This window comes from Macrotis lagotis, chromosome 7, assembly GCF_037893015.1.
Source record: "Macrotis lagotis isolate mMagLag1 chromosome 7, bilby.v1.9.chrom.fasta, whole genome shotgun sequence".
In the NCBI taxonomy this organism is placed as follows: domain Eukaryota; kingdom Metazoa; phylum Chordata; class Mammalia; order Peramelemorphia; family Peramelidae; genus Macrotis; species Macrotis lagotis.
This window is the reverse complement of record NC_133664.1, coordinates 112,514,847-112,586,935: the sequence shown is the minus strand read 5'-3', so window position 1 is coordinate 112,586,935 and position 72,089 is coordinate 112,514,847. Positions and strand designations below refer to the sequence as shown.

Below are 72,089 nucleotides of genomic sequence, written 5' to 3'. Positions count from 1 at the left end.
GTTATTCTGGCAAATAAGGAGAAATTGGTTGCTCAATATATACTGTGGAACATTATCATTTGTAGTTTGTTATTAATAAGAAGGAATCTAAGCATAATATGTTGGTTAAGATATCATATATATGTATATTTGTTGACCATGGAAAGATAATGATCACGCTATCTGTTCTCTCCCCAATGTAAGAAACTGTAATGACTCTTATCTTCAGAATCAAATATAACATACCTTATTTGACTTTTAAACATTCTTTATATTCTGACCCCTTCATATTTGTCTAGATTCCTTATATTTTAATCCCCTGTAATCCATTTGTATTAACTTTCTTGCTGTTCTTTACATTCCATCTCTTGCCCATGCATTTCATTGATTTTCCATCATGCCTGAAATCCTCTCCCTCCTCATCTGTGCTTCCTGATTTCTCTGGATTTCTTCAAATTCTAGCTAAAACCATACATTCTATATGAAGTCTTTGATTTCCCTTAATAGTAGGGTCTTTCCCCTGTGATAATCTCCAATTTATCCTGTATACAAGTTTGTTTACACATAGCTATTGGCATGTTGTCTCTGTGACTATGAGCTCCATGTGAATAGTGGCTTTTGGTTTTTTTTTTCTGTTATTTGTATCTCCAATACTTAACATAATGGCTGGCACATAATAATCACTTCAAAAATGCTTGTTTGCTTGACTTAAATTGACTAGTCTAGAATTGGAGAGGTTAATTTTTGAAAAATTCAGAAAAAGGTACCCATGGTCCAAATTATGTAGTAGAAGTTTGCCTGAGAGGGATGAAGAGATCTCAATAAGAGAGTTTATGAACACAGAAACACAGCTCAAATTAGGAATGAAAAAGGAAGCTTTCCTTTAAAAAACAGTGCTTGAAAAATGGTTTTTCCTCCATAAATATTTTCAATAATGCCATAAAGTTAAAAAGCAAAAATGGCAGCCACCTGTCTGCAGCATGTCTGCTGCCATTTGTGAGCCCAACTACTTAGCTAATCTAAATATCACAATTCTGATAACAGGAGACCAAACTAGAAGTAATTGGTTCAAAGTTGGAGAGAGAGACACATTCTAGTTTGAAATGATGAAAATCTTTCCGATAAATTGAGATATAAAAAAGGAATGGATGGGCCAAATCAGGAGAGATGGGAACTTAGAATCAATCTTCTTTGAGGGAGAGAGACATTCACCCAATATACAATATCCCCAAGAAATATTTGCTTGAAGACAAAAAAATCAAGACCTAGATCCGACTGTATGTATAGAGGTAGCATGTTATTTGAGATTCTGTGATTGTGCAATATGCATGAGAGGTACCATATAATGAATTTGTTCCTCTTTTACATTTATGAAGAACATGCAGTGTAGTATTTTCCACTCCCTTATTTATTAATGTTTTTCATTCATTCATTCATTTATTTTTTTGTTTTATTTTATTTTATTTGGTTTGGTTTTTGCAGGGCAATGGGGTTAATGACTTGCCGAAGGTCACATAGCTAGGTAATTATTAGGTGCCTGAGGCCAAATTTGAATTCAGATCCTCCTGACTCCAGAGTCAGTGCTCTATCCACTGCACCACCTAGCAGCCCCTCTATTCCTTAACTTAGAGCAGTTATTGGACTTAGTTAAACTATACTTCACATGTGTTTTGAATAGATCCACCTTATGAACACTAGACAAAAATTCTACACTTCTACTAATTTTCCATTAATCAATATGAAGAGACAAAAATATGTTCCCTTCCATTGGAAATTTATTTCTTTTTATATTGAACCTCTTTTCTTGCACATAATAGTATCTTGCTTCCCCCCCCCAATGTCTTTTTATTTGCATCTCTAGAATTTTGATATATGTGATTGATAATAAATAATGTATAAATGTAGAACAATTAAATTTGGAAACAAAAGAACTAGTTTACGTTATGATTCACATTTTCCTATATAGAAACTTTGAATAGGAATTACTCACCTATAATACATGTATATATTCACATTTACATACATGCATACACAAAAGGAAATAGTCTATTCAACTAAAGACCAGGGATCTACAACTTATTACCTCTTTGATTTGGGTCAAATCAATTTATCTCTCATATGTCAGTTTCTTTATTTGTAAAGTGAAGATTTCAATTAGAAAAGGCCTGTGGTTTTTCCCTCTTCTAACGTGCTATTATTCTACTTTATGTTACACTTAAAGGGCACTTAGGTGGTGCAGTGGATAAAGCACTACCTAGAAGCAGGAGAACCTGAGTTTAAATCAGGCCTCAGACACTTGATGATTGCCTAGCTGTGTGACCTTGGGCAAATCACTCAACCCTATCACCTTAAATAAATATATATTTTTTAAATTGTACTTAGAAACTGGATCCTAAAGATATATTAGAGGGTAAAATGATATTCTCAGCTGTTCTAGAAAATCAACTTGACTCAAGAAATTCAGGATATATATCAAATTCTAGCTTAGAATAGACATCAAAAACTTAGGTTTAACATCATAAAAGAAAATCAGAATTAAGTTGCTAGAAGCATATGAGGGTTTTTTTTAAGGGTTTTGCAAGGCAAATGGTTTTAAGTGACTTGCCCAAGGCCACACAACTAGGTAATCATTAAGTGTGTGAGACCAGATTTGAACTCAGGTACTCCTGAATCCAGGGCCAGTGCTCTATCCACTGCACCACCTAGCTGCCCAGCATATGAGGCTTTTCATGGTCTTGGACTGTATCCTTGGCACTATCAATCTGATCCTTAAAGTGGCATTTCCCAGCTGATATTTATCACTATTGCCCTAATAATTATGTAATCCTTCAAACAAATTGTTTGTGCATATTGCCATATTTCAAGTGTATAGTTCACACTATCAAGCTACCAAGTGTTAGTGATACCTAGGCAATCACAGTTTGTATGTCTATTTGTCTGTATCTATCTAGCTATCTCTATCTGTATATATATGTGTGTGTGTATGTGTGTGTGTGTTTATGTATGTGTATGCATAGGTTTACAAAATGAATATAAGGACATATATGTATATATACCTGTGTATATGTATACATATATGTATATGTGGATATATATGAGTTTCCACTAAAGTTCTTTATATATATATATATATATATTATATATACATATATAATATATATGCAATTATATATATATTATATATAAATATCAAATTAACTTTTTCCATTGAAATATTAAGTTAACCTTTTTTTCCTGGCTATAACTTTTTCTCCTCAATTATTTATTTTTCCCATTGATCATTTACTTTCTAAGAGCTTTTTCCCTTCCTTAAAAAATCACTTTATCATTTCTTCTCCATTTCACTGTTAAACTACTAGAAACTACTAGAAAAGATCATCTATACTTGTTGCTTCAAATCTCCCACCCCTCTGTCACTTCTTGGACCTTCAGAAATTAACAGAAAAGTTCTTCTTGGACTCTGGACCCACCTTTTATTGATGCATGCTCTGAAATAAACTCAGTTTCTCTACTAATTTTTAACTTGTACCAAACTTTCTCATTTTAATAATTGGAATTACTAGAAAAATATTCTTTGGTTCATTCCAATATAATTGATAATCAGTGTTCAACCATTATTTTTGTCTCCTCCAAGAAACTGTAGAATTTTTATTCTCCTTTATCTTGGTTCTTTCTATTCTTTCTGCTTACAATCCATATAAAAGGAAAAATGAACACACCAGCATTTCTTTCTTTTTTATTCTTTTTATAAATTATTTTTGTATACCTCAGTCCCATTCTACATCGATTCTTTCTTTTCTTGATCAGTTTGCTCACTCTTACAATCAAGAAACAGATAATGTCTAAGATATTTATGATCTTATGCTGCATCTGAATTATCATATAGATATTTTCAAAGTAATGACAAGACTCCAGACCAGAATCAGTTGACTTGGGTACAAGTCCCATATTTGACATTTCCTACTTTCCCTCCCTTGGATTCAGTTTCCTCATTTGAAAAATGAAAGAGTTAGATCGTGTGAACCCTTGAGACCCTTTCAGCTCTCGAAAAGAATCTTGCTATCAGGGGAGACAAAAAGTCAACTAGAATATGTTAATATAAGTTTCTTATATGTGTTTTAAAATACTTTTGGAGTCCTTTTCATAGCTGGTGTCATGAAGAAAGTGACATTTGACAGAGTTAAGCTAAGATTTTTTGGTACAGACTGTATAATGTATATGTTGTATCATCTAATAGAAGTAGTCTCCTTGAGTGCTAAAACTATTTCTTTGTTTTCCTTCATATTCCCTCTTACCTGACACAGAGTAGATTGCAAATAACTAATATATGCTTGTTGATTTGTTTACTAATTGCTACTATTTCTCATAGTCCTTCTGTGTCCCCCATTTCTTTCATCCCTCATTCCTGCATTATGTACTCCCTATCTGCTATCTCTTTATCTCCAGTAGACATGTCCAAACTCACATAAGTGAGTGTTACTTAATCTCCACACAAGTCACTCAAAGTAGCTATAGTAAATATTATTTCTCTTTTGATGGATTAGGAAAAAAAAATGAGGGCACAGTAGGTTAAGTGATTTGCACACAGTCACAGAACCAGAGACAGAGACAGATCATATCTCCTGGCTCAAAATGTTAGACACCATCCACCATATTGACCCTTAAATTCTGGTTTGGAAACAACAGTGCTCAGGCCAAGCTAGACACGGAGAAGAGAAGTCTATTTGAAATAAAAAAATAAATAAATTCTCCTAGGAATCTCAAAGATATTAGTCTATGGGGGAAAACCCCCCAAAAGAGTGAGGATTCAATATTTAAAGCTTTTTATTAATTTACTATATGAAAATGAAAATTGTACATTTAAGGGGTTTTTAGGGTATATGAAAAACATGCTTTATTTTGGGGATAAAGATGATGGGACCACCACTGGGTGGCATACTTCTGCTAGCTCAAATTTAGTCAACTAGAAGCTTCCAACTTCTATTGAGAAGGTTACTGTCCAAATTGCTCAAGAGAACTCTGATAGGTTCAGGTTCAACACTCAGCAGGATAGCAAGAGAGTACAAACTATCTAATAAATTTTCTGTTGAAAACATTTTTCTGCACTGTCAGGAAATTCTAATTATTATGACAATAACATTATTTCACCCCTGGTGAAAATAAGGTTGTTGGACTGGTGGATCTTCAAGGTGCCTGCCACATATAAATTCTCTGCTTCTAGTGAATACCTCCCCATCTCTTACTCTGTATTTTATTCTGTTTATCAAGATATCTCCTGGCTGGTTGGTTTCTCTGTCTCAGGGATCATAACATTCAGTTTGGAGTTTGGATTTGGAATTCTTTCAGGAGAGCTTGGCTCCTGATTAGTGTGGGAGAGTTGGTGGTGCTTCTCTTCTATCAAGGAATTGTATGGAAAGAGGATTATCTGGACAGCTGGCCACTCACTTTTCCATGCTTTTATTGCTAAAACTAGACCATCAATTTGGTGGTCTCATTGTTTCCAATAGAATGCAAGCTTCTTGAAAGAAGCTGGTTTATTTTTAGGTTTGCTTGTATTTCTATCCTTTTGTTTTCAGGGCCCAGAGCAGGTCTTCGCATACTTATTAAGTTTTTACTCTAAATGTCGAATTAAATTGTAAGGTTTACTTGCTTCCCAGGTGATTAACAACAACAACAATAATAATAATGACAACAACACATATACAGAATATATATATATAAATATCTATATCTATATCTATCTATCTATCTATCTACATAAAATGTTGAAGGTTTGCAAAGTGCTTTATAACATTATCTCAAAGTAGTGGAAGATAGGTATAATATGGCAGCAAGAGTAACAAAGTAGGAAAAAAATACCCTGGTTGTAAAATCAGAGGTTGTTCTTGCTGTTGAATCAGCTTTCAGTTATGTTCAACCCTTCAAAACTCCTTTTGGGATTTTCTTGCCAAGAATACTGAGTGCTTTGTCATTTCCTTCTCCAACATCAGAGGACCTGTATTCAAATCCCAAGTCTGATTCCTTTTTATAAGCAAGTCACATAACTTTCTGAGTCCTCAATTATCTCATCTATAACATGAGGATAATTTAATTAGGTGAATTTTGAGGTCTCTCCCAACTCTATGATCCTAGAGTTAATTCCATTTTTGTAATGAGGAGGCAATTACTTATTGTTGAATGATTTACCCAACACCACGCACAGGGTAAAGTTACAAGATAGAATCTGAATGCAGGTTTTAGCTCTGTTTACAATATAAGGGATGCACTGATCTGTGCTAACCCTTGGTTTACAAGGTTGTCAGCTTAATGCGTTTTCTTTTCCACCCTAGGACAATGAATACTTTTACATTTCTTCTAAATCTTTTTCATGGAATATAGGGCTAGGGGTATAAATAAGATGGGAAAGATTACCCCCAATGAGGAATTATTTTCCTTGCTATTTCTGTGAGTCTGGGAGATGAAGAAAACCAAGTAACTCAGTCTTACAAATCGTATTTTCGTTATAAACAATTGTTAGAATGTGCTTCCAGTATTCTTTCACCTTCAGGGTCTCAAGTTTTGTGACTTTTACCCAGAAAGCTATAACAGTGTTCTAGTAAAAGCATTGTATAACTAGGACAATGGGGTCTCTTTGAGGGTTTGGGGGGGGGGGGGTCCTGCTGGTTTATAGGTGCTATTGAGATTTTTCCAATACATTAAAGCTAAATGAAGCTCTTAAAAATAGCTTAATTTTGCAGACTAGTGACCAACTCCTTTGTACTGAACTATTTTTTGCATTATCTATGTATTCAATTTTTAATGTGATAGCATATATAGTATAATTTTTAAATTACTTTAAATAAATTATGGATAAGCAATATCTTTCAACAGCACAACTCCTATTGGTATGTGTCATTTGTTTGAAGGAAAATGCATATGGAAATTTATCATTCTATCTAAGAACTCATATCTATTGAGCTAAAACTTTCAAGGAATTGTAATGGTGTTAGTGTAATGGTGATAAAATTAACTCTGAGTCCTTAATCTTTCCTGAAAATACTCCTATCAGGTCATCAAACTTGCCATACTCCCCCAGATACCCTGTGAAGACTTCTGTTTTCCCAGACCTCTGATATCCCAGAATTCTATCAGGCTTACCCTCTCTTGGGGGCAGGACCTCTGCATCATTTCTCTTTCTACTAATGCATAATGTATTTTATAAGTTATAATTTATTTGTTGCATGCCTCATACCTTCTATGTCTTAGCAGTTAAAATGTATTTATAGTTAGTTATATATACAAATAGTAACTATATAGTACATATTGTGTCTACTGAGTGTGGAAGACACATAGTCCTCATTGAAAAGGAACTCTTGTTTTAATAGTGGAAGACAACTCATAAAAGGGAACTAAAAGGGAAGGGAAAGGAAATGGAGGAAGGTGAATGTGGTAGATTCTGAGAAAAAAAGTGCAATTTGGAATCCTAAACATGAGTAAAGTATGATTAGATTTCTCCTTAAAATGTGATCACATGGAGGGAGTCAACAATTAGAATAGGAAAGGCCCAACCAGAAGTTTCCCAAGAGGGGCTAATGTAGCAGATAAGGAAAAGCAATAGGAATCAAAAGAGTCTAGATCTAAGTCTACTAGATCTGTAGGTAAATGATATTGGACTCAAAATTGGGACATCTAGTTTCTACTTATATTTCAGGCAGTTACTAGATATGTGACAGTAAACTTACATACTGTATGTATTCATTTGTTTAGAAAGAGAGAATAAATACATTTGTACTTTTATTTCATGAATCTTTTGAGTGGTTGAAGACACTAAAATTATATATATATATATAATATATATTTCTTATATGTATGTATAAATGAGCTATTGATAAATCTCCATAGTCCTATTCTGATACTTCATTATGGTATAGAAATGATACTAGGTTTCTAAAGGCCACCTCAATGACAACTAAGTTCTGGCAGTTTCTACCAAGTGGGAAAACCCCTGATTATGATCCTATTTGGATCATATTGTCTGTTTTGACTATTTAGTTTCCAAGGCAAAATTAGGTAAAAAAAGAAACAGATACTAAGAGATACAGAGTTAGTTCTTAGACTAACTCATTTGCTAGTGATAAATGAATATCATAGTTGAGGAAATTAATCATAATAATTTTGATATCTTTCCTAGAAGTAACAACAAAAGACAAAAGGAATTTCTATTTAAATGGAAAGATTGGGCACAGGTCCTTTCAAGCAAAGTATGTAATAGATAAGTATTCTCATTTATACAGGTAATGATGAATACAATTTAGTGAGATATTTCATTTTTCTATACACTTGATGATCATTTGTCAAAGGTCATTATTTCCTCTTTGCACCTTTCTCTATTTCAGAAAAAGAGGAGGCAGATAAATTCTATGGAGAATTAGATAAGAATTTCCAAATCATATTAATAAACCAAATATTTATTCAATACTTCTAATATGCTAGGAAATATACATTATCTATACTAAAATTACAATGAAAATGGGTATATATATATATATATATATATATTATATATCAAAAAAGAAAAATAGTTATGACTTAAGATATAGGTTGTGGGGCAGCTAGGTGGTGCAGTGGACACAGCACTGGCCCTGGAGTCAGGAGTACTTGAGTTCAAATCTGGCCTCAGATACTTAATAATTACCTAACTGTGTGGCCTTGGGCAAGCCACTTAACCCCATTGCCTTGTGAAAACCTAAAAAAAAAAGATATAGGTTGAAGAAGTAAAAGATGTTAGTGTACTATATATTATACAGAAACCTTATGTTTATATAGTATTATATATGTAGGCAGCCAAGTGGCACATTGGATAATGGATAACTTGGCCTGGAGGCAAGAAGACTCATAATTTTGAGTTCAAATCTAACCCTAGATTTCTACTAGCTGTGTGACTCTGAGCAAGTCCTTTAACCTAGCTTTTCTCAATTTCCTCTTCTGTAAAAAGAGGAGAAAGAAATGGCCAACAACTCTAGTATCTTGGTCAGAATATCCAAGAATCATGAAGTGAACATGTGACTAGAAAATGACTGAATAACATTGTTTTCAGAAAGAGAATTAGAAATTGCTGGATATGGCAGGGTCTAAATAAAATAGCACATGGCTATAGTCACCATCACCACGTGGAAAAAAAATCAATATCTTAACAGACATGTTATTTTTGAATCAGTTTTATTGAATAATATTAAACTCTCCTGTCTGAGTTCTCCAGAAATATAAATGATATAACATTTCTCTGTTCAACAATCCTCAGAAAATCTTGGAAAGGTGAAATTTGTCCTTAACAAAAGTTTCTTTTTTCTTTTTTTATTGATACTTTATTTTATTTTCCAATTACATGCTATGGAAATTTTTCAATACTCATCCACATGCTTATTTAAAAGTTATAGAATTTTCTTCCATCCTTCTCCTCTCCACCTCCCACAGTAGTGGACAGTCTAGTGAGCATTTCAAGTTTATTTGTGTTTAATGGGTTTGCATCTTAATCATTTTCTGTAGTCAGAACTTTTGTTGTTTCAAGTAGTTTTTTAGTTTTTTTCCAATTTTTCTCATCATATCATCTGCAAAGAGTGAAAGTTTTGCTTCCTCATCTGTTTTTGCTTGTTTTTTTTACAAGGTAATAGGGTTCAGAGACTTGCCCAAGGTCACACAGTTAGGTAATTATTAAGTGTCTGAGGCTGGCTTTGAACTCAGGTCCTCCTGACTCCAGGACTGGATGCCCTATCCACTGCAACACCTTGCTCATCCCCTCATTGCCAATTCTAATTACTTCAATTACCTTTTTTCTCCTATTGCTAAAGCTAACATTTCTAATACTATACTGAATAATAATGGTGATAATGGAAATCTTTGTTTCAACTTGATGTTATTGGAAATGCTACTAGTTTATCCCCATTACATATATTTGCTGATGTTTTAGATAGATGCTGCTTAAAGAAAACTCCAGGAAAACTATAGTGTATTAATGAGTATTGTATTTTTTCAAATACTTTTTCAGCATCTATTGAGATAATCATATGATTTCTGCTGTTTTTGTGATTGATATGTACAATTATATTAAGTGTTTTCTTAAAATTGAACCATCCCTGCCTACCTATGATCCTACCTGATCATACCATATTATCATGATGATAACTTGAAGTAATCTCTTTGAAAAAATTCTATTTAAGGTTTTTGCATCAATGTTCACTAGAGAGATTGGTCAATAAATTTCTCTGTCTATTTAGACTCTTCTTGATTGAGGTATCTGCCCATATTGGTGTCATAAAAGGAATTTGGCAGAACTTCTTTTCCTATTTTTAAAAAAAATAGTATATGTATAACTGGAATCAATTGTTCCCTTAATGTTTGGTAGAATTCCCTTGTTAATCCATCTGAACCTGAATACTTTTTCTTTGGGAGTTTATTGATGAGTTCTTCAATTTATTTTTCTGAAATGTGGTTATTTATTTTCATTACTCTTCTAGTTATCTGGGTAGTATATATTTGCAAATATTCATTCAGGTTGTCAAATTTGTTGGCATATTGTTAAGCAAAATAGCTCCAAATTACCTGTTTCTCTCCTCATTGGAGCTTTTTATTTTATTTTTGATACTGATGATTAGATATTCTTCATTCTTCTTTTAAAAATGAGATTAGCCAAAGGTTTTTCTATTTTATTGAGTTTTTTTTCATTAATCCAACTCTTACTTTTAATAGTTTTCTTGTTTTCAATTTCATTAATCTCTCCTTTGATTTTCAGAATTTGTAGTTTGGGATTTAATTGGATGTCTTTAATTTGTTCTTTTTCTAGTTTTTTAAATTGCATATGCAACTCATTGATCTCCTCTTTCTCTACTTTATTCATATAAGCATTTAAAGATTATACAATTTCTCCTAAAAACTGCTTAGGCTAAATCCCATAAATTTTGTTATGATGTCACAATGCTATCATTTTTTTGGATGAAATGATGAATTATTTTTATGATTTGTTGTTTGATACACTTGTTCTATGAAATAAATTATTTAGTTTCCAATTAACTTATTTGTTTTATTTTTCAATGACTCTTTATTAGATGTAATTTTTACTGTATCAAATATGAAAAGTATGCAATTATTATTTCTGCCTTTCTGCATTTGATTTTAAGGTTTTTATGCCCTAGTATATGATCAATTTTGGTACAGATGCCTTGTACTGTAGAGGAAAAGGTGTATTTTTTCTATCCTCCATTCAGTTTTTTTTTCCAGAGTTCTATCACATCTAAGTTTTCTAAGATTTTTATTCCCCTTATTAACTTCTTTCTTGTTTATTTTGTAGTTAGATTTATCTGGTTCTGAGAGAGGGAGATTGATGTCCCTCACTATTATAGTTTTCCTGTCTATGTCTCCTTGTAATTCATTCAGTTTCTCTTCTAAGAATTTGGATGCTATATCACTAGATGTAAACATGTTTAATAATGATATAACTCCATTGCCTATGGTTCCTTTTAAGAAGATGAAGTTTTCTCCTTTTTTCTTTTAATGATATCTATTTTTCCTTTTGTTTTATCTGTGATCAGGATCACTACCCCTATTTTTTTTTTTACTTCTACTGAAGCATCATATATTTTGCTCTAGCCTTTTACCTTTACCCTGACTGCTTCCTGTATACAGGAAACTTCACCATTGAGAAACATATTGTATAATTCGAGTTTTTTAATCTATTCTCCTACACATTTTCATTTTTATGGAAGAGTTTACCCTCATTCACATGTATAGCTAAGATTGCATGGTCTGTATTTCCCTCCATGCTAGCTTTCCCCATTTGTACTTTTCTCTTTCCTTTCCTCTTATTCCTCCTCACCAATGCTTTCCTCCCATTCCCATTTGTCTTTTAAATTTAAATTTTAAGTTTACTTTCACTTTTACCTTCCCCTTACCTTTGAACAATCCCTTCTTCCCTTTTCTTTCCCTTCTCCCCCGTCCCACTTCCCTGTAAGGTAGAATAGATTTTTAAACCTAATTGGGAATGTATGTTATTCCTTCTCTGGGCCAGTAGGGTTTAGGCAGCCTTCACACCTTCCCTTCTTTCCCTCTATAGTAGAAGGCCTTTGTGCCTCTGCATCTGGTATTATTTATCCACTGATGCCCAGCTTTTTCATAGTATAGTCTTTCTTTTTATATTTTTATTGTTTTAACCCTGTCTTGTATTTATATCCCTTTGTCAGAATATACTCTTTTTTTATCTGACCTAGAAGAAGTGCTATTCTCAAAGATTGTTTGATTGATTGCTTAATTAGCAGCAAAGTCACTAAGAAATCTGCCCTCTTCTGTCTCATTAGAAATACACTGCTCAAGTGTGATGAATTATATCAAATTGTAATCGTTTTATACCTTACCCCCTTTTCCAGTGTCCTCCATGAACACACAATGCCCAAGAGGCAAAGCATCATGAAAGTCAAAATAATTTCATGAACCAATACTTTTACTCCCCAAGCATACTCCCTCTAATTCTAGCCAAAGTGACAAGCAAAGCAAAATCTCTTCAAGATATTTTCATGTCCAGTCCCTTTAAGTATATTCTCTTCCTCTGTCTCTATTGTACTCCAACCATAGCACCACAATGCTCTTCAATCAAAGTATTGGGTACACTATCTTTCACTGTCCTTATAGCATCCCAATCCTCTTTAAAGCAAGGAAAAAGACAAGATCTCTTCCTAATCTCTTTATATTTTAACCTTTCTAAATAGGATCCCACCCTCCATTGTCCTACAAATCTCTAGGTATCAAAGAAAGTAAAGTCAATTCAGATTTAATTATGAATAGACTCTAAGTACTCTAAGTACTAGGAGATTCTGAAGACTCTTAAAACCTTTAGAATTGATTCTAAAGCATGAGAAACACTGCCCAGCACAGAGTGCCCTCATCAGAGAAAGTGCTGAGTTCTATGAGCAAGGAAGAATTAAAATAGCTCAAAGGAAATGGGAGACACATAAATTTAGAATAAATATTCAGGTGTTAACCTGGACTATTTACACCCCACCTATGATAGAAGATTCTGAGCTTGTATTGGTTTGATCTGATGCACTGTTCAAATTGAGTGATTTCCTTTTGGTCTTCTTCAATAATGAAAGACAAACCAACTATATACATATCCTCTTGGTACAATCTCTTCAACTATAGTAACTATCCTAAGAGAAATACAATTCTCAAGAGTTATAAGTATTATCTTTCCTTGTATAGCTGTATAAAATCTAAAGTTCTTGCCTAGCATTTGGATTTTTTTCTCCTTTCCATTTAATCTTTTATACATCTCTTGAGTCTTGTATTTGAAAATTGAATTCTCTGTTCAGTTCTGGTCTTTTTAAAGGGGAAATTACGGAAGTTCTCTATTTGATCAAACATCCATCTTTTCCCTAAAAGAATATGCTGAATTTTGCAGGGTAGTGAATTCTGGTTGCAATCCAAAATCCTTTGTCCTCTAAAATGTTATATTCTAGGTCTTCTGATCCTTTAATATCAAAGCTAATAATTCCTGTGTAACTCTGATTTTGATTCCTTTGTTTAAATTATAATTTAATTTAAATTGCTTCTTTTTGGCTATTACACTATTTTCTCCTCTATTTGAGAATTCTGGAATTTGCCTGTGAAAGTCCTTTACAGCATTTCTCCTAGGGTCTCTTTCTGGAGGTGTTCTGTATATTCTTTCAAGGACTATTTTATCTTTTTGATCTAGTATATTTGAACTATTTTCTCTAATAATTTCCTGAAAGATATTTTCCAGGCTCTTTTTTTTAATCTATGCCTTCTGATAGACCAATGATTCATAAATTATTTCTCCTCTATCTGTTTTTCAGGTCATTTGTTATTCTGATAATGTCCTTTACATTTTTCTCAATTTTTTCAACTTTTTAATTTTGTTTGATGGAATCTTGATATCTCAAAGATCCATTAGTTTCTATTTGTTCCATATTTGTTCCAATTTTTAGGTTTTTATTTTCTTCAGTTAGCTTGTTAATCATTTTTGTTCATTTTGATTATTGAGCTCTACTCCTGAGAGAATTGTCCTGAACTTTTTTGTGTAGGACTGGGATCCCTTGATTAGAACTGACTAAGATACAGCCTCTGGATCTCAAGGAATTTGCTATGCAAAGATTTGTTTCTTCCTTTCTGTCCAGACTCTGTCTATGCAGTCTTTTGCTCCCAATCCAATCCTGTCTTTTGCTCCAGTGTTCCCAGGGTTCAAACTTTGTCTGAGATTTGTACCTTCCTTGTTAACTTGTTATCTAGCTGCTGGAATCTTTGCTATTGTCTTGCTGCTGGAAACTGGACTGCATTGTGGCTTAAAAGGCCCCCCTTAAAAAGGTTGTGGGGCGGCTAGGTGGCACAATGGATAGAGCACTGGCCCTGGAGTCAGGAGTACCTGAGTTCAAATCTGGTTTCATACACTTAATAATTACCTAGCTGTATGGCCTTGGGCAAGTCACTTAACCCTATTGCCCTGTAAAAACCAAAAAAATAAAAGCCCTCTACTGGCTTTCTTTTTCCCTATGCTTTCTCCAAGCTGGGTTTCACTCCCCCTTTTCCCTGAAGAGTCATACCTTCACTGAAGATCTACCATGATATCTACAATTGAAAACTTATTTTGATCATTGGGGGGGGGGGAGGGAATCTATAGTTTTAATATCTCGGTAGAAGTTTCATTCAGTGTGGTGTAGGAAAAGGCAGAGGAGCATGCTTCCATCTTAGTTCTGCCCTGGAAGCACCTCTTCATTTTTCTTCAGGAAAACAGATTAAAAATGATAACCAAAGTAAAATCTTTTATTTTTTGCATCATTATATTTTCAGCTGAAGGGATTGGCAGAGTGAAAAGTGTTATTCAGATAATTTGGTTACTCAATTATTCTTGAATAATAAGACTATATATTTTTTATATTTTATTTCATTTCTCCTTGGTTACATGCACATGCAAAAAGGAATTTCAACTTTCACTTTTAAACCTTGAGTTCCAAATGCTCTCTTCTTCCCACCCCATTCTCCCTCATCGAGAAAGCAAGTAATTTGATCTAGATTGAAAATGTGAATTCATAAAAACATTACCACAGTAGTCATACTGTAAAAGAAAATATAACCTTTCCCACAGAAAAAGAGAAACCTCAAAATAATTAAAGTAAAAAAAATACTTCAATCTGTATTCAGACAGATTGTATCCATCTTTGTCAGACAGTATTCTTTATGCTAAGTTCTTCAGAGTTCCCTTGGGTTACAACATTGCTCAGAAAAAGTAAGTCATTCATAGCTGATCATGCTACAACATTGCTATTATTTTGTATAAAGTACATTTCCCCTTGTATCCGCTCATGTAAATTTGTTGAGTGAGAGTATCCTGTTCATCATTTCTTATAACAGGATAATATTTCATCTCAATCCATATCACAAATTAGTTCAGCCATACCCAAACTGATGGGCATTTCCTTAATTCCCAGTTCTCTGCTATTAGATAATAGTTGTTGTAAATATTCTGATACATATTGGTTCATTCATTCTGCAATATAGATCTGGTAATGGTATTGTTAGGGGAAGGTTATATTTACTTTTACAACATGACTATTTAATATTTTTCATGAATTCACATTTTAACCTTTATCAAATAATTTGCTTTCTCAATAAGATTCTGTATTCTTTTGGGCATAGTTTCAAATTGCTCTACAGAATTGTGAATCCTTTCACAACTTCTAAAACAGTGAGTTAGTCTCATTTTCCCCACATTCCCTCCAACATTTGTCATTTTCTATCTCTGTCTTATTAGCCAATCCATTAGCGATAAGGTAATTGTTCCAATTGAATTTCTCCTATCAATAATGAGTTAGGACATTTTTTAAAAAAATAATTTAAATAAATAACATTGATAACCTTAGTTGAAAATTGTTCATATTGTTTGATTATTTAACAATCAGGAAATGATTCCTATTTTTAAAATTTCACTCAGTTCTCTACATTTGAAAAATGAGGTCTTTCATGTAGCAACTAATTTCAATATTTTCCTATAGTTTGTATTGTTAACTGTATTTCTCTCAGAACCTATTTTCCCCATGCTCAATTATTTCCTGTCTCACCCAATACCTCTTCAAAAGTGCTTTACGTCTGACTTACCCCTTCCATAAATCTTCCCTCTCTTCTATTACCTATCCATTGCCTTCTCCCATTCCTTTCCTCTAGGGTAAGATAGATTTCTATACCCAATTTAGTATATGAGTGTGTATGCTATTCCCTCTCTGAGTCAATTCAGATGTGAGTAAACCTCACTCACCCTCGATTGCCTCCCTCTTCGGATCCATTGCAAAAGTTTTTCTTACTTTTTTGCCCTTTCCCTTTTTTCCCAGTACATTGTTCTCTCACCCAGTAACTCCATCTTTATAATGTATTATTGCTTCAAATTCAACTTCCACCTCTGTCTTGTCTATAAATGCTCCTCCTAACTGCCCTAATAAATGAGAAAGTTCATATGAGTTATCAGTATCATCTTCACTTATGCAAGAATTTAAGCAATTCAACATCATTAAGCCCCCTATGATTTGCCTTTCCTGCTCACCTTTCTGTTCTTCACATGCATTTTGTATTTGAAGATTAAATTTTCTGTTTAGCTCTGGTCACTTCATCAGGAATGTTTGAAAGTCTCTGATTACATTGAATGTCTATTTTTTCCCTGAAAGAGTATGTTTGTGGCCAATATGACCAGAAAGGACAATTATCAATGTTGGAAGGGATGTGGGAAATCTGGGACACTAAATATATTGTTGGTGGAGCTGTGAACTCAACCAACCTTTCTGGAAAGCAATTCTGGAATTATACCCAAAGGGCAACAAAAATGTGCATACCCTTTTATCTAGCAATACCACTACTGGGTCTATACTCTGAAGAGATTATGAAAAAGGGCAAAAACATCACTTGTACAAAAATATTCATAGCAGCCCTGTGTGTGGTGGCAAAGAACTGGAAATTTAGTGAATGTTCATCAACTGGGGAATGGTTATTAAACTGTGGTATATGTATGTTGATGGAACACTATTGTTTTATTAGAAACCAGGAGGGATGGTAATTCAGGGAAGCTCAGAAGGCCTTGCATGAACTGATGCTGAGCTAGATGAATAGAACCAGAAGAACACTGTATACCCTAATAGCAACATGGGGATGATGACCAACCTTAATAGATTTGCTCATTCCATCAATGCAACAATCAGGCAAAATTTGGGGATATCTGCAATGGAGAATATCATCTGTATTCAAAGAAAGAATTGTGGAGTTTGAACAAAGACCAAGGACTATTTCCTTTAATTAAAAAAAAACATTATCTTATTATGTAATTTTGCTATCTCTTAATACTTTATTTTTTTTCCCTTAAGGATGTGATTTCTCTCTCATCATATTCAATTTAGATCAATGTATGCCATGGAAACAATATAAAGACTAACAGTCTGCCTTCTGTGGGCAGTGGTAGGAGGGGAACAAGATTAGGGGAAAAATTGAAAAATTCAAAATAAATAAATAAATAAATAATAAATAAATAGATAGATAAATAAAAACTTTAAAATGAGTATGTTTGGTTTTGCTGTATAGTTGATTCTTGTTTGTAATCCAAGATCTTTTATTTTCTGGAATATCATATTCCAAGCCCTATTATCCCTTAATGTGGAAGCCACTAAATCTTGTGTTATCTTACAATATTTGAATTTCTGGCCACTTGCAATATTTTCTTCTAGACTTGAGAGCTCTGAAATTTGCTATACCATTATTAGTAGTTTTCATTTTGCTATCTTTTTTTGGAGATGATCAATGGATTCTTTCAATTTCTATTTTACCCTCTGTTTCTAGAATATCAGGGCAGTTTTCCTTGATCAATTCTTTTTTTTTTTTTTAAATTTAAGGCAATGGGGTTAAGTGAATTGCCCAAGGTCACCCAGGTAGGCAATTATTATGTGTCTGAGGCCAGATTTGAACTCAGGTATTCCTGATTCCAGGGCCTGTGCTCTCTCCACTGCACCACTTAGCTGCCCCAATCAATTCTTTAAAAATGCTATCTAGGTTCTTTTTTTTTTGGTCATGACTTTCAGGTAATCCAATAATTTTAAAATTATCTCTTTTGGATTTGTTTTCCAGTCAGTTGATTTTCCAGTGAAATATTTTACATTTTCTTCTACATTTTCATTCTTTTGGTTTTCTTTTAGTGTTTATTGATTTATCACGAAGTGATCAGCTTCCCTTTGCTCCATTCTATAGTTTAAGGAATTATTTATTTCAGTGAGCTTTTGTGTCTCCTTTTCCATTTGGTGAATTCGGTTTTTTTTATTTTAGATTTTTGCAAGGCAAACGGGGTTAAGTGCCAAGGCCACACAGCTAGGTAATTATTAAGTGTCTTTAAGTGTCTGAGCCTGGATTTGAACCCAGGTACTCCTAACTCCAGGGCTGGTGCTTTATCCACTATGCCACCTAGCCGCCCCTCTGTTTTCTTTTTTAAGGAATTTTTCTTTTTCCATTGGTCCAATCTGGTTGTTAAAATGGTATTTTTTTCAGTAATTTTTAAAATCTCCTTCACCAAGCTGCTGACTCAGTTTTCTCACTCTGGTGAGACAGACTTTTTTTTTTTAGGTTTTTGTAAGGCAAGCGGGGTTAAGTGGCTTTCCCAAGGCCATACAACTAGGTAATTATCAAGTGTCTGAGACCGGATTTGAACCCAGGTACTCCTAACTCCAGGGCCGGTGCTTTATCCACTACCCCACTTAGCCGCCCAGAGACAGACTTTTCTTATTGACTTTCTAAACTGTCCTTGGGCTATCCCTGCATTGAAAGGTCTGAAAACTGCTACAACTGCCATTGACCCAATTGCCTTGGTTCCTCTTCCTGACTGCATAGGGCTAGTTTGCTCTGGGGTAGCCCATATGCTCTGCACTCTTCTTTTCTGCAGGGTCCCTGACCTGGATAGGAAAATTGTTTCATAGTCTTTTTGTGGGTTCAGCCACTCCAGAATTTGTTTAGAATCATTATTTAAAGGTATTTGGAGTGGTTTGGAGGAGAGTTCAGAAGAATCTCTGCCTTTACAAAGCCATCTTGGCCCATCACCAAGAACACCTGAGAATGGATTTGGAAAGAAGTCACAAATGGAAAAGACCTATTAATGAAGTTAACTTTTTCTTTATCGAGAATAGTGAATACTTCATATCTGGACTTTAACATCACAGTCCTAAATTGCTTCTTAAAGAAATATATAAGGCATTAATGGAATCAAAGATGGAAAGATAGCTAGACCAGAACAAGGACACAGAGAGAAAAGGTTCCCTCCATTGTGAAGATGTTTGAAAGAGAAATAGTTACAAGCAGTTGGAAAAAAGAGATGTCATCATTCCCTGAATAAGACAATTACCAAAAAAAATCAATAACTACTGACCTGTGTTCCTACTTTCCAGTCTCTAAAGTGTCTTTTTAATCCACCTATATCAAGAGCATCTTTGATCAGATAAGGAAAAGAAATATGCAAGTTTTAATAAATTATATTTTATATTAGGCAACTCACTTTAATTCTCACTACTGACTGAAAATTGTAGAGCATAACTGTGAATCTACTAAGCTTGTATTCATTGTATTTTTAAAAATTGATTTAGTGGAATAAAATGGCTCTTCTCTAGAAAGTTTTCTCACATTAATATCTTAAGATCATTGCATGAATCCTTGTAGGATTATAAAAAAGAACTAAATTTATTTAATAACCAGTGACATTAAAAAGCAAGGTATAAGGGGCAGCTAGGTGGTGCAGTGGATAAAGCACCAGACCTGGAGTCAGGAGTACCTGGGTTCAAATCCAGGCTCAGACACTTAATAATTACCTAGCTGTGTGGTCTTGGGCAAGCCACTTAACCCCGCTTGCCTTGCAAAATCCTAAAAAAAAACAAAAAAAGAAAACCAAGGTATACACGGGGAGACTTAATTCAACAAAGGTGTTTGCTTTTGCCATAGAGATTACCCTATTCAGAGTAAGAAAATTGATTCCGTATAGATAATGAAAGCTTCTAGATACTTCTTTCTACGTATGTCATTGTAGTTGATTTCATATATTCCCTGAATGTTGCAGAGACAAAATACATAATTGCTCAAATGCTCAACGCAATTATTCACATTGTTGTTATCAGGGGTTGTGAAGTACACAAAGAATGTCTGTTTTCCAAATTATGATGTAAAGTTTTGTATGCCCATAAAAATTGTCTCATAAGTATATAGATGTATATGTGCACATGCCTATATGTATCTGTGCACATATGTCTATAATTCCAACAAATGTTGAAGCTAGAAAGTAGGGGGGGGTGCACAATTGAATAGGATATATATACTATGTAGGACTTGGGAAATTTATAGTATTTCACTGACCCAAAGTTTCTCTCTGAGGGGAAAAAAAGCCTAGTATTTAGCGTTAATATCCTTCTATTATTGATATAAAAGATGGCATACCTCCGTTCCCAAACAATGAAAAGTTGCAAGACATCTAAAAGACAAATGGTGTGTGGTGGCTACAAGCAAGCTGCAATGTATTACCATTGAAGAAATTCTGGAGATAACCAAGATAAGAATATTATCAAGAAATTTCCAACTGAAAAATAAAGCAATTCCAATTTAATTAAAAGAATAAAGGATAACCAGTGGGCAACCAGTATCTTTCAATATTATTTCCAGTAATGTTAGGAGTTTAGAACAAGAAGTTCCTCTAAAAGGGGAAGAGAATTGTCTTTTTTTGCCCATTATGTGCCAAACACTATTTTTTAAACAAATAGTAACTTTTTTAATCCTCACAACAATTTTTTTGAAGCTACTATTCACCCCAATTTACAGTTGAGGATACTGAGTAAATATAAGTTGTGACTTTTCCAGAGTCATACAAATAATTCAAGTTGCATCTTATGACAAAAGACTCTTTAAAGTTGGGTTGACCATTTGTGAAAGATTTATAAGAAGAGATAAACAAAAATTAAGCATGGTTATCCTCTATTCCATTAGAGGGAGTCATAGATACAATCATAGATCCATTGATATATTTACCCTAAAAGTTTCAAATTATTTTCTCTCTGGAAATTGTTCCCTTGGGATCTGATGACTTAATTATTGACTGTTTCACTGGACCTGGTATTCATGCTTAAGTTGGGATTCTCAAGGCTTAATTCATTTCCTGGGGCATTTTTGCACATTTTAATAAATGTTTCTTCATTTATTTATTTATTTACTTATATTGGGGATTCTTAACCTGGTAACCTATAACATTTTTTAAGTTTCTAATAATTTCAATTAGCTTTCTTTCTACTCCTATGCAACTTATTTCAAGTATTTAAATATATAAGAAGGGGGTGTCTAGTTTCACTAGACTACCAAAGAAATCCATGACATACATACACGCACACACACACACACACACACACACACACACACACACAAACATACACACAAAATGAGTTATAAACATGAATCTAAAAAGTGTTGATAATGAGTTCCCCTTTGTCAAGAACTATTTGTACTTTATTGCAAAGAACTTTAGGCTCAGACTTAGGAAGATACAGGTTCCACTGCATCCTCAGACACTTACTAACTTGGTGAGCCTCAGTTTCCACCTTTGAAAAACAGGGATAATAATAGCATCTATTTCATAGAGTTGTTTCAATCTATATTATGCAATCTATACTATTTCATATCATGTCTGCAAACTCTGTTGAGTCAATTCTTTGGAAAATTAACATATTATTTCACTCTACCTAAGTCCATCCAGTACACACACACACACACACACACACACACACACACACACACATATATATTTATATTTATGTTTTAATAATTCACTTCTCTGTGTATAAGCCTATGCAGCACGCACGCACATATACATATATTGGCACACATATACTCATCTACACACATTTATGTAGATTGTGTAGATGGATATGTGCATACACATATATATGGGTGACTATATTTTCACACATGCATATATGTGTGTGTGTATGTGTGTGCCTGTGTGTTTTTATCACTTCATGCCTTTCTAAGTCCATCCACACACACATATACACACATGCATATAAACAATACAATCAAATATATATATGTACAAATATATTCATGAACATCTATATATATTTGTAAAATAGCTATTTGTAAGTCTGTCATATGATATGGCACAGTATTATGTGATACGGATGCTATTTTTTTCTGTTTTTTTTTTCCAATAAGGGAGATATCGTGACATAGTGAAGCACTGAAAAGAGATATGAGTTTTGAATAAGAGGATATGGATTCAAATCCTGACTGTCATTTTCTCTCTGTAAGCTTGGAAAAGTCACTAAAACTCTCTGGATCTAATTTACTCACATAGAAAATGAAAATATTAGAACAGATAACTTCTAAAATTCAATTTAAATCTAAATCAAAATCAACTAAACTAGGAACTAAGCCTTTTGAAGAATATCAATATGACAAATATTTGTTTAGTTGTATTTAACTGATATCTGACATGAGAAATAAGATTTAAGCTTTTAGAGGTAGCCCTGAGTTGAAGCACAATCCACACAGAAGCCTGAAAGACTGGTCTAAATCCCTAACCCAAAGCAATGGGCCTAAGTATAGATGCCCTGTGAGAAACTAGTATTTCAATAGAAGAAAGGTTGAAAAGAGAGTGGACTGAAAAAAACTAACTTCAAAAACTAACTTTATTTACTTTCTACTTTTGCCTAAGGCTCATGGTGAAAGAAAGGCAAAATGAACTCTCCAGAGCCAATCTATTCTCAGAAAGTAAAATTCCAATGTACAAATAATATCATCAATTAGAATGTTCCCTCCAAAAGTCAATATAACTATTACAAAGTATGTGTTCTTCCTATTTTACTTTTTTTTGCAAAGTATTGAACATACATGGAAAATAATAATAAGCAAATTTTTCAGGAGATAAACATAAGCAAGTTACTAAAAATAATGAAATGAAGAAAGAATTCTTCTGTTTCATTATCTAGCTCTTCATCTTTTGTTCCTCAGCTCTTATACCCAGGAATAGTTTGGGATAGCTTTCATTCTGGTTCTTTGTCTGTGTACCAACACCACTTCATTATCTTTATTGAACTCAATTCAATGTTTCACTTTCTAAATTTTTAACTAGAATTTTCCATCTTCTTTCTCTGAATTGAAATGTCCTGCAAAGTAAAATGAATCCCTGGAGAAACATTGCAGAATTGTTTGCCTGAAAAACTGCAAATTGCAAAATGAGTTTTAATTTCTTTCAAAATTTAAAGAAACGATAGAATTATTCCTCTGGGGATGAATGCTAGAAGAATCTGAATCTTAAGTTGCTCTGTGCAGAGACTGAACATTGAAGACTGGAAAGGGTAAAATGTCCCTCCCTCTTCAACCCAAAGACCATTGCTTTAGGATTTATTTTTGAATGAAAAGGGATTAGCCAACTCTACTGGCTGCCTAACTCCTTCTAAATGATGACATCACAATAAAACCCTTGAAACTCTCCAAGTCAAAAGAAGCAATATTATTTAGGATAAAATAGAATGTATTAAGCTGTGCTCTGATTCTATTTTTCAATAGACAAAACAATTCTGAATCTAGGTTGTTTCATTTAATTGGGATAATCATACTTTTAGTATATTTCTCATAGAGTAGTTGTCCAGAAAGTTCTTTATAAACTGTTAATTACTCTAAATGAGTTTTCATAATTAAAATTTCATCAGAAATTCAAACCATGAGCTAGGCTTTAGAACAATTTGACCTAGGCTGGCAGAGAGGAAGGTCAATACTAGATACTATAGAATCATCCAACCATACTATACAAAGTGTAAACAAAAATGATGGTGAATTCACATTTCCATGAATGTTATTTATCTGTAGAGGGCCAGCCCCAGGGAGTGATATTCACATATACTTGGTGACTTTTTCCATCAGAGATATGTTTGAATTATTGCTCATTGTATGGATCCATTGGCTCCAGTGAACCCTGACCTAGGATAATCTGTGGCTACAGAGGTGGTTGTAAAAGATTTCTTTGCTAGAGAAGTATGCAGGTTTCTAAGAACAAATATTGTAAATTTACCCAAGAAATTGCAAAACTGTGTCTCCTTTAACCAATCATTCCTGAGATAAGTTTTTGCTATAAAAAGTCTTGTTTCCAAAACAAGATTTTCACTTCCCCACCTCTCCTGTTTGGGTATGTTTGTCTACCCAACCTGACTCTCAGAAATTCATCTCCAGACCCACACCAGAGCTATTGTAGTTGATAGCCGGTGCCTGAACAGGGACTGACTGAGGGACAGACAGCCAGACCTGAAGGAGAATCAATTTTTTAGGTGTTTTTTTTTTGCAAGGCAATGGGGTTAAGTGGCTTGCCCAAGGCCACACAACTACAGGTAATTTTTAGGTGTCTGAGGTCCGATTTGAACTCAGACACTCCTGACTCCAGGGACAGTGCTCTATCCACAGCGCCACCTAGCTGCCCCGGAAATCAATCTTGAAATTAAAGATAAAGTCTGGACACCTGCGGGTCAAAAGAGCGCTCATAAGGGACAGCAGGCAACTAAGGTAAATATTTTTTTTTCATCAGGTCTAAAACAGGGAGCATTAAAATGGGACAGAGACAGTATAAGGAGAGAGCACATTATTTGAAAGTGCTAAAGCAGATAGTTAAAGAAAGAGGCTTGTTAATAACAACAAAACAATTGGAAGAATTTAGTGAATGTGTACAAAAATGTCCTTGGTTTCCAGAAGGAGTATTAAATATTGAAAACTGGGAAGCTGGGGGAAACAGATGAGTGACCATTTTAAACAGGAATATCAGGAGGCATTTCCTATAGGAGTCTTTTCTTTGGGGAATATTTTAAAAATCTGCCTGACGCCACCTGGAGATTTTCCTTTGGCTCAGAGTATATTAAAAGTTGATGTAGATGTTCAAACTGTTCAGCAGGAAGATAAGAGTAAGAAAGAGTGGTGGCTTTTACCTTCAGCAACACCTCCAGACCAGTGCCTGCCTCGGGGTGGAAGGAGGGTTGTGGAGGCCAAGGCTGCAGGGCCCTACCTTCCCAGGAGAATCCTCCTCCTAGCTTCCACTTTAGGAACTTGTATTTTGTACCAGAGGGTCTTCAAGATGCCGGCCCCACTCCCTCTGGCTGCCATAGTGGCTGCTGCTCCTGGGCTTCTGGAGGTGGTATCTCCCTAGTCAGCATCACCTCCTCCTAACTCTAATAACCCACCCTTTGCTCCTTTATGGTCTAAAGAAGAAAATGTTACCAAAGACAATATTCATTGTTCAAATAGCCACTTAAAAAGCAATAGATAAGGGAGAGAAAATTCTATGGGATATGATAGAGTCATTGTTCTCTTTTCCCCAGCTTGAGAAACTTGATCCAAGGATTCCAGGGATTGTTTTCAGAGAATACTATAATTTAGATTTTAAAACATTTAGAGAATTAAAATCAGCAAACAACACATATGATAACACCAGTCCATATGTTATGAATAAAATAGAAATATTAGGTAGAAAAATATTAGCCTCAGAAGATTGGACCACTATTGCAAAAACTACTCTTACACTAGGAGATTACTTAATATGGAAAACCGATTCTTTTGAGAATTGTACTAGTCAGGCTACAATAAGTGAAGAAGCTTGGGTTAAGAATAACATTTGAAATGTTCTCTAGCACTGGTCCATGGGCAGGAGTAAATAATCAAATTGGGTATAGTTTACAGGCACAGGAACAGGCATGGATAAAATTGCCTGAAAAAGAAAGAGGCAATGGGTATGAGAGATCAGACAGTTTGTTTGTTCATGGCTCACTTATCTAGATCTTGTAGTTAACAGAGAGGAATTAAGAAAAAGCACTAGATAGGGGCAGCTAGGTGGCATAGTGGATAAAGCACCCGCCCTGGAGTCAGGAGTACCTGGGTTCAAATCTGGTCTCAGACACTTAACAATTACCTAGCTGTGTGCCTTGGGCAAGCCACTTAACCCCATTTGCCTTGCAAAAAAACTAAAGCACTAGATAAGAGAGAGAGAATTGTTTCATGAAGACTTGATAAAATAAAATAAAATGTTAAAAATGCTATTTAATTTCAAAAAAGACCAGATAATCAGGTTCATTTTAAAATACTTAATTTGATTATTACAAAAAATAATGGGACAATTGAGGATTTTACAAAAAAAGAGATAGACTCCCCTCCTAGAAAAGATTTAGGGAGGCGGCTAGGTGGTGCAGTGGCTAGAGCACTGGCCCTGGAGTCAGAAGTACCTGAGTTCAAATCCAACCTCAGACACTTAATAATTACCTAGCTGTGTGGCCTTGGACTAGCCACTTAACCCCATTTGCCTTGCAAAAATCCTAAAATAAAAAAAAAATTAGGGCTGTTGAAGTTATTTGTTTTACTCTAAGCTGATAGGGAACAGGGGAGATTCCAATTAGGCTGAGGGATTATGGAGTGACTGTCTCCTCAATAGTTATAGTTATTTATAGTTAAATTCAAGAAGTGTTAGATAGCAAAACCTTTGAATGGAAAAACGTATTATGAGAAATGGAAGGTTCTCTGCATTTTTTCCTCTGGTTTCTTGTAAGATTTGCCACCTTTGGTGGTATTATTCTGTTGTTTTTTGTCTTTGTGTAATATTTAAAGGGACGCTCTAGTGTGAGAGAAGAATAGGGTTTCCCGGGATTTGGGGGACCTCTCTGGTTCTAAATGCTCTGACTCCATTTATGTGTCTATATGTGTTTGTTCTGTGTTCTGATTGGTTAATCTTCTTTCCATTCTTTGTTTTCAAAATTAGATTTTCTTTTTTCCAAAATTCATGATTGGTGCCAAAAAAGGAGATTTTCCTGAGAATCATGTTGTTTTTGGAGGAGAAGGGGTTCTATTATTTTCTCTTATTTTCTATTGTCTCTTTTCTGGTCTGATAGACTAATAGAATTTTATTTACTAATTTGGCAAATTATACTTGTAAGGGACCTAGGAGAAAATGAAATTGTCCCTAAAATTATTTTTTGGACTGCTCTTAATTATATATTATAATTATATATAATAAAAATTGGGGGGGGTGAGCAAGGAATGATATACAGTAAAGGTAAATAATTAGTGCATCCCACCTTGATTTCTCAAAATGTGAGGAATCTCTAATTCCCACACTATCAGCTTGTCAGTGAGGATAGAAAGCTCTTTTAAGTTAGAGCATTGAGAAGTTATAATAGCACTGATACCGATGAGAAGAATTTGCAAACTTTTATATGTTGAAAAGGAAAATAATTTAAGGTAATTTTGAATATGAGTTTGCAATTTATAAGATTATTAAGAGAACTTTAAAGAAAATCTTGTAAACATAAAAATGGATTTTAGAAACATTTGCTGTCAAGAAATTTTTATTTATCACAGAATTTTAGGGAGTAAAGGGAATATACATTAAATTGAAATGTGTTATGTATATTTAGTAAACTTTGTATAAGAACAGATTCAGAAAATTCTTTGAAACTTTTAATATTGTGTTACAGTAGCAAACAATGGATGAATTGAAGTATCATCCATCACCTTTTGTAAAGATTTGTTATAAGAAAACTTGAGAATACCTTGCCAACAAGGTTATATTTCTCAAAGTCTTTTGGCTCAGAGATTGTGAAAAGCTATGCTCTTCTACCTAGTGTTTCATAAAGGGAATATTTATATGTATGAGCAAAGTAATTTATTTAATATCTGTTATTTAAGAAGAAGAAATTATATATGTATCCTGTAACCCTGGCACTGGTAAAAGTTTTACATTAGATTTTTTTGGAAATCATATACATAAATATATATATATATATATATATATATATATATATATATATATATATATAAAGCTACATTGGATTTTTCAAAATTATTATATATAAAACTAAATTCATAGAGAATCTTATTTATTTTTAAAAATAGGAGAGTATTTGAACAAGAGGAAATAAGCTTATAAGACAAAGATGTGAAAGAAATTTATATGTAACAGATACTTAGTTATAAGGATAACTTTAAAAGAATGAGATGTCAGCATGCTGTCATAGGGCTGATCAATTAACCCTTCCACTTCTTATCAGCTTAGTAGAAGAGCGAGCTAGGCAGTGTCTCAAAAAATTTCCCTAGAATGCCTCTTTATTAAGGAAAGAATTTAAAATCACCAGAAAGCAAACAAGGAATATAGTAATATCCCATCAAATATGAATTCCATATTTACCTACCCTTCCAAATTATTCTAAGAATCCTAGAGGTCAAGTTCCTAATGAATTGTGGCAGGTGGATGTGACTCTTATACATCTTTTGGAAAGATGAAATTCATTCATGTTACTGTAGATACATCTGGTTCATCTGCAATGGCAACAGCACATAGTTCAGAGGCTATACAAGATGTCATTGATCGTTTGCTCCATTGTTTTGCTATTGTAGTGATATCAAAATCCACAAAAACAGATAATGTCCCTGGATATACTTCTATGGCATTTAAACAATTCTACCTATATTACACTGTCAAACATATTACACAGGTATTCCCTATAACCCCACTGGTCAAGCTTTAGTAGAAAGAAAACAAAGATCTTAAGAAATTCCTGGAAGTACAAAAGAAGGGGGAACATGCTGGGACAAAGAGGAAACAAGGAAGGAGAGTAAGTCTCGCCTTATATACCATGAATTTTTTAACATTGAATGATAAACAATTAATACCTGCAGAAAGATTTTTTTAACGATATGCAACATGAAGAGAAGGGCATGGTCACCTGGAAGGATCCTAAGTCATCAACAATGAAAATGATTGGATCCATTATTAACCTGGGGTTGAGGGTATGCTTCTGTTTTGTCCACAGATGGAGAAACTATCTGGGTACCACAAAGAAGCATCAGACTATGCAGACCAGATGAATCAAGTAATACAGAAAACAAATAACTTACACTTAAGAAATCAAAAAAGGAAACATGAGAGGAGAATATGTCATGGCCTTATGGGACAATTTATGATGCTTACATTACTCATGAACAATTTGGGGACTGTAAAAGGAATTGAATATTGGACTTATGTCCAAAACCCTCCACGAGTCACTACTCTACAATGGAGAGAGAGTATGGTTGAAATTGTATTAATTGGGGAAGATGCAGATTATTTAGGATATAAGAAAGTTCATATTGGAGATATCAAAGAAGAGATTCTGAGAAGAAAATTTAGGCATAATTTTTCTGGTTTAAATACTGTGACACCTAAATGATTTTGTAAAACATGTATTATTGAACCATATGTTAAAGTAAGCAAAACCAATCATTCAACTCATCCAAATATTTATAACAGGGGAGCATTTAGGACTTTAGAAATATCAGGAATTCCATTTGTAGAAAGTATTGAAGAAAGAAAGATATTTCCTACAGAATCTCCTTGTTTAAATTGACATGTTTGGGATTTCAAAAATGAATGTTTTCCGCCCTAGGTTGTCTGTCATACCTCAAATAGAAGAATTTGTGATCATTCTGTTTTGCTACAAGTGTGGAATTCTCCTGATAGAATTGTTCCATGGAGTATTCCAGGCTATATTAAATCAATTATATATCCAGAAATAGTGTTAGCTAATTCAGAGATATGGAAGGCTATGGCAGCTATAGATGAGATAAGGTATACACAATGGAATGAGAAGTTGGACAAAATATCTTATGCAGAAAAGAAATTGTCTGTGACTGCACAGGATCAGATATTGCCTTCATGATAGGATCTTTCAAGGATATCAATATTATCAGAGAAGAAAAGGGGATATAATGTTAACTGTTACAATTGCACTATTCAAGCATGTATAAATAAGGAAGTGATGGATGGTGATGTTGTTTTCATGATAAGACAACCAAAATTTGCTATAATACCCCCCAAGGTAGAAGGCTGGTATATGTCTCCTGCTGATGAGTTCTTAAAAAAAACATTAACGAAAATTAGGCAGGAGAGATGTGTTAGTTGTATTGTGTTTGGGATATTAAGTATTGTGGCTGCTATTGTAACCAGAAAAATTATGCCTATTGTAGCAGCCACTTCAGTGATTATTTCTGTACAAGTAGGGAATAAGGCAAAAATTGAAGCCAAATATATATTCAAGAATTATCTGAAAATGTTACTAGAGCATTGAAGGTTCAGGAGAGAATTAATGAAGATCTTTATCATTCGATTAATGCATTATAAATATCTGTAATGAACAATTACAATGTGTTTATAGATTTTCTGCTATTTGTGCTACTCCTTTAAAATATAACTTTACTTATTCCATGGGATAATATAAAGGTTATTTGAATAGAATATGGTATAATGATTCTATAACTCTGGATATGAATAAATTACATTAAATTGTTAATGATAATTCATTGACACCTAGAATGGAAATGGATTCACATAATGATAATTTGTTTAAATTTGTTAATAGACTTCATCCTTTTCATTTTATGAACTTATTAATGAGCATACTTCCTGGTATCTTTGCATTATTATTGATATTGTGTATTATGCCCATTTGTCTTAAACACCTTTTGTCACTGGGACAAAACATAAATGTCCTAACACAGATGTCCTAACACACTGCCTAAAGCTTCAGCATGCCTCAGAAGGGGGAATCTGTAGAGGGCCAGCCCCAGGGAGTGATTGGTGACTTTTTCCCATCAAAGATATTGCTCATTGTATGGATCCATTGGCTCACCAGTGAACCCTGACCTAGGATAATCTGTGGCTCCAGAGGTGGTTGTAAAAGGTTTCTTTGTTAGAGAAGTATGGAGATTTCTAAGAACAAATATTGTAAATTTACCCAGGAAATTGTAAAACTGGGTTTCCTTTAATTGGTCATTCCTGAGATAAGTTTTGCTATAAAAAGCCTTATTTCCAAAAATAAAGTTGGTAGATTTTCACTTCCCAACCTTTTGTGTTTGGGTATGTTTGTCTACCCAACCTGACTCTCAGAATTTCATGTCCAGACCCACACCAGAGCTATTGTGGGTGATACTTATCTATAAAAGGTGCTTTACTCTGTACTTTCAATACTTTGTCTTAAAATATTCTACTCATATTTCTTCACTATAAAGTTGTCAACTTCTCTATTATATTTTTAAAATAAAATATTGAAGATTGGTTATGCAGGGTTGATGATTATGTATATTGCAACTAAAATTAAACAGAAAAACTCACATTTCTCTACATGCCATTCTTGCTTTATATTATATTAATTTTTTTCTGAAAAATCATAAACAAATCACATTTTTCTTAACTAAGACCTATTTAAAATGTTTCAGTAAATTAACATAAACATTTAAATGCAGGAGAGAAGCTGATAGTCATATGAAAAATAAGATAATGAATTCTTTTTAAAATTAATTTTTTGTAGTTAATTAACATACATTATTAGATATGAATATTTCCATATTAAAATAACAGAAAAAAGAGTATTCTATAAGAAACTCTGTATCTTTATTATGTACATATAAAGCATGTAATGAGTTTCACATAAAAGTACTAACATTTTGTTTCATATTTTAAATAATATGATTATTAAGATTATTAGTTAATGTTTAAACAAATCATTATGTAAATAGAATGATTATTTTATTTTAATTTAATTGTTAATGAGGTTTCTTTAAAATATATAACTGAATGAGAAAGTATGATGCTTTTTAAAAGAGATTCACAGATTCAGTCACTATCCAGACTGGATCATTGACTTCTCTTGAAACACTCATTTCCCAAGTATAAAACTACTGATAATTCATAATCAGGTCCCTCATATAATTGCATCTTCATTCTCTTCAGCAACACAGTCCTCCAAATTCTCAGATTCATATAGGGTCTAATCTAGGAACCACAGTCTTATAACTCAGCTACATAGTCAATAATCATCTGCCTTTGACTAGTATTCAACCTATTCCTACTTTCACCTATATGGAATTGATGCTAAGGATATGCTATTGGATATCTTTGCATATTGTAAATATTGATTTTGCTTCAAGTCTACTCATTAGAATAGTTAGAAGGAATTTACATAGATAGAGGGCATGGGTATGAATTGATTATAATGGCATGAGTGTGTGTGTGTGTGTGTGTGTGACAGTCAGGGTTAAGTGACTTGTGTAATGTCACACAGCTCTTAAGTGTCAAGTGCTTGAGGTAACATTTGAACTCAGGTTCTCTTGACTCCAGGAGCAGTACTCAATCCACTGCACCACCTTGCTGTCATAGATGAAATGAATTTAAAAAAAATAAAATTGAAGTGTGAGAAAGAGGGATGAACTGAGAGAAGAGGAAGACAGAATGGGCAAAAATTATTGCATATAACCGAGGCACAAAAAGAAGGGTCTTTCTAATAGAAAGGAAAATTGAGAATGGGTTGGGCAGCATAACCAACCTTACACTCATTAAAATTGACTCAGAGAAGGAATAACATAAACATTCAAATGGATATAGAAATCTATCTTTACAGGAAAGAAAGAATGAAAGGGGATTTTAAAAGGGGTGGAGGTCTGTCTCTCCAGCTCAAGATGGTTTCACGGGTGCCAACAATTTAAAAGAAAAACATCTCTTAGGACAAATAGAGATAGCCAGGCGAAGCGACTCTGTCCACGTCCAGAGAGATAGAGAGATGGATAGATGGGACCAAGAAATGGAAATCCAGAGCCACAAAGGGACTCTTCCCAAGGTTACACGGCTGTAGCATCAAGCCAATGGCTCCAGGGTCTTTGAAAATGGTATTACAATGCTGCAGGATTCAACAAACTTGGGTTAATGCGGGATGACATACTTTATGAAGATGAAGCTGTTAAAGAGGCCATAAGGAGGCTACCAGAGAATCTGTATAATGATCGAATGTTTTGTATTAATAGAGCTCTGCCTAAAAACCATTGGACAAAATATGAAGAGGACAAATTATACCTTCAACCATATTTGAAGGAGATTATACGTGAAAGAAAAGAGAAAGAAGAATGGAATAAGAAGTAATCATGTCAAAAAAGAATTTCAATGTTAGTCCTCAAAGTATTTTTAATAAGTATGGTTGTACAAAATATGAGGTTAACTAACCATTTATAACTGCGCTGCAAATTTATTTAATTTAAATAAAAAACTCATCGGAATAAAAAAATAAAAAAGGGGTGGAAATGATTCAAGGGAAAGTGAATTAAAGGAGATAGTGATCAAAAGTGAAAAAGATTTTTGAAAAGCACCAACATTAGGAGAGAGAGAGAGAGAGAGAGAGAGAGAGAGAGAGAGAGAGAGAGAGAGAGAGAGAGAGAGAGAGAAATGGGGAAAATAGGAAGGAGGAAAATACAGTTAGTAATCATAACTGTGAATGTGACTGGGAAAAAGTCACCCATATAACAGAAGCAGATAATAGAAAGGATTAGAAACCAAAATCCTATAATATGTTGTTTTCAAGAAATATAATGAAGCAGATACACAGGGTAAAGGTAAGGAAATGGAGCAGAATCTATTCTACTTCAGAAGCACAGCTAGGTGGTGCAGTGGATAGAGCACTGAACTTGGAATCAAAAAGATGTGTGTTTGAATCCAACCTCTGACAGTTTCTAGCTGTGTGACCTGTTGCTTAACCTTGATTGCCTCTCATCTAGGGTCATTTCCAGTCATCTTGATTCATATCTGGCCACCAGACCCAGATCACTCTGGCACCCCCACTCAAATCCAATTCACCTACTTGTCAAAGCATTAAGTTCCTGATGTTGTGCTCTTCTTAGAAAATGAAGGACAAACATTTTTTCCTACTTCAGATGAGTTAAAAAGGAAAGGTTATCATGAGCTCAGACAAAACAAAAGCATAAAAATAACACCTAACTAAAAGAGATAAGCAAGAAGACTACATTTTTAAGAAAGGTATCATAGATAATGAAGTAATAATAGTTACTAAACATATTTGCAACAAATGCTATAGTATTCAAATATCTCAAGAAAAAGGAAAAAATAGACAGTAAAAACTATAGTAATAGGACCTACAACTTTCTTCTCTCAGATCTAGATAAATAAAAATGAGAAAGAAGTTATGGGGATGAAGAGAATTTCAGAAAATTTAGATATGATTGACCTCTGGAAAAAATTAATGAGATATTTACCATTTTCTTACTTCTTACTGACATCTTCACAAAAATCGATGATAAATTAATGCATAAAATCTTCACATTCATAGGCAGAAAAGCAGAAATATTAAATGCATCCAGTAAAGACCATAATGAAATAAAAATTGCATCCAATACAAAGCCATGGAAACATTAACTAATTAATTAATTAATTAATTGTAAACTAGATAATTTTAAAAAATGAGTAGACCAAAGAATAAATCACAGAAGTATTAAATGATTTTATTAAAGAGAATGTCAACAATGAGAAAAAATAACCAAATTTATGAGAAGCAGCTAAAGCTGGTCATCAATTAAGTAAGAAAGATCAAAATTGAGTGTAATGCAATAAAAATAACAAGGAAATGAAAAAATAAAAGCTCTGTAAATATAAAATTGAAAATCCTGAAAATCAAATGAGAGATTGATATAATTGACATTAAAATGTCAATCAAAATAAAACTGAGAGCTAGTTTTATGGAAAAACTAATTAAAAATATAAACTATTATTTAATTTAATTTAAAAAAGAAGAAAACCAAATTACACATATAAAATAATGAAAGTGATAAATTCATCATTAATGAAGATGAAATTATACATATTATTAGAAACTATTTTGTTCAATTTTATGACAATATTTCTGAAAATCACAGTGAAATGGATGAATATTAATTCCTCTTCCTAAATATACATACATATGTATATACGTATATAAATAAATTACCTATATTAATGGAAGAGGAAATAGAATACTTAAATAATTCTCTTATGAAAAGTAATAGGAGGCAACAAGGTGGCACAGTGGCTATAGAATTGACCCTGGAGTCAGGAAGACCTGAGTTCAAATTTGACCTCAGATACTGAACAATTACTTAGCTGTGTGACCTTGAGTAAGTCACTTAATCCTATTGCTTGCAAAATAAAAATGATAGAACTAGTTATCAATGAGCACTTTAAGAAAAATTCCCCAAGGCAAGATGGATTCCCAAGTGGATTGTATCAGGCTTTACAGAATAATTAATCCCATTACTATATGAACTATTCAGAGGAATAGCAAATAAGGATGTCTACCAAATTCATTTTATGATACAAATATTCTGCTGATACTTAAGCCAGGAAGAGCAAAAACAGAGGAGAACCAATATTCCTAACAAATATAGATGGAAAATTAATAAAATATTAGCAGAGAAATTATAACAATATATCACATACTATGAGCAAGTGAGATTTATACCAGTAATTCAGGCAGGGCTAATCCAAAGTTAGGGGAAACTCTCAGCATAATTGATCTCTTGATAACAAAAACAACAGAAATAATATAATTACCTCAATACATACAGAAAAAGTTTTTGACAAAATACAATACTCATCCCCAGAAGGAAAGAAATAGATGGAACTTCCTTTAAAATGCTAATAATAACTGACTAAAATTATCAGTAAGTGTTATCTCTAGGGGATAAGCTAGAAGCCTTCCTAATAAGATTAGAGATGAAGTAAGGATGACCAGTAACACCACTTTTATTTGATTTTTTTTCTAGCAAAAGTTAGCTATAGAAATAAGAAGAATATAAAGGAAGAAAAAGAATAAGCATCGAGGAAACATAACTGTTACTTTTTAATTGATATTTTATTTTCCAAATTTTTGTTATGAAAATTTTCAACATTCATTCATATGCCTATGTGTATTTTTAAGTTATAAAATTTAAGTTATAAATATAAATAAAAAAGTATAAATATATATAAATATATAAAAAATTTAAGTTATAAAATTACCTTTAATTTATAAAATTACACCCTTCCTTTCCACCCCCTCTCCTCATTGACAGTCAGTTTAATATTGTACATATACATTTGTGTTAAACATATTTATGGATTAGTCATTTTTGTTATGAGGAATTAGAATAAAAGGAAATAAATACTTAAGAGATACTTTTTAAAAAATGAATGTAGTGTTCATCGGATTCTGAAAGAGTTTTGTTTTGTTTTGTTTTGTTTTTTCTTTCTCTGAAGAGGGATAGCAATGTCCATAACTGAACAAATGGGGTTGTTCTAGTTTTCTAAATTGCTGAGACTAACTGTATCTATTAGAGTTGATCATTTCATAATGTTGTTGTTAATGTGTACATTGTTCTCTTGGTTCTGCTCCCTTCATGCAGCATGAGATCCTGTAAGTCATTCCATGCTTCTCTAGAGTCTGACCATTTATGGTTTCTTATAGAACAGTAGTATTCTATCTTATTCATATACCATAACTTGTTTAACCATTCCCCAGTTGATGGACATCCCCTCAATTTCCAATTCATTGCCAGCACAAAAAAAGCTGCTATGAAAATTTTGGAACATGGGCCTTTTCCTATTTTATATGATTTCTTTTATGATTTAGACCTAGAATTGGAATTGCTGGGTTAAAGAGTATGAACAATTTTATTGTTCTTTGGCCCTAGATACATATTGCTCTCCAGGATGGTTAGAACAGTTCACAACTTCACCAGCATTGAATTAATGTCCCAATCCTTCCACAACCTCTCCAACATTAATCATTTTCCCTTTTTCTCATTTTGACCAATCTGATAGTGTGAAGTGATACCTCATAGTTGTTTTAATTTGCATTTTTGTAATCAATAACGATTTGGAATATTTTTTCATATGATTATATTTAGTTTTAATTTCTTCATTTGAAAACTGTCTATTCATATCTTTTGACCATTTATCAATTGGGGACTGACTTGCAACCTTATAGATTTGATGTAGTTCTCTAAACATTTTAGAATGAGACCTTTAAAGATCAGAATTCCTAGTTGTGATGATTGTTTCCCATCTTCCTGATTTCCTTCTGATTTTGGCAGCATTGATTTTATTAGTGCAAACCCTTTTTATTTTAATGTAATCAAAATCATTCATTTTGCAATTTATAATGTATTCTACTTCCTATTTGGTCATAAATTTGTCACCTTTTCATAAATTTGATAGATGAGTATTTTTGATCTCTAACTTTATCTATGGTGTCACCCGTTATGTCTAAATCCTGTATCCATTTGCCCTTATTTTGGTATAGCATGTAAGATGGGGATCTTCACCTAGTTTTTGCCATACTATTTGCCAATTTTCCCAATAATTTTTGTCAAAAAATGAGTTCTTATCCCAGAAGCTAATGTCTTTGGGTTTATCAAACAGTAGATTACTGTAATCATTTATTACTCTTTCATTTGAACCTATCCTAATTCACTGATCCATTACTCTATTTCTTAAACAGAATTAGGCAGTTTTGATGATTGCCACTTTATGGTATAGTTTTAAAACTGGTAGAGCTAAGTCACCTTCCTTTACATTTTTTTTCCCACCAGTTTCCTTGCTATTCTTTTTTTTTTTTAAGTTTTTGTAAGGCAAATGAGCTTAAGTGGCTTGCCCAAGACCACACAGCTAGGTAATCATTAAATGTCTGAGGCCTGATTTGAACTCAGGTACTTCTGACTCCAGGGCTGGTGCTCTATCCACTGTACCACCTAGCCACCCCACCACTGCGCCACCTAGTATCCTCTCCTTGCTATTCTTGATCTTTTGTAGCTGCAGTTGAATTTTGTTACTATTTTTTTCTAGCTCAGTAAAATAGTTACTTGGCAATTTGATTGGTATGGCACTGAATAAATAATTTAATTTGGGTGGAATTATCATTTTTATTATATTAGCTTGACCTAACCATGATCAATTGACATTTTTCAAATTATTTAGATCTCTCTATTTTTTTTTTTGGTAAGGCAATGGGTTTAAGTGATTGTCTAAGGCCACACAGCTAGATAATTATTAAATGGAGAAGTGCTTTATAATTATTTTCATACAATTTCTGGGTTGTCTTGGGAAGTAGATTTCCAAGTTTTTAATGTTGTCTACCGTTACTTTAAATGGAATTTCTCTTTCTATCTCATGCTCTTGGGCTTTGTTGTTCAAATATAGAAATGCTGGTGATTTATTTATTTATTTATGCTGCTATTTTGCTGAATGTCTTAATTTTTTTCAAGGAGTTTTTAAGATGATTTTCTTGGGTTCTCTAAGTAGACCATCATATTAGCTGCAAAGCATGAAAGCTTTGCTTCCTCATTACCAAATCCAGTTCTTTTAATTTCTTTTTCTTCTCTTATTACTAATTCTAACATTTCTAGTATTATATTGAATAGTAATGGTGATAATGGGCATCCTTTTTTCACTCCTGACCTTATTGGAAATGCTCCAAGCTTATCCCCAATACAGATACTATTTGTCGATGGTTTTAAATTGCTCCTACTTTTTTTTAAGGAAAATTACATTTATTCCTAAACTTTCTAGTGTTTTCAATAGGAATGGATGTTGTATTTTATCAAAGGCTTTATCAGCATCTATTCAGTTAATCATATGATTTCTGATGGTATTGCTATTGATACGTTCAATTATGTTGAGGGTTTTTCTAATATTGAACCATCCTTGTCTACCTGGTCTAAATGCATGATGTATTATTATCTGAGTAATAATGCTGTAATTATTGCTAAAATTTTATTTAAGATTTTTGCATCAGTCATAGGGAGATTGGTTTATAATTTTCTTTGTCTATTCTGGTTCTTCCTGGTTTAGGCATCAGCACTATGTTGGTGTCATAAAAGGAATTTTACAGAACTCTTTCTTCTCCTATTTTTAAAAATAGTTTTTGTAGAATAGGAATTAATTGTTCCTTAAATATTTGATAGAATTCACATGTAAATCCATCTGGATCCGGAGACTTTTTCTTAGGGAGTTTCTTGATGATTTCTTTAATTTCTTTTTCTGAAATGGGGTAATTTAAGTAAGTTATTTCCCGTTCTGTTAATATGGGAAGTTTGTATTTTTGTAAATATTCATCCATTTCATTCAGGTTATCCAATTTATTGGGATACCGTTTGGCAAAGTAGTTCTGAATTATGTCTTTAATTTTCTCCTCATTGGTATTTAATTTACCTTTTTCATTTTTGATATTGGTAATTTAGTTATCTTCTTTCTTTTTTTATCATATTAACCAAAGTTTTATCTGTTTTATTGACGTTTTTATGAAACTAATTCTTAGTTTCATTAATGGGATCAACTTTGCTTTCAATTATATTAATTTCTCCAGTGATTTTCGGAGTTTCTAATTTGATACTTAATTGGGTATCTTTAACTTGTTCTTCTTCTCATTTTTTAAATTGCATACAAATTCCATTGAACTCCTCTTTCTCTATTTTAGTCATATAAGCATTTAGAGATATAATGTTTCTCCTCCAAACTTCCTTGACTTCATCCCATAAGTTTTGATACAAAGTCTCTTTATTATCATTTTCTTGGATATATTCATGAATAGTTCTATGATTTGTTATTTGAAACTCTTATTATTTAAAATTATTTATTTAGTTTAAAATTAGTTTTTGGTTTATGCTTCTGTGACCCTTTATTACATGTAATTTTTATTGCATCATGATCTGAAAAGTATGCATTTATTATTTCTGCCTTTCTGCATTTGATTATAAAGCATTTGTGCTCTAGTACATGGCCAATTTTGGTATAGGTACCATGTATTGCCTAGTAAAAGGTATATTCTTTTCTATCCCCATTATGTTTTCTACATAGATATCATATCTAAATTTTCTAAGATTTCATTTACCTTCCAAAATCCCTTCTTGTTTATTTTATGGTTAGATTTACCTAGTTCAGAGAGAGGGAGATTGAGGTCCCCCATTATTAAAGATTTGCTCTCCATGTCTCTTTGTAATTCAATTGGCTTTTCCTTTAGGAATTTGGATTCCATACCACCAGATGCATGCATGTTTAATGATATAGCTTCATTACCTATGGTGTCTTTTAAGGAGATATAGTTTCTTTCTTTATCCCTTTTAATGAGGTCAATTTTTGCTTTTATTTTATCTGAGATCAAAACTGCTACCCCTGTTTTTTTATGTCAGCTGAAGCATAATCTGTTTTGCATTTCTTTACCTTTGCCCTGTGAGTATCCCTCTGTTTCAAATATGTTTCTTGTAAACAAAATATGTAGGATTTCCAATTTATTGTAATAATTAATGATTAAAAAAAGAAGAAAACTAAATTACCAATATCAAAAATGAAAAGGGTAAATTAAATACCAATGAAGAGAAAGTTAAAGACAATTCAGAACTACTTTGCCAAACTGTATCCCAATAAATTGCATATCCTACAATATTGGATTGGATATTGTAGGATTTCTAGATGCTATCATTTTTGGGGGCAGTTCATCCCATTCATATTTAAGTTAAGATTACTAATTAAGTTAAGATTACTAATTCTGTATTTCCTTCCATGCTATCTTTCCTTATTTATAGTTTTTTCCTTTCCATTCCTCTTATTCCTGCTCACCAAGGGTTTACTCCCTTTCCCCTTTAACTTTTCTTTTAATATTTAGCTTTCAGTTTATTTTCACTTATACCTTCATCTTCCCTTTTCTCACAGCCTTCTTACCTTATCTTTCCCTTCCCCCCCCCACCTCCATCCCTCTTTTCTGAGGAGTAGGATAGATTTTTAAACCCAAGTAGGAATGTATCTTATTCCCTCTCTGGGCCAAATCTATTGAATAGAATTTACTCAGTGTTCACACCCTCTCTTCTTTCCCTCTAATATTATAAATTTTTGTGCCTCTTTACCTGGGGTTATTTATATTTCAAGTTCTATTGTTCAGATATGTGGATCACAACCTGCTTAACTGATTGTTTGATAAGCTCAGTACTATCAAAGTACTATCATAGATTGATTGATTGATTACTTGATTGTTTGATAAGCAGCATTGCCTCAAAATCACTAAGTATCTTTTCCTCTTCTGTCTCATTAGAACTATGCTTTTCAAGAGGCTTGCATTACATCAAATTATAATCACTTTTTACCTTACCCCCTTTTCAAGTACCCTCCAAGGACACACAATTCTCATGAGTCAAAGTCTCATTCAAAGCCAAATCATTTCATTTGTATCCTTATATTTGTATCTCTCCCCACCAAGCATATTTTATCCCATACTTCCCTTCTACCCTCCCAAGGTGCAGTGAATTAAATCCAATCCTGATTTAATTAACTATGAGAATCTCACCCCACCCCATGCCAAATTTAAACCCTTTTAAAGTAAACTATAGATTAAGTCCAACCTTGATTTAATCAACTGTAAGAATCTCAAAGGACTCTAAGTACTGGGATGCTCTTAATGTCTCACTTAAGTACTTTACAATTTATTGCAAATTATGGGAGACACTTATTCAAGTTAGCCCATCTTCTGATGCCCCGTCAGAGAAAGTTCTGAGCTATGTGAGAACAGTAGAATTAGAGTAGGTCAAAGAAATCTGAGATGCTTAAGTTTAGAATAAACAATCCCACTTTTCATAAGGGCTTTTTATGTCAAATATGATGATGTTATCTTGGACCTCTTCAATGGAAAGATGGGATTCAGCCATACCCATACCCTAGAAGTCCAATCTCTTCAATTATATTTGATGCTTAAATTATCCTAAGAGACGTACACTTCTCAGGAGATATAAGTGTTATAATTTTCTTTTTAGGGTTATTTACAATTTGATGGTCTTAACTAACATTTGTTTTGTTTTGTCCTTCCCCTTCTCATTTACCTTTTTTTTTCCACTCTTATTCAACTTTTTTTTATTAAGTTGGCTGCATAAAAGATATAGATTTCTCATATGGACAATTCTTGTCATGAATAAAGGCAACAAAAATGTGCTAACAGTGAGCTGTGCTTCACAAACTAACAATTTTTGGATGAAAAAACATCTCTATTTCTGTACAATGCAACTTTAAAGATAAGCAAATAATGTGAATGACTTGTAAATACTCAATACAACCAAATATGCGTACAAAGAAACAGGCATTCATTATGTAGCTAGTTCACTTGTATTCCTTTGTTTACCACACATACATAATTTTAAAAAATCATTCATTTATGTAGTAAGAATAAGAACATTAAGATAAATGAAATTTGTATCTCATTTCTTATTTTCATAATATCAGTGTTGAACTTCCAATAGCAACTTCATTGACTCTAAATATTTAAATGCACTTTAAAAGTAAAAAAACTATTTTTTCAATTTTTTTCTATACTTGCAGGATTATCCCACATTGAAACCAAGTAGCATGAGTAACAACAGAGGACAGATATTAATGATATGCCTATAGTTTTCAAAGTTAGATCTAGCTGAACCATATTTAGAATATACTTGAGTCTATGAAACCAACCAGCATTATATGAACACCTCAAACTGCAGAATTTCTGTATTAACTATATCAAAGAACATTTATGCACACTTTAAATTTCCAATCCCTAACCTCAAAACAATTTTTTGTACAACTATTAAGTATTGAATATTATTTATTTTAAAATCCATATCTGCATTCAGGAATTTTTGTTTAAGAAGGACAGTATTTAGATTTAAGTTCTGAACTAAACACTTTTTCTACTATGCTGTATTTATAAAGCAATAAGCCTTTTTTAAAATAAAGACAGATCTTAAGGCAAATGAACTGTACAAACTTACAGTAGTGTATAATTCAAAAGTTTCTTCCTTTTTTAAAAAATAAGATAATACATCCCCTTCCTGAATAAAGATACATGTGTTAAGGCCTAAGGGATAAAACACTATTGCTATGCAAAAAATTTAGTGAAAAAAACTACACATTCATTTTTATGTATACAATCTCATAATAAATTCTTAGATCTTTTGAGTCTACAAATTGAAACATTTACATCCAGAATTTGTATCTAAGGCACATATTTCATGTAAAAGCTAGTGGAATTTTTAATCCATCAATTTATTGCAAACACCACTACTTTTATTAGAAACAACCTGCAATGTCTCTAAACCTGCTGGCAATATATTGTAGAACAGATTCTTATTTCACACAGTGTAGTTCTCTTCTTTAATTACATTCCTGTAGGAGGTGCAACTGTTCCTCCACCATGGGTAGAAATATTTGACTGATGGTGCAAGCTGGCCTCCTTATATACAAACCAAGCATTTCCTCCCCAAAGTATTAAGTTCAGAAAACCAAATATCACAGATACATTCAGAGATCGCATACTAGTCACAGAGTCAAAGTAGCAGTGTGTCACCTTATTATTGCAAGTTTGAATCTGACCAATAAGATTTTCACCTGTTGTCATCTTAATATCTGTCAAAGCTTTAGCCCAGACTGAAGTGGACACCAACCATAGGAAAGCAGCAATAATAGTAATAAGGAAGTCAATAAAGGGAATTTTTCGACTATCCTGATATAAGTTCATATAACCAATATAAAGTATAAGTGCAGCAATGCAGTATAGAATGACCAAGATGGCAAATGTAACATAGAACTGGGCAGAAGAAGAGAAATCTACTATAAGATAAAAGATGCTCCAAGTTTCATTACACAGTTGTTTATTATCTTGTGTAGAAAGTGAAATCTGATTCAGCCTGAATGGATAGGCAAAGTGAGCTTCAACTGTTTCATTTTTAGCAAGACCGTGGCAGGAAACGAAGAAACTCGTTTTGCCCTTAAAACCTCCACAAGTGGCAAAAGAAAAAATGGAAGCAAGGGGCAGCTAGGTGGCGTAGTGAATAAAGCACCAGCCTTGGAGTCAGGAGTACCCGGGTTCAAATCCGGTCTCAGACACTTAATAATTACCTAGCTGTGTGGCCTTGGGCAAGCCACTTAACCCCATTTGCCTTGCAAAAAACCCCTAAAAAACAAAAAAAGAAAAAGAAAAAATGGAAGCTACCAACTGGAGAACTTTGATGAAGCCAAGTGGCTCCTTGAGCGGGCAGAAGTTAATCTGCGGGTCCGACATCCTCTGAAGGAAGGAGGGAAAGAGGGCGAGAGTCAGGTTAGCCGGACTGCAGGGACAGAGCCAGACCCGGGGTGGTCCAGCAGGAGGGAAGGGATGAGTCATTTACCGTTTTTAATGGATCTCTTGAGTCATGTATTTCATGATTGAATTCTCTTTTCAGTTCTGGTCTTTTTGTCAAGAAATTTTGGAAGCCCTCAGTTTTGTTGAACATCCATCTTTTCCCCTGACAGTATATGCTGAATTTTGCAGGGTAGTGCCTTCTGCATAATCCCAGGTCCTTTTCCCTTCAATATATGATCTTCCAGGTCCTCCAGTCTTTCAGTGTTGAGGCTGATAGATTCTGTGTGAGTCTGATTGTGTTTCCTTTGTATTTAAATTGTTTTCTTTTTTGCTGTTTGCAGAATTTTCTCCTTTATTTGAGAGTTTTGGAATTTGGCATCCTTTGAGTTTTTATCCTGGGATCTCTTTTGGAAAGGCTTTTGTGTATTCTTTCAATGGCTACATTGTCTTCTTGTTCTAGCAGATTTGAATAGTTTTCCCTCATAATTTCCTGCATGATGTTTTCCAGGTTCTTTTTTTGATCTAATATTTTTAGCAGTCTCATGATTCATAAATTATGTCTCCTGGATCTATTGTCCAGGTCGTTTATTTTTCCTAAAATGTATTTTATATTTTCATCAATTTTTTAGTGTTTTTTTTATTTTGTTTGGTGGAATCATGTAGTCTCACAGATTCATTGGTTTAGATTTATTCAATTTTGATTTTTAGAGTTTTATTTTCTTCAATTAGTTTTTTTGTTTCCTTTTCTAGTTGTTTTTTTATTTTTAATGGAGTTGATTTCTTTGGTCAATTTTTCATATTTTCCTGCATGACTCTCATTTCATTTTTCAATTTTTCTTCTTTCTCTCTTCCTTAGTTTTTAACTTCTTTTTAAAGCTCTTCTATGATTTGAATCTAAATCATAGACTATTTTGAGAATTCCCCTGTGAGTAATTTTTCACTGATTTCTTCTTCTGACATGTCATTGTTATCATCTTTATCTGCAAAGTATTTTTCTATAGAGAGTGCTCTTTTAGTTTTTTTTGTTCATCTCTGTTCTCCTAGGTGCTCTACTCCTGGGGTGTATAGGGAGTATAGATTCAAAATTTTTATGCTGGTACTGAGGTCTGATCCCTGGCTCTTTGTTGACCAAGATGTTGTCTATTCAGTCTATGTTTGCCTTTGCAGAAGTTTATTTCCTCCTTTATGTCCAGATTCTGTCTATGCAGTGGTTTGTTCCCAACCCAGTCCTGTCTTTTGTCCAACATTCCTAGGGTTCACACTTTGTTTGGGGTTGGGACCCTTCCTACTGACTTGCTTTCTAACTGCCAGGGCTAATGCTGTTGTCTAACTAATGGGATCTGGTCTGCATTGTGGCTAAAAGCCTCCTGCTGGTTTTCCCCCCTCTCCAGTCTTGCTTGGCTTTACTTCCCCTTTTCCCCAAATAGGCAGATCTTCACTGCAGATACTACTGCAGATGTCTACTGTTGAAACCTTCTTTGGATCTTTTTTGCTTGGTGGGATCTGTAGCTTTAATGTCAGTTTAGAGGCTTCATTTATCGTTGTAGAGAAAAATTCTGGGAGCATGTTAGCTTCACACCATTTTGCCTCCACCCTGGAAGTCTCCCCAAAGTTGTCATTTTTTAACAGATGAAATAATTAGAGACTACCAGAGATCAACCAGAATGCTAGCTGAAATAATAGTTTCAGCTAAGTAACAGGTTATAATATAAACAGACACAAATCTTCAGCATTTTTATATGTTACCAACATGGTCCAACAGCAAGTTGGACTTGGAAGAGAAACTCCATTTAAAAAAATGTGGCCAATAGAAAAACAAATGGGAATCTACCTGCTAAGCCAAATCTGGTAAATATATGCATACAATTCCAAAACATTTTTTCACACAAATAAGGTTTAAAAAATTAAAAATATTCAATAAACTAGCTAATATAATAAAAACAACAATTTTAACCAGTTTAATTTACTTATTCTTTGCTATTCTAATAAAAAAATTATTTTATAGAACTGGAAAAAATAAAATTTCTTAACCAAATGGTCAAGAATAACAAGGAATTCAGTGAAAAAAATTATAAAGGAAGGTGGTCTAGCCCTCTCAACCTTTATTAAGAAGTGGAAATCATCAAAACAAGCTGGTAATATCTAAAGAATAGTGTGATGGATCAATGGATGGGTTTTATGTACACAATGTGAGATAGTAAATGACTATAATCCAGTTTTTGATAAATCTAAAGATTTAAGCTTTTGGGACAAGAACTCTCTATTTGAGAAACATTGCTGGGAAACCTGGAAAGTATTGTGGTAGAAATAATGTATAGAACATCTCCCATTGTCTACCAAGACAGTCAAACTTCAAGAGTGATATCATAAGCAAATTTGGGGAACACAGAACATTTTACCTGTTTCATCTATGGATAAAAGAAGAATGTATGATCAAAAAAAGATACTTAGAACATTATGGGAAATAAAATGAATGATTTTGATTACACTTAATTTAAAAGGTTTTGCACAAATCCAACCAATGTATCCACAATTAGAAGGAAAACAGGAAACAGAAAAAATATACAGATAAGATTTCTTTTTTAATATAGATTTATTTATTTATTTTCATCCATATTCACATGTATATTTTTGTGTTACAAAATTTCCTTTCACCCTCCTTTCCCACTTCCTCCCCTCACTGGTGAACAGTCATGTCGAGTCCGGAGGAGGGAACCCAGGCCGACATCAATATGATGCATAAGCTGGTTCGTTTATTGATTACAGGATACATACTTTTATACTCTACATTTACGTAACCAATTACATAAGCGTTTTAGCAAGCATTTTTTTCATATGCATACCTTGTGTATGTCTTAGGTGATTGTTTTGAGAACCAAACAGTGTTCTGCTAAACAGAGAGAAGATTGTTTTGAGAACCAAACAGTGATTTGATAAACAGAGTGCAGAAGGTAATTTTCTCAGAATGCGCTATCTATCTGAGCCTGGGAATACACCTCCTTAGCTCAGACATGCAGCTACTCCCTTATCTAAGCTCTGAAGTACATCTTGCTTGTTAAAGCACATAACTATTTCTGTGTTAACCCTTCATAGCTCTTAGCCTGGAACACATATGATACAACACAGTCACTTTAGCATTGTACATACATATTTTGATAAATATGTTTATAGATTAGTTATTTTTTAGTATGAGGAATTATGATTAAGAGTTGTTTTTGTGTGCTTTTGTGTTTTCTTCCTCTGCATGGGGATATCATAGTCCATAGGCAGTCTAATACAGTTGTCCTAGCTCTCTTACAGATAAGTTTTCTAATAAAAGTCCCATTTCTCATTTACAAGAATATGAATGATATACTAATTGATAAATGGTCAAAAGATGTGAACAGGCATTTTCAGAATAGGAAATTAATGCTATATATAGTCATATAATATGTACTGAATCAATGTTGATTAACAAAATGTAAATTAAGTAATATGGCAGAGAAGGAAAATGACAAAAGTTACTTGGGGTATGGAAAAATAGGGACATTAATGCTTTGTTGGAGAGCAATTTGGAATTATGCCTAAGGGCAACAAAAAGACTTAAGACTTAAGGAATTTTAAATAAGAAGCATCCCTTTGACTTAACAACTACTATGTCTGTCTTCCAAAGAGATCAAAGCAAAAAAAAAGAACAGTACCTATATGTGTACAAATATGTTTATGGATTCTCTTTTTGTAGTGTTACAGTATTAAAGTTTGAAGGGTCACCCTTTAATGATTCAACAAGTTATGATTTTTGATTGTGAAATACTAGTGTGCTTTAAGAAATCAAAAGCAGGATGGCAGAAAACTGGTGAAAACTTACATAAACTGATGATACAAGGTGAAGAGAATAGAACCAGAAAAAGCATTCTACATAGAAACAGCAATGCTTTGTGAAAGACTTAGCTATTGTGAGCAATAATATAATCCAAGAGAATTCTGAAGGATATATAATGGAAATTGTTTTCGACCTTAAAAGAAGGACAGATGGGTGGTGCAGTAGATTTAGTGTATGGTCTGGAGTTAGGAAAACGTTTTCCTAAATTCAAATTTGACCTCAGACACTTATTAGCTGTGTGAACTCAGGCAAGTTATTTAATCCTGTTTGACTCCATTTCCTCATCTGTAAAATGATCTGGAGAAAGATATGGAAAATTACTCAGATATCCTGCCAAGAAAACACTGAATGGGGTCATAAAGAGTCATATTCAATTGAAAAATGACTGAACAAAACCTCCAAAGAACTGATGGAGTCTGAATGTAGACTGAAGCATATTTTTTATTTTATATTTCTTATATGTTTTATCTGTTTTCTTTTGCAACTTGGCTAATATGGGGAAAAATTATTATCCCTTTAATTATCACCTCTCTACTTTTTAGTCTGTTTAATAGTTCTTTCTCCATGGATTATTAGAATATATATCTCCTCTATGAATAAAGAAAAACAAAAACAAAGAAAAAAACCAAACTCAAAATGAAACTTCCCTATTCTCTTCCATTCTTCAAACTATTAATAACCACTTGTATTTTATTTTGTTCATGGGTAAAGTCCTAGAAAATGATATCCATAATCGTCTCTACTTCTCATCATAATCACTTTGCTACTCTTATCAATCTGACTTCTATCCTCCTCAATGTGACCTGTGATCATTAAAAAAATAGTATTTCATTTATTTTCAATTCCACATGAAAGCAAATTTTAATATTTGTTGTAAATTTTTTTGTCCTAGATTCTTTACTTCCCACCCTTCCCTCCCCATCATTGTGAAAACAAGAAATTTTATATAAGTTTGACCTAAACAGTCATGTAAAATAATGTTAATTATAATTATTGTATGTAATTATGTATAATTATTGTAGAAGAAAACACAGAAAAATTATGTTAATTACGTAAAGAAAACCATGCTTTGATCTGCATTTAGACTCCATCCAGTCTTTCTTTAGGAATGGATAGCATTCTTCATCATAAGTCCTTCAGAACCCTCTTGTATCATTGCATTGCTGAGAATAACCAAGTCATCATACAATAATGTTCTCCTGTTCTGCACATTTCACTTTGTATCAGTTCATTTCAGTCTTTCCAGGTTTTTCTGAGAACATCCTGCTTGTCATTTCATATAGAAAACTATTATTCCATCACAATCATATATAAAGACTTGTTCAGACAGTCCCCAATTGATGGACATGGAAATATTTTGCATGACTTCACAAGTTTAAATCATTTAAACTTGCTTCCCTTCTCTAAGAGAAAGAAAGGGAGAAAGGTAGAGAATTTAGAATTCAAATTTAAAAAGTTAAAAATTTTAATGTAATTGAGAAAAATAAAATAAAATTTTAAAAAGTCACTCCAAGCCTAATCTCATTACCACCACAATATAATGCATTTACAAGCAACATAAGAATATGTTGACACTCACTCATTAGTTCATTGGTGTAAACCTTCTATCTCCCTTAATTGTCTGCTTTCCCCCCAAGGTTTCTTAACCTTCAGAGTATTAAATCTCTTATCCCTTTGATATATTCCTTCCAAAAGGAGAGGCAGAGAATCTCACCTTACAGTGTCACAGACCAAAAAAAACCCATATTTCTGCTATACATGCATGATGTGTTCTAAAAGATAGATATATTACTTCAATCTTTATATTTTCCTACTATCTTTTGGCACCTAGAACCTACTTCATTTATATATAAAGTTTTTATACCTATCAGGTACTATCACCACCCTACTTTATTCTCTTACTCTTAACTCTTTACCTGAATCTTCTTAGTCCACAAATATTCTTTTTCAATCCAGAAATAGTACCTGTTCTCTCACCTTTATGGACATTTCAATGTTTCTTTATCATCTTCAGTGATCTTGCAAAGATTCATCATCATCATAATGCTACTGAAAGGTGTTTAAATGTCCTTCAGTGTGCTCTCAATCAATTCACTCTATTGAGACTTGATTCAGTATCACCATTCAATTAGAAACATGTTGAAATCTTCTCCAAGATTTCCTTAGAACATAATCAGTTTCCTATTTTATTTTTTTTGCTGAGTGTGTGTGTGTGTGTGTGTGTGTGTTTTAGAATAGCCATGGATTCAGGATCTGTAAATGATATTTCAGCCTCTTCTTAGCCTTCAAGAGTTACCACTCATTCTTTCCATCAATAAGCATATATTAAGAACTATGTATTGTCCAGTAAATGGTAAAAGAACAGTTGATAAAATAAGAAACAAGTACTTACATTTTCTTAGAAGAAAATATATCTACAGATTAGTGTTGCATAAAATATTGTTCAATAGGATGGTTATGATTGAAGCATAGATATCCACCCCCAAAAAATGCATTTACTGAACCCTTTAGTTTTCTTTTGTCACAAGGACATGATTGAAGACTTAGTACAGTTCTGAACAGATATTTACATCTTTTGTTTTAGATTTTTTATCATAGTTCTCAGCATTCTTTTAGTACTCACATCCTCTTTAGTTAATTGCAAAGGTATGTTAGCCTGGTTTTACAAGGCCCTAGAACCTATTTCCCTCATTCATATATAAAATGAATTTAGCTATATGAATACACTCTAAGCTATCATTGCTCTCAGTCCAATAGTTTGAATTTGTAATTAGATTCAAGACCTCATTTTTGCATTTGTTGAGTTAAATTAAATCAATAGTAACTAATATCCATTCCACACCTACTCAACTAATCTGCATAATCCATGTTCTATTTTCATCCACTGTCCCACTTTAATTCTTCTATTCTAATTCACCTACTCAGTACTCCCCTCACATATATGGTTAGACATAATTCTCTCTTTCTCCTTTCTCCTACCCTCTTCCTCCTCCTCTCTCTCACTCTCTCACTCTCATTATATAGTTACCTATAATTACATATAGTGTTATATATCTATAACTATATAAACATAGCTATTACCTTTATATTTGCATGGGTATGTGAATGTCAGTGCATGGAAGATGAAATCATTGCACTAATTACTGAAGGGATCAAGAAAGGCCTCATATGTGAGATAGAAATTCAGTTGTGTCTTGAATAAGATTAGGCATTCTAAGAGGTGATGACAGAAGAGTCCATATTAGGTCTAGGGGAGAATCTGGGAAAAGGTATTGAGATGGAGAATGGAAGTATGATTTGTAGGAAACACAGCAAGCAAGATAATTTAACCAGACACTAGAGTACATGAAGAAGAATAATCTAAAATAAGTCTGTAAAGTTAGACTGAAGGCAGATTGTATGTACCAAAAGGAGAAGTTATATTTAACCTAGAGGTTAAAGAGAGCAAGAGGAGCTTCTTGAGAATGGGAAGTTTCATGATCAGATCTGTACTTTGGAAATGCCAAATTGACAGCTCTGGAGAAGATAGATTAGAGTGGGGAGAGTTTTGACATTTGGCCACTTCTTAGGAAGCTGTTGAAGTAATTCAGTAAGAAATGAGGAAGTACAGATTTCGAGAGAAAGAAATCGATGTAAGACATATTATAAAGGTAAAATGGAAATGACAGAGCAAATGTTTTTGTATGGGGAGGGGTGGTAGAAAGTGAAGAATTGAATCAATAGCCGTCTGTGAGTGTTATTTTTCCACAAAATAGATAAGGAGAATTAGAAGAGAGATAGTTTTGCAGGGAGAAATAAAAGAATAAAGAATTTTGTTTTGGACATGTTGAATTTGAAGTCTTTATAAAACATCTAGTTATAAATGTGTGGCAGACAGTAGGTAACATGATTCTTTAGCTCAGGAGTGAGACTTGTACTAGATATATAAATCTGGGACTCATTTACATAGAAATAATCATTATAGTAGTAGTAGTAACTGGTGAGATGACCAAAAGAGAAGAGATATAAAAAGAAGAGTGACCAGATCAGAGACTTGGAATATAATTACAGTCAGGAGGCAACACATAAATGATGATCTGTGAAAGGATATTTAGAAAGAGTGGCTAGGTTGATAACCAAACAGCCAAAAGAGAGCAGCTATATGAAAACATGGATAAGAGAGCATCTATAGGAGGAGGGAGTGGGTGTTTCAGTTGTTATAGATAAGTCAATAATCTTACATTGGGATAGGAGTAAAACTGCAAGCAACAATGAACAAACAACCTTAATCTCCATTACTGAAATTTTAATGTGGGATGATTCCTACATAGTCCCAAAGATTAAAACCCCCATCCAAACTTTAGTGACAGCTTTTACTTTTGCCATAACTGAAAGCTCCATCTCCCTTTTGGAATCCTGTTCCCAAAATACTGATATGAATCTTTACCTTAATCTCATACCATATACAACAACTACTATATCTTCTATTGTTTCCCTATTGGAAGACCTGCCTGTGGCAGGTGATTCCAACTTCATGGCTCCTACACCCTCTTTTCAACTCTGCTTTTCCCAAAATGCTGACAGAGAAGTGTTCCATATGCTCCACCATAAGTCAGTCTGCTGCTCCATAAACTTTAAAGGGGGTAACTAGAGCATTTGTATTGTTTTTCCGATCTCTGCATCATCTACTCTAAGCCTTCAAAAGCAACATGGACAAGGGGATTGACCAGCTCCATGATTCAAACAGACACTTCCAAACAAATGAACATCCAGATAATGAATTCTTTGTTTCCTCTTCATGAGCTTACTTTTCTCTATTCTTCTCTGTGGTGTCTCTCTCTGACTCTTTCTCTTTATATATTTTGCTTCACCTGCTCAGTAACCCCTCCTTATATTCTCAGAAATAAAGCAGAGACTTGCTATCAGCAGGTCAACATCTTCATATCATTATGCTCACTGTCCAGGCTATAATTTTATTCTCTTAACCATTTCATAGCCAAAGTCCAGGAAGCATTCTTCACTACTATGTTCTCATTTCCTAATGCTGTCCTAATAGTTTTTTTTAAAAAAAATATTTTTATTAAGGCAGTGGGGTTAAGTAATTTACCCAAGGTCACACAGCTAGGTGTATCTGAGACTGGTTTTGAGCTCAGGTCCTCCTGACTCCAAGACCAGTGCTCTAACTGCTGTGCCACCTACTGTCCTGAGTCCTAATAGTTTTTAATCAGGCTTCAAACCCAACCTCTCTTCTGAGATTACAAATAATCTCTTAACTCCTCATTCGAATGAACTTTCATCAGTCCTCATTCAACTCATCCTATTAGAAGTCTCTGAAAAGTTTGGCATCTGATCTTTCTCGTACTACTTAATTCTTCCCTTCCTTAGCTCAACGAAATTGGACATTTTTTAGTTCCCCATTTATCTGCCTGATTACAACTTCTCAGTTCCTTTGTTTGATAAATATTCCTGTCTTACCTACTAACCAGGGATGTTCTAAAGGTTCTTTTCTATCTAAATTTACTCTATTGGTGTTATCTTCAGCTCCTATAGTTTCAATTATCATGTTTACACAGATGAATGACTCCCATATCTATATTTCATACTCATAACTCTAGAACTCCCATTTATCATTTCAATAATCTTGTAGAAATTCTCTAGTTGGATGTCCCATTTACACTACAAACAACATGTCCAAAATGGAAATGCATTATTCCTTCCTCAATCCAATCTACATCCCCTTTATTTCTTTTATTCCTATTCATGACATCATCTTTCCAGTCTTATTTCTTTTTTTGTTTGTTTGGTTTTTGTTGTTTTTTTTAAACAAGGCAACAGGGTTAAGTGACTTGCCCAGGATCACACTGCTAGGTAATTATTAAGTGTCTGAGGCCGGATTTGAACTCAGGTACTCCTGACTCCAGGGCCAGTGCTCTATCACCTAGCTACTGCCCCAGTCAGTCTTATTTCTAGCCCTAGAGTCAGAACTTAATGCTGCCTCTTCTTCTCTTGCCTCATGCAATATATTTTCAAATTTTGTTGCATTTACTCACCTACAATTCTCCCATATACTCCCTTATCTCATACATCAATTATCTTAGCTTAGTTCATCATCACCTATTGCTTATATTATTTTGATAGCTCACAATCTCCATGAATATTTCAAGCTTCTTCTTTCCTTAATCTATCTTTCATACAATTGTAAACATATAGGCCAAAGGGATTGGGGAATTTGTTGAACTAGGTGATCATATTGCATGATACAACATTTACTTTGGAAGTTCCAAAATGGAAGAAATAAATAAATGTAGAAAAGAAGTCTATGAATCAACTATTGAACTTTGAAAAAGGACTTAATGTATTCTGTGCATTAGCAGATTTCCAAAGCAAGGATATGGAGAAGTTGTAAGATGCAGAGAGATGATTTGTTGAGTGATGTTAGACACAGTAGTGACTGCCACTTACAAACTATTGAGTTCTATGTTGCCCAAGAATATTTGACCTCTCAAAACCTCAACTTTGTGAGGAGGATTAGGTAGAAAGAAGACTGAACAAGATTTTGTATACATAAAAAGAATATTCCAATAAATCTTCATATATTTGGTTATTTGACTTTGATTAGCAATTTCCAGTTTCTGACAAAGATCTTTGTCTTATAAAATTTTAGTTTTATCAAAATAAAAGGGTTTTTTGAATCTAGAATAATTTTTTATTGAATTTAAAATAATGTCTCAAAATAATGTTTTAAAATAGTATAATATAGGAAAACAAATTTTACAAAAATAAATTTATCAAAATAAATTAAAAATCTTAATTTATAAGTTAATGAATTCTATGGTAGCAACCAAACTTTGATTTATAGGAAAGCTTGTTGGCAGAGAAATTCTATCAATATGTTATCACAGTGTGTTGTTCCTTGCACATCAAGTATTTTGTACTTCTTGATCTTTCTCATGTGTGTCCTCATTCTAGTTCAGTCAGCTGTCAAATTTTTCTTTCTTAAGAGCAAGTCTGACCATATCACCTCCCTCCCATCAGTACAATCAGAGATCTCCAGGGAGGCTAGGTGGCATAGTGAATAAAGCACCAGCTTTGGAGTCAGGAATACATGGGTTCAAATCCGGTCTCAGACACTTAATAATTACCTAGCTGTGTGGCCTTGGGCAAGCCACTTAACCCCATTTGCCTTGTAAAAACCTAAAAACAAAACAAAACAAAACAAAAACAAAAAAAACAAAGAGATCCCCCCCTCACCTGCAAGATCAAATATTAAGTCCTGGCTCTTAAACTACTTCAAAATTTGGGTTCTTTCAGCTTTTCCAGTACTCTTTTACTGCACTCCACTCTACATACATTGTGAACCTCTGACCTAGGTCTCCAGCAACAAAGAAAGTTTTAAGCCATTTTTTCTCTAATACCAGATTGTGGACAAATTTTCAAACCATTGGTGGTTCCCGGAAATAGCTTAGGTGAATATGATCTAAGAAGATACAGTTTTTAGAATGCCTACATAGCTTAATAAAATATAGCTATTTTGGCAACTGGGGTAGAGTGGATAATCAGGAAGTCTCAAGTTCTGAGTTTAAATTTGCCTTCAGACACTTGCTAACTGTGTGACCCTAGGTAAGTCATTTCACCCGTTTGCCTTGGTTTTCCCATCTATAAAATGATTGGGAGAAGGAAATGACAAACCACTCTAGTCTTTTTGCCAAGGAAATCCGAGGTCATGTCTGACTGAAAAGTGATTGATATTCTTGGATTGATAATCAAAGTCCTCAGTATGGCATGCAACATGCATTCTTAAAATTATGCATTGTCTCTCTTAGAACAGAGGGTTATTGAACTCTTGGAATTTGGCATGACAAGACCTCATATAAGATACAAACCCCCCAAAAAGATACATATTCTGTCTCTCATTATAAAAATCTCTAACTGAATTTTTTTTTACATCCTCAATTCTTTATCTATTCTCTTATTCATCTAGAGAAGAATCCTCCTCAAGCAGTCTGAAATGGAACAACAGCTGTCTAGATGGCGATTCAGACTCTTAGAGAACAGTTGTTGGGCCAGAGAGTTTTTGCCATGGTTTCAGCTCAATGGAAATAGCTGAGTTTCTCTGCTGGTGGCAGATGCATTTGAGGCTAACAGATAGTGTCCCCTGAAGGTGGATGTAAATGGGACAAAGGGGAGAATAGTAATGATAGGTTTTTCGTGCTTTCCTTACCAAAAAGGAAATAACTGTTGGCTCTTCCTCACAAGGGAAAGAAAATACTGGCCCTCATGGCATCATGCTTAGAATTTTCCACTTTCTCTTGGGCACCCATTCCAGGTTTCTGCCTTTGAGTGATACTGGGAGAATCATGAATAGAGCTTTTATTCAAAGTTAGTACACCATTTGATAGATGCTATTTAAAACTTTTGTTCCCTCCTCTATAATTTAAAAGGCAGAACTCAGAGACAGCTTGCTCTTGATACAATACAATTGTGAGTTCCTGAATTCCTTAAGAGAGTCTCTTCTCCCATTGCAGGTAATTTGCTTGAAATATGGGAGGAATCAATGAACCTCAAACAACAGATTGGAAGAATAACTAAAAGGATGTATGTATTTGGTACCCAAAGGGGCCACTTCAACCACTAATCTTAAGGAGGGACAGAAAGAGATTCTCAAGTTTTCTAATTATGATAAAGGAAATATATAGTATAGTAGAAAATCATATGGGACTGGAATTCAGAAAAATAGTTGTGCTCCTATCTTTGTGATGGATATTCTGTGTGACTGGACAAAAACCTTCCTTGTACTGGATCTCAGTTTCCTTCTATACAATTAGAAGGTTGAATGAGATGATCTCTAAGGCCCCTTACAATTCTAATAATCTGTGACTATAAATGAGCTTGCTTTGTTTTGGCTTAAGTTTCTCATGTTTTGTTAACTTCTCCCAGCTGTGTTCCCAAAACTGCGACTGCTTTCTGAGCAATGATATTAAATCACTAAGCCCACAGTCTCTCAAAGAGACCCTTCAAAAGTCTTTCTACAGCAATCAATCATAGCAAATACTGGAGGTTTCTGGGAAGAAACAGTTGTCATTGTGATTTTTCTAATAATAACAGTTAATACTAACAATAATAGGAACAGAAATGATAGTAATAATATCCTAAAAACAAGGGTTGAAAGTGAGGAAAGGAAGTAAGTAGATATCAATGTCTCAATAACACAAAACAAGATTATTCAATAGTCAGCATACATCCAATAAGCATCCAGTAATGCCTAATATACTGGAGAATCACACACAGGAAAAAGATAAGGTGATGTCTCTATTATAACCCTGAAGGAGTTTGATTCCAATAGGATAGAAGAAATGTACACAACATATTAGAGTAAGGAAAAACTGGGTTCTAATCCCAATTCAGCTAGTGTTTAACTACACTGTATTGGGCAGGTCAATTAACTTTCATATATCAGATTTTTTTTAATTTATAAAGGGATGGGGTGAAGTAGATAACTTTTCACATCCATTTTCTCTAATCCTATGTACACAAGAAATAGCAACACAAAATGAAATATTTAAGAGAGTAAAATGGAAGTGATTTTGCTTATTTTGTGCTTCTTTAATATACTTACTACTTTTCTTTACTACTTTTATCACACTTTTATGGGAATTTTATCACCCATCAGAGATCATATATTCTTTTTTATTTTCATTTTATTTTATTTTTATTGTTTTTGTTAAAGATATTATTTGAGTTTTACAATTCCCCCCCCCCAATCTTACTTCCCTCTCCCCCTATGGAAAGCAATCTGTCAGTCTTTACTTTGTTTCCATGTTGTACATTGATCCAAATTGAGTGTGATGAGAGAGAGCAATCATATCCTTAAGGAAGAAACAAGAAGTCTAAGAGGTAACAAGATCAGACAATAAGATATCTGTTTTTTTCCCTAAATTAAAGGGAATAGTCCTTGAACTTTGTTCAAACTCCACGGCTCTTTATCTGGATACAGATGGCACTCTCCTTTGTAGACAGCCCAAAATTGTTCCCGGTTGTTGCACTGATGGAATGGGCAAGTCCTTCACGGTTGAATATCACCCCCATGTTGCTGTTAGGGTATGCAGTGTTTTTCTGGTTCTGCTCAAGAGATCATATATTCTTTAAGGATGGCAGTTATTTCTTTTCATTGATTTTTTTTGTTTTATTTGTAAGAAGAATGGAAGGCAACCTAGAGAACTCATATAAATATTTATGTACATATGGACACATTTTTTATTTCTTTAATCTTTGGTAAAAGCCTAGTAGTGGCATGACAGACTCAAATGATAATCACATTTGTTAACATTGGGGACATATTTGCAAAATTCCTTTACAGAATAGATGAACCAATTCATAGCTTTAACAGTTTATTGAACTACTTGTTTCTCCCAAAGTGCTTGAATATCTGTCATTTTTTGGTCAACTTTAACAATCTGATAGTTGTGAGGTTCTGAACTGAAGAGAATTCATGCTCCTACTGCTGTCCTTGATTTTGTTTTTGTTCTTGTTTTCTATATTAGTAGTATCTGCTTTGGGAGAGCAAAATGTTGTCTTAAATGCTCTTCAACAACAAGGTGACTCACATACATATGGTAAGTATACATGATTCTTTGAAAGATGAAACAAGAAAAATAACTGTTCATCAGTCTTCAGATTATTATTATCACATGAAGGTATGAGCAAAAGAACTATTTTTTATTGTTCAGTCATTTCAGTTATGTCTGATTTGTTGTGACATCATTTTGTGTGTTTTAGATAAAGATATTTAAGTGAATTTCCATTTCCTTCTCTATCTTATATTACAGCTATGGAATAGAGGCAAACTGGTTTAAGTACCTTACTCAAAGTCATGCACCTAGTAAATGTCTAAAGTCAGATTTTAACTCAGGAAGGCAAGTTTTTCTGATTCCAGGTTTGGTAGTTTTCATAGTGCTACCAAGCTGGCCAAGATTTTTTTATATGCTTACCAAAGATATTTGCCATATTTATACAGAAAGCTTGCTAGAATGAAAAGGGATTCTCCATGACTGGTGACTAAAATATTATATTGTATTGTTACCATGAAAATAATTTTGACAAAAATATATTTGACCCCTTAAAAGGATAGAAGGGACTTCCACAGGTTCCTGGTCCACAGTTTGGGAAAAACTGATCTACATTGTGATATGTTGTTGAATGGACAACCCATAATGTTGGTCCATTTAACTTGAGTAAGCAATGCAGATTGTGTGCAAAATTAAATAAGAAGAGAAAAATAGGAAGGATTGTATTTATAAAATTACACTGTGCTTTTAAATAGTCTTATTTCTTCATGAAACAAAGGTTTATTTTATTTACCTAGACATTTTCATTTTCTCTGGTGATGTTATAATGCACTTTTTCATATATATATATGTATATATACATATATATATATGAAGAATGAAGACCATGACATCAGGGAAATAATACCATTGATAAGTATTGAATTAGATTTGAATGAGGGTGCTGGGTGCTGTACTGAGTCACAAGCCTCATTTGGATCTAGGAGCCAGATATGAATCAAGACAACCGGAGAGGACCTTGCATGTGAGGCAATCAGGGTTAAGTGACTTGCCCAAGGCCTTACAGTTAAGTTTGTATCAAGTCTCTGAGATCAGATTCAAACTTTCCTTATCCTGACTCCAGTGAAGTACTCTATCCATATGTTTATCTTGGCATCAACTCCTTGATGACTTCTTTGAAAATGAAGAGCAAACACCATATAAAGAATAGGATACCACAGTATTAAAAAGAAAGATCACAAATAGAAGAGCACAATAAAGAGATACATAATAGATGTGAATAGGCTGCATTGTGCTAACAAAGAACTATTCACCAAAACACCAATTTTCATGTGAAACCAAGGAGATTGATGCCTGAAAGAGGGGATTAGGTCATGTTGTAAGAATGAAGAATTTAGCATATTGGCAAATCATGCTCATACACAAGCAATTCCAAGAGGTCTGCAGAGGACGCCAAAATATCAGTTGGAATACTTCAGGAATATTTGGTTGAAGTTACACTGAATGAGAAGGCAGTGATGAATTGTCTTATGTGCTTTTTTCATTTATTCATTTATTTATTATTTTAAAATATTATGTTAGAATTCTACAATTTTCCCCCCCTAATCTCTCTTCCCTCCCCTAACCCCACACAGAAGGCAGCCTGTTGGTCTTTACATTGTTCCTATGCTATACATTGACCTAAATTGAATGTGTTGAGAGAGAAATCATATCCTTAAGGGAAAAATAAAATATAAGAAATAGCAAAATTATATAATAAGATGATGGGTTTTTGTACATTAAAGGTAATAATAATAATAGTCTTTGGTCTTTGTTCAAACTCCACAGTTCTTTCTCTGGATACAGATTGTATTCTCCATCACAAATGCCCCCAAATTGTCCCTGATTTTTGCACTGATGGAATGAGCAAGTTCATTAAGATTGCTAATCAACCCCATGTTGCTGTTATGGTGTGCAATGTTCTTCTGGTTCTGCTCATCTCATTCATCATCAGTTCGGGAAAATCCTTCCAGGCTTCTCTGAATTCCCATCATTCCTGGTTTCTAATAGAACAATAATGTTCCATAACATACATAGACCACAATTTGTTCAGCCATTTCCCCTGATGGACATTCACTTGATTTCTAATTATTTGCCACCACAAAGAGGGCTACTATGAATATTTTTGTACAAGTGATGTTTTTACCCTTTTTCATGACCTCTTCAGGGTATAGACCCAGTAGTGGTAATGCTGGATCAGAAGATATGCCCCCTTTTTTCCCCCTTTGGGCTTAATTCCAAATTGCTCTCCAGAGAGGTTGAATGAGTTCATAGCTCCACCAAAAATGTATTAGTGTCCCAGATTTCCCACATCCCTTCCAACAATGATTATTGTCCTTTCTGGGCATTGGCCAGTCTGAAAGGTGTGAGGTGGTACTTCAGAGATGCTTTAATTTGCATTTCTTTAATAAGTAATGATCTAGAGCAATTTTTCATATGATTATGGATAGCTATAATTTCCTCATCTGTAATTTGACTTCACATATCATTTGACTATTTGTCAGTTGGGGAATAGCTTGTTTTTTATATAAATTTGATTCATTTCTCTATATATTTTAGAAATGATCCTTTGTCAGAAATACTAGTTGTAAAAATTGTTTTCCAATTTACTACATTTCTTTTGTTCTTGATTACAATGGTTTTGTTTGTGCAAAAGCGTTTTAATTTAAATGTAATCAAAATTATCTAGTTTGTTTTTAATGATGTTCTTCATCCCCTTCTTGGTCATAAACTGCTTCCCTTTCTATAGATCTGACAGGAAAGCTATGCCTTGTTCTCTTAGTTTTCTTATAATATTGTTTTTTATATCTAAATTCTTTCTGTTCTTTTTTTAAGGTTTTTTAAAAAAGCAAATGGGGTTAAGTGGCTTGCCCAAGGCCACACAACTAATTAATTATTAAGTGCCTGAGTCCGGATTTGAACTCAGGTACTCCTGACTCTAGGGACTGCTCTATCCACTGCACCACCTAGCCACCCTATATCTAAATTCTGTATTCATTTTGATCTTATCTTGGTATAGGCTACGATATAGGTATAGTCTAATCCAAGTTTCTTCTGTAATAACTTCCAATTTCCACAACAGTTTTTATTGAAGAGAGAGCTTTTATCCCCAAAGCTAAATTCTTTGGGTTTATCAAACAGCAGATTACTATAATCCTTTTCTGCTTTTGCACCTAGTATATTCCACTGATCCACCACTCTATTTCTTAAGCAATACAGACAGTTTTGATGATTGATGATTTATAATATAATATTAGATCTGGTGAGGCTAAGCCACCTTCTTTTGAACTTTTTTTTTCATTAAATCCCTGGAAATTCTTGACTTTTTATTTCTCCATATGTATTTAGCTACAAGCTTTTCTAACTCATTAAAGTAAGTTTTTGGAATTTTGATTGGTAGGGCACTAAACAAGTAGTTTATTTTAGGTAGAATTTTCACTTTTAATTATATTAGCTTGACTTATCCATGGGCAGTTGATATTCGTCCAGTTTTTTAAATCTGATTTGAGTCTGCCTTGGCAGGTAGACTCCCAAGTATTTTCTGTGTCTGAACTTAATTTGAATGGGATTTCTCTTTCTAGCACTTGCTGCTGTATCTTGTTAGTAATACATAGAAATGCTGAGGATTTATGAGGGTTCATTTTATATCCTATCACTTTGCTAGGGTTGCTAAATTGTCTCTAGTAGTTTTTAGATGATTTTTTAAGATTCTCTAGGTATAATATCATGTTATTTGCAAAGAGTCAGAGTTTTGTTTCTTCCTTACCAATTCTAATTCCTTCAATTTCTTTTTCTCCTTATTGCTGAAGCTAACATTTCTAACACAATATTGAACAGGCATTGTTGTTTCACCCCTGATTTTATTGGGAATGCCTCTAAGTTATCCCAATTGCATATAATGCTTGTTGATGGTTTCAGAAAGATACTGCTTATCATTCTAAGGAATAGTCCATTTATTCCTATGCTCTTAAAGTGTTTTTAGTAGGAATGGGTGTTATATTTTCAAAAGGTTGTTCAGCATCTATTCCCATAATCATATGATTTCTGATAGGGTTGTCATTGATATAATTAATTATACTAACAGTTTTCCTAATATTGAACCAACTCTACATTCATGGGATAAATACTGCTTGATCATAGTGTATAATCTTAGTGATAATTTGTTGTAATCATTTTGCTAAGATATTATTTAAGATTTTTGCATCCAGGGGTTGCTAGGCGGCACAGTGGATAGAGCACCGGCCCTGGAGTCAAGAGTACCTTAGTTCAAATCTGGCCTCAGACACTTAATAATTACCTAGCTGTGTGGCCTTGGGAAAGCCACTTAACCCCATTCCCTTGCAAAAACTAAAAAAAAAAAGACTTTTGCATCCATATCATTAGGGAGATAGGACTATAATTTTCTTTCTCTGATTTGACTCTTCCTGGTTTAGGTATCAGCACCATATTGGTGTCATAGAAAGAATTAGGCAGAGTTTCATCCTCACCTATTTTTACAAAGTGTTTCTATAGAATTGAAACCAATTATTTCTTAAATGTTTGATAGAATTCACTTGTGAATCAGTGTGGCCCTGGAGACTTTTTTCTTAGGAAGTTCAATAATGGTTTGTTGAATTTCTTTGTCTGAGGTAAGGCTATTTAAGTATTTAATTTCCTCTTCATTTAACCTGGACAACTTATATTTTTGCAAATATTCATCCATTTCACTGAGATTATCAAATTTATTGGCATAGAGTTGGGCTAAATAATTCAACATTGTTACTTTAATTTCCTCCTCATTGGTGGTGAGTTCATCTTTTTAATTTATGACACTGGTAATTTGCTTTTCTACTTTCTTTTATTAAATCAAATTAACCAGGTTTATCAGTTTCATTTTTTCATGAAACCAACTCTTTTATTTATTAATTCAATAGTTTTCTTGCTTTCGATTTTATTAATTTCTCCTTTAGTTTTTAGAATTTCTAATTTGGTGTCTAATTGGGTTTTTTAAAATTTGTTCTTTCTCTGATTTTTTTAGTTGCATGTTTAGTTCATTGATTTCCATTTTCTTTAATTTATTCATGTAAGCATTTAAATATATAATATATCCCCTGATAATTGCCTTGGCTGTATCCCATAAGTTTTGATACACTGTCTTGCTATTGTTATTATCTAGGATATAATCATTCTTTCTATAATTTGTTGTTTGATCCACTCATAATTTAAAATGAGGTTATTTAATTTTCAATTAGTTTTAGGTCTATCTCTCCCTGGCCCATTATTGCATGTGATTTTGATTGTATTATGAGCTGAGAAGGATGTATTCAGAATTTCTGCCTTTTTGCATTTGATTATTAGGTTTTTATGCCCTAATACATGGTAAATTTTTGTGTAAGTGCCATGTACAACAGAAAAAAAAGTATATTCTTTTCTATCCCCATTCAACTTTCTCCAAAGATACGACATGTCTATGTTTTCTAATATTTTGTTTACCTCCTTAACTTCCTTCTTGTTTATTTTATGGCTAGATTGATCTAAATCTGAGAGTGGTTGGTTGAGGTCTCCCACCAGTAGAATTTTACTCTCTATGTCTTCCTATAATTCATTCAACTTATCCTCTAAAAGTCTGGATACTCTACCACTTGGTGCATACATATTTAGTATTGAAATTACGTCATTGTCTATGGTACATTTTGGGAGGATATAGCTTCCTTCCTTACATCTTTTAATGGGATATTTTTTTTAATTGAACACAATGGATTTAAGTGATTTGATCAAGGTCACACAAGCTAGGCAATTATTAAGTGTTTGGTGTCGAATTTGAACTCAGGTGCTCCTGACATCAGGTCTGGTGCTCTATCCAGTGTGCCAGCTAACTGCCCTAATGAGATCTATTTTTTTCAGCTGCCTTTTCTTAGATAAAAACTGCTATCCCTACTTTTTTCACTTCAGCTGAAGCAACATATATTTTGCTCCAGCCTTTTACCTTTACTCTGTATGTATCTCTCTACTTCAAATGAATTTCTTGTAAGCAGCATATTGTAGGATTCTAGTTTTTAATTCACTCTGCTATTTGCTTACATTTAATGGGAGAGTTCATTCCATTCACATTCTAAGTTGTAATTAATAACTCATTATTGCCCTTCATGCTATTTTCCCTCTATTTATATTTTCCCCTATTTTTCATTTTATTCATATTCTCCAGTATTTTGTTTCTGAAAATAACCCCATTCAGTGTTTGCCACCTTGTATCCCACTGCCTCCCCTTTCTTTACTCTTTACTTTTGCCCCTTCTTCCTTCTGTTAGTTACTATTTTACTACCCTTATCCCTTTCCCCTCTTTAATCCTTGAAAGGTAAGATAAGTTTCTCAATTTAACTGAGTGTGACTATGTCAACTTTAGGCCTAATATGATGAGAGTAAGATTCAGGAGGTTCTCACCTCCTTTCTTCCACTCTATTGCAATAGGTCCTTTGTACCCCTTTATGTAATGTGATTCACCCCATTCAGTCTCCTCCATCCTCCCATCTCATTACTGTCTCCCCCTTTTAAGGGGATATTGTTTTTAAATTATTCTATCAGAGTCACTGATGAGTCATGGGTGTCTATCACTTCTGGCTAAGTATATTCTCTCTAATAGAGTTACAATTCATGAGAGTTTTGAGAATCTTTCTCCCAGGTGGGGCTTATAGCCAGTTTAATCTTATTGGATAGCAGTTTTTTCCCTTTACTTTTTTTTAAACCTTTTCCTGAATCTTTTGAGTGTCCTGTTTGATGCCCAAATTTTTTATTTAGCTCTAGTCTTGTCATCAGGAAGAGTTGGAAATGTCCTATTTTGTTAAATGTCCATTTTTTCCCCAAGAAGAGAATGCTCAGTTTTGCAAGATAGTTGATTCTTGACTGTATTCCAAACTCCCTTGCTCTTCAGAATATCACATTCCAAGCCCTTAGATCCCTTAAGGTTGATGAAGCCAGGTCCTGTGTAATCCTTACTGTAGCTCCTTGGTATCTAAATTGTTACTTTCTGACTGCTTGCAGGATTTTCTTTTTTATCTGTTAGTTTTGGAATTTGGTTACAATATTCCTTGGTATTTTCATTTTAGGATCCCTTGCCAGAGAGGATCAATGTATTCTTTTAATAACTATTTTTCCCTCTGGTTCTATGATGTCAGGGCAGTTTTCCATTACTAAATCCTGTAATATTCAGTCCAGGCTTTTTTTCTCTTCAGTGCTTTGAAGAAGCCCAATGATTATTAGGTTGTCTCTCCTGGTTCTATTTTTGAGGTCAATGGTTTTGCTGATGAGCCATTTTACATTTTTTTTTTATTTTTATGATTTTTTGGTTTTGTTTAACAAATTCTTGTTGTCTCTTGAAGTTACTAGTTTCCACAGATTGATTTTGTTCTTTTTTAGACAAGAATTTTCTTCATTTACCTTTTGCAACTCCTTTTCTATTTAGTCAGTTCTATTTTTGAAGTTTTCCATTTGCCCAAGTGTAGATTTAAGAGAATTATTTTCTTTTTGCATTTGCCTAATTGAGGATTTGAAAGAATTATATTTTTGTATTTGTCCAATTGTATCTTCCTAGGATTTGTTTCATGTTGTGAGATGTTAATTTTCTCTTGACTTTCTTTTCCCAATTTTTCTAATTGATTGTTAAACTCCTTCCTTATTTCTTCTAGGAAGTTATTCTGGGTTGCAGACCAATTTACATTCTCCTCAGAAGTTCTAGATCTCTCTGGGTTAGAATCTGTAGTTTCAAAATAGTTTACAATGGGTCCCCTTCTTTAATGCTTTTCTTCATTTTCCTAGCATCTTGTGTTGGGGGTGGGGCTGGCTCATAGAGGTTTGTTTTTCAAAACCATAGAGACTTTGCTGACTGAGTTTAGTAACTCTAAGTGAGTTGGCCAGTAGGGGGTCTTTGTTACTTTCTCTGGATTGTCTGTGGCCTTGATTTGAAGCTCTCTTCCTAGGCCTGAGGAGGTGGGTGGGGGAATAACAAGGTCTGAATTATCCTTGAACAATGTGGGCTGGGCCCAGGGGCAAGGTAGTTAATCTCTCTATTCAGCTAAGGTCCCTTTGCTGTCCACACCTGAGCCTGGGGGTTGGGGGGTGGAGAGAGGGCTATTACTGTGTTTGTTCTGAGAGGAAGACTGTTAAAAATAGTACTCCAAGGGTTCTGAGGGCTCTGTGAGCCAAGGAAATTGCTGTCTAGTCACACTCTGCAACTATCTATGCTGGAGATCACCTTCCAGTCCTGCTGGGGCTTCCTAGACTGCTGTTCTCAAAACCAAAACTTCCATGGTCTCAGACCCCAGCTCCCACAGTCAAAGCTCTCTGTGGATAAGGCCTGTTCTCTGATTTCACCCTGCCACTGTCCCTGGGTTGACTCTCTGCTTTCTGCTTCCAGTTCACCCATGGTCCCCTGAGACAGAACTTGTTGGTAGATGTTCTTCTCTTAGCTTGTCTTTCTGGGTTTTGTCAATCAAATTTCTGTTAAGAGGTTTCTTTCATTTTTTTTCTGAGGGGAACCAAGAGACCCTAGCACAATTCCTGTCTTCTCTCTACAATCTTGCTGGAAGTGTCTTATGTCCTTTTGAAAAGATTAACCTGATCTATGTGAAAATCGATCCATTGAAGTCCAGAAGAAAAGTTTTGGTTCCTTTGTGGTCCTGATCAAATACATATAGATTACTGTGTCCAGTTCTAGGTACCAAATATTTAAAAAATCTTGACAATATTGACAGTATCTAGATAGGGGCCACTAGTAGGATGGAGATGAAGAACAAATTTAAACAATGTTATATAAGGATTAATTGAAAGAACTGACCATATTTAGTAGAACAGAAAAAAATAAATATACAAATCAGGGAGAGTAGTTGTCATCATCAAATATGTAAAGATTTATCATAAATGAGGGGTTATTTTGTTCTTTTTCGATCTAGAGTATATAGCTAGGGCAATGAAAGAAACAGAAATAAAGATTTTGGTTTTATTATAAAGTAAACCTCTCAATATTTACAGCTTTCTCAAATTGTAAAAAATTGAAATTGTAAGAAATTGAAATTGAATTTCCATCACTGGAAATCTTTAAGCAAGGGCTATATAACCACTTGCTGATGATTTTGCAGAATGGGATTCTTACTTCAGGTAATAATTATAACTAAACGATAAGCTTTAAGATTCTGTGATTCTATTAGCATATCTTCCAATTCTAAGATTCTAAAACTGTTTATCTTTGTTTTTCATGTAGTGTGTATATATATGACATTGAAGTGAATGAATGTCAGAAGTAAAATAGGATGATAATACAATTCTTGAATTAACATAACATGTTGAATTTTATAACATGTAAATATTTTAAAGAATGATGTGATTGGAAATATTATACTGGAGAAGAGTAAAATAAATGGCAGCAAAAAAATGGAATTCCTTGAGTGTTGAAGAAGCAATAATCATTTCTGATTTGGGGAGATGTTTGAAGGTTGAAACTTTTCCTAGAATTTCCAAATTGGGCTCACCACCTCCACCACAGAAATGAATAGATGAGGAGGGCCTCAGATTCTAATAATTATCACCCTTGGATTGATAGTACATAGTTCAGTAAGGGACTAAGGAACCATGGTAATGAGGTGATCGGGAGGTTAATTAAAGATGCATTTTAGAGAATGGAAGAAAACAGTCATGTGGGAGTGGAGAAGAAGAGGAGGATATGTAGCAATGAGGCAACAGAGAAAAAGAGAAAATAACGGGGGAGAGTAACAAGGAGCAGTGATGTGTGTCTATAGTACCCAAAGAACATTTGGAAACAGGAAGCTACTCAGTGGCTCAGACAAAAAGAGACATTTTTGGAAACATAGGGCAATATAAATTAAGCAATAAAGTTTTTTTTCCCTTAACCTATAGAACTGAGGTACATTGTTCCTTTTTAGAAAAGAATAAATATCCAATTTGTCACTAGAGTTAGATAAAATTTTGTTTGCTATTCTCATAAATTTTTTGATATGAAATAACTTTAATCAGACACACACACATGGGTATATACAAAATTGTGCCTAGTTGTTTTTAATGTTATCTATATATTGAATTGAGAATCTATCGTTATTTTTAAGAAACATGTATTATTGCCAAAATGGAGAGTCATTTATTTCTATTTATGGTGGGCAATTTACTCCTTGATTGTTTTTGCATAGCAGTTTTACAAACAACAAATATTTAATATTTGTATAGAGAATGTGTATGGATATATATATATAGATATACATATCTATATATATATATATCTGTTTGAATTGAATTTCCCAACTGAGGTTATTTTAAGTTATCATATACATATATGTATACATGTGATATACATATCTTATTTCTTTTTTTAAAATTTATTTAAGGAGGGGCGGCTAGGTGGCGTAGTGGATAAAGCACTGGCCTTGGAGTCAGGAGTACCTGGGTTCAAATCCGGTCTCAGACACTTAATAATTACCTAGCTGTGTGGCCTTGGGCAAGCCACTTAACCCCAAAAACCTAAAAAAAAAAATTATTTAAGGCAATGGGGTTAAGCAACTTGCAGAAGGTCACACAGTTAGGTAATTATTAAATGTCTGAGGCCAGACTTGAACTCACATCCTCCTTACTCTAGGGCCAGTATTCTAACCACTGTGAAACCTAGCTGCCCTACACATCTTATTTCATACTCATTATGAATCTTCTTTCATATTATGATTTTCCAGTGAGTTGCTTTGCATTTTTGTTCTGTTGAAATGAGGCATGTTTGTTTGTGTGAGTGTGTGTGTGCATGTGTATAGATACATGAGAATATATCCATGTATTCATGAATTTATAAATACAGTTTGTAAATAAGAAAGGCATGTGAATATGGGCCCTATGGGGGAAATAATGCATTCTCTTACTCCCATATCATGTATCATAGATTAAGAAAAGTACTGCCTTCTTTATGAATTCTCTTAATTGCCTCATCTTTCCCCACTTTTAACTTAACATATTATTTTGTGCTAAAATAGCATATTTTTCTATTTTAGTATAATGATCCTGGATATGATAACTTAGTTAAGGTTCTACATTCTATGGGACACCAAAATTTTGGGTGAGATTACTACAGCTTAAAATTATGTTTTGGACCTTAGGCATTTTTTAGTTCTCATTTTTAAGTCCCAGTTTCAGATGTGTCTAATGTCTTTGAAGCAGACCTCCTGCATAGCTCCAGGTGTTCTACTTCCCAGGTGATGTAACTAAAACAGCAAATCATGTATCATAGCTTCTCTCTCTCTGTCTCTCTGTCTCTCTGTCTCTCTGTCTCTCTGTCTCTGTCTCTCTCTGTCTCTCTCTGTCTCTCTCTGTCTCTCTCTCTCTCTCTCTCTCTCTCTCTCTCTCTCCTCTTAAATCAAGAAGAGACAAACCTCCAACAGAACAGTCCAAGTGGGAAATGAATCTAGCTCATACACAAAGTTCCAGTTCAGAAACTGAGCCTGCAATTATGAGTGAACTAAAAAAACCAAACCAAAATAAAAAAAAATAGTATTAAGAGAAACCCCCCCAAATAAATCCAGTGAAATGATAAATAAAACAATAAAGTAGTAAAAGAGAATAACTCTACAAAACTATAAGTAGATAAAATGCTTTTGCAAAAAGAACAACAAGAGAACTGAAAGAAGTAAAAGATTATAAATGAAAAGTTTGGATTAAAGATTTAGAAGGAGAAACATTAACTTAGAACAAAAGTGATAAATCAAAGAGATCTATTAGGGAAAACAACTACTCCAGAAACAGAGAAAAATAATAGAAAATCATTAGATTGTAGAAATATATGAAGCCTTTTCACAATGCTGAACATTATATTTTAATAAGTTATAAATAAAAACTGCCTAGCTCCATTGGAACTATGGAACAGATAAACAGAAGCTACCCTTCACCTGAAAGAAAAGTTAAAATAAAAACTCCCATAAATGTTGTCACAGAGGTCCTAAACTTCTAAATCAAAGGATAATACTAAAAGCAGCCAGGAAGATGGAGACGAAGAATGAAGAAACTACAGTCAGTATCACACAACTCTGGCAATTATTATTTACAAGCAAAACTTTTTGCAATAAAATATGCCAAAAATAAAAAAGATAAAGTTTTATAATAACTTTAAAATGCGGTATAATTCTATTTGGGGAAAGTGAATTTTTGTGGGAATAGAGCAGTTCCAAAAATTCCTGTTAAAAATACCTGAACTAGAGAGAAACTTTGAAATGCAAGCACAATAATGAAGAGACCAGTAGAAGAAACACTTAAATTATTAAAATGGGGCTGTATAATTTACCTTATTTTATTCTGATAGGGAGAGAAGAAACAAGTCCTCTCAGATTCCTAATGACTTCAAGGATCACAGACAAATTTAAATAAGGCAAATGGCTGAGGTAATTTTGATCTGTTTAGATAGTAAGAAAAGAAGTTGAAAAGAAAAAAAAATAAGCCAAGGCAATACTGAAGAAAGGGGGGCGGGTTACATATAATTGCAGTAAACAAGATGGAGGGTATTTAAAGATGAAGCAAAGGTCGAGAGGTATTGGTATTATATAAATTTCACTTTTATCTGAAACAAAAGTATATTCAAAACTCAGTGAATATAGTGTAGAGATACATTAAGCTCAACTGGGAAACAGGCAAGAAAAGGGGAAAAAAAGAAAGGAAACTAAGAAGGCAAGCAGTATCAGGAAAGAAATAGGTACAAGGAAAACAAATGAAACATCTAGAAAGTGACTTTACTATTGTTGCTCTTCATTTCTCAGAGAGGACCAATGACATTGTTAGGGTGATGTCTTGGCTTGAGTGGGAACTGGATTTAAATAAGTCAGAGCTATATAAAACTTTCTGCCTCAGTCTCTCCAGAGTCTGGGTTGGGTGTCTTTTGAGAATTCAAAGAGAAAATAAAAATCTATATTTGAGAGGAGGGCAAGGAAAGGAGAAGAAGGGTCAGTAACAGAAAGAGAAAAACTTCAATTAGAGATCATTAGTGTCTCTCACTCTCCTCTTTCATTACACTCTTCTTTGTTATTAGGAAGTTAGAAGCAATTTTTTTTAAAGTATGATGATAGGATGGAGGAAAATATATAATTACCATTTATAAATGGGATAAATTCACTTGCATTCCAAAAGACAAATAGTAGATTTGTTAGAAGATAACCTACCAAATTCTATTTATAGGAAACACTTTTAAAACATAGATTCACACAGTTAGAATAAGGGAATAGAGAAAAATTAATTGTACTTGATGTGAATTCTTAAAACAGGAGATGGTATCATGTTTGAGGAAGCAACAGTAAAAATAGAAAAGAATTCAAGCAAATGATAGTATTTATATAACTCTTAAAAGTTTGCAAAGCATTTTAAAAATATGACTTCATTTTATCTTCACATGCTATCATTATCCCAAATGCTATCATTATCCCAATTTTATAGTTGAGGAAACTGAGACAGACAGGTTAAATGATTTGGTCAAACAACTTAGCAAGTATCTGAGATTTGAAATCACATTTTCCTGATTCCAAGACAAGTACTTTATCTACTACACTTACTAATTACCTTAAAAAAAGAAAATGTAAAGAAGAGAAGTAAACAGGGAAAATATATTATTATTAATGGCCCCTTAGTTAATAGGAAAATACTACT

General features: G+C 33.5%; 1 protein-coding gene and 1 pseudogene across 1 annotated transcript; one reads left to right on the top strand and one right to left on the bottom strand.

Moving 5' to 3' along the window:
* The first annotated feature begins 32,696 nt into the window (after window positions 1-32,696).
* On the top strand, window positions 32,697-33,077 carry LOC141493796 (cytochrome b-c1 complex subunit 7 pseudogene; annotated as a pseudogene).
* Window positions 33,078-42,941: 9,864 nt separating this feature from the next.
* LOC141493794 (synaptophysin-like protein 1) lies at window positions 42,942-51,800 on the bottom strand. Its single transcript, XM_074195127.1, has 4 exons — window positions 51,771-51,800; window positions 45,955-45,974; window positions 43,869-43,944; window positions 42,942-43,691 (listed from the first exon to the last, which is right to left on the bottom strand). Exons 1-4 carry the CDS (start codon window positions 51,798-51,800, stop codon window positions 43,035-43,037), a joined length of 783 nt encoding a protein of 260 aa, XP_074051228.1. The 3' UTR covers window positions 42,942-43,034.
* Window positions 51,801-72,089: the final 20,289 nt, after the last annotated feature.

Coding starts and splice junctions, on each gene's coding strand:
- LOC141493794 (XM_074195127.1), bottom strand. CDS start 51,800: ATGAGTCCCAGATTTATATATCTAGTACAA. Junction 45,975..51,770: donor GATTTATATATCTAGTACAA/GTCTCACTCCTG, acceptor TTATTAGAATAG/CAAAGAATAAGTAAATTAAA. Junction 43,692..43,868: donor TCATCAAAGTTCTCCAGTTG/GTAGCTTCCATT, acceptor TACGCCACCTAG/CTGCCCCTTGCTTCCATTTT.